Here is a 72,089-nt window from a genome sequence, read left to right on the forward strand (position 1 = left end):
GCACTAAAAATACGAGTTAATTAAGCTGATTAACTAACTATAATTACTACTAAACTACAGAAAAGTACCTATTCAACAAATGTTCAAGTGATTTTGCTCGGTCCTTGAGCTGCGGTTGCGAGATCCAAAAATCGCCTCGTTTTTCTTCGTACAAGCTGTAATATACCTAATTAGAACGAAAAAAGAGGGGAAAAGTTGAAGAAATTGCCATTGGAGACGTACCTGAGCTTGCTGGAGTAGCGCGATGATGAACAGTGGAGTAGTGGAGGTGATGGACCGTTGTGCGCGAATCGTGTGTATCGTGTGTATCGGTGAGTCGTGTGTATCGTCTTACAATTTTTAACTGTGCAGCGGTTTTGTATTAGTGGGCTGGATCATTTTAGTGGGCTGGGAGTGTAATTTAATGGGCTGGGCTCATGGTTTCTAGTTTCTATTTTAATTTGGTTTCTATTAGAGTATGACTCTATATATATATATATATATATATATATATATATATATATATATATATATATATATATTATAAAATGCTTGTGTTGTTCTTTGTGCCTATCAGGGATGTAAACATCCTGGTGGAACGGAGGGCGTATTAAACAATATTTGAAACATATTTTTTGCGTCTAAGGCATTAAAATTTGAAATTATAATGATGGATCCATCCTGGTGGAACGGAGGGCGTATTAAACAATATTTGAAACATATTTTTTGCGTCTAAGGCATTAAAATTTGAAATTATAATGATGGAACCAATATCCAATTAATTTAACTAATGAGTGGTTGACGTTCATAATATTAGAGATAGGATGTTATCATTAAACAAAATATGCCAACTGATGTGAAATTTGTTAACATGTGTTATTTTATTTTAATTCAATTTAATTTTTTATAAAGCTCAAAATTTTTTTCACACACTGAGAACCGGCCTGGCCGTGTATCTACGTAAAACTGCTACATGTGACAGACATGGATTCAACTATCGACAGAAAATCAATTATTTTCGTTACGATTCAAATATTTAGTCATTATTTCACTAACAAAAATTACACTTGTATGATATTATCTCCGTTAAGCACGGCCCGCCGTCCCAGAAGCAAGAAACAAAGAAAAGCTCTAAACTTTTCAATTTCTATCTTTTTTTCCTCTTTAGCCTTACGTTTCTGCTCTTCTCCTTTCTTTCACCACCCAGGAATAAAAACACCATCGAAAGAGAAGAATACCAAAATATATAATCGAACCCAAGCTTTCTGCAATTCTTTTGTTCAAGAATCGTTACAGATATATTATTTCTGCATGCATGCATGCATGCTCCTATCGTTCTCGAATTTTTCAATTCGTCGAAAATAAACAACTTAGAGATGATTTTATTGCAGGGGTTTTTATGTTATTGAGGATTGATTCATGGGCACAAGTGGCAGTTAAGTGAATATTTAATTAGTGCGTTCTTGAGAATTTAATTCTCCTTTGGCAAAAATTCGGGAGATTCGATAAATTTATAGGAAAGAAAAAAAAAAGAATGGGAGATGCCGAGATGGAAACCCCGGTGACTACTGGGTGTAGTCAGGATCAGTTTTTCAATCCGATTCTGACAATGGGGTATCAAGTGGCAGCCATTCTTGTTCTGTCTCATGCCTTTCAACTTGGTCTCAAATCCATTCCCGGACCCATTGCTCAAATTCTCGTAAGTATGTCTTCAATCTAGCTATCTAAAAATATACATATCGGTTCTGCTCCAGTACAAACTACTAAAATAATAAAATTTTAAAGATTATGAGACCCGGGGTCCAGGGATGGACCCTGAAGTAGACCTGGATGGGGTGTGGATTTTATTATACATTTTTGGGGTTAATGAAATCAGAAACAGGATTGAAGTTGGCAATTTATGATAATAATGATTAGAATTGTTAGCTATATGAATTTCTTGATTTGATATTCTAGGTAATTTAATTATGAATGTGTTTTTTTATTTCTTGTATTCTTGAGTTGCAGGCTGGGTTTGTGCTAGGTCCTTCGGTGATCTCGAATATAGAATCTGTGAAAAAGTTCTTCTTTCAAGCTTTTGCTACGGATTATTATGAGACCATGGCAATGTATGCAAGAATAATCATAATGTTTCTGATCGGGCTTGAGTTTGATGTGGCCTATCTAATACGAAACCTGAGGCGTGCTCATGTTATTGCTTTTGGCGGTTGTATAATGTGTACCATTTTCGCGTTTGCTATCACTACCTTCATATACGAAGAAACCACAGCTGAAGGCAGTCATTTCTTGATGGGCTGCATGATTGCTGTGGTATTGTCCAACTCAGGCTCCCCTCTGGTGATCCGTCTGGCTGCTCAATTGAGATTTGCAACCACAGATGTGGGAAGACTGGCCATTTCTTCGTCGTTAATTGCTGACCTGTACGCGGTGTGTGTTATGCTTATAGTTTCTAGAAATAAGAAAGAGAAGTCTAAGCATTGGGTTTCTGATGGTGTCCTTTCACTGACGATCATTGTGGCAGTAGCAATTATTAATATATACCTGGCAAAGTTTATGAATCGGAGAAACAGAAACAAAAAATACCTATCCAGCATTGAGGTGTGTATTATTTTGGTAAATATCTTTGGAGCTGCAATGGCAATTGAGTCCATCGGATATAGCAGCATCTACGCTTGTTTCATTATTGGATCATTATTTCCAAGGGGTGGCAAAACCATTCGGACCTTGTTGATAAAACTTACATATACGATTCACAACTTTGTATTCCCAATATACTTTGGCTATGCAGGCTTCAAAGCGGATTTATCTGTAGTGTACAAACATGTTTGGAGGGTTGGAATTATTTTCCTTGTCATCCTGTTGAGCGTTGGTGGCAAAATCACAGGCACCCTTGCTGCTTGCCACTCTGTAAAGACTCCGTTAAGTGAGGGCGTCCTCCTTGCTTTCCTGCTCAACTTGAAATGCCATGTTGATTTGGTAACCCTAACCGTAGGCCAACAGAATGGAGTAAGTCCTACTTTCAAATTTCATATTAGCAAATTAAAATTTAGAAATTATTCTATAATTATGTATCACCAGGGACTAAAAGTGCCACTTTTCTCTTCTTTTCTGCGTGTGATTGATTATTGCAGATGGTTACCAGTCAAACATTCTACACTTTGATGATATGTTCTGTAGTGATTAGTTCTATAATATCAGGGCCTTTGATTGCTTACTTAGTGAAGAGGGAAAGTGATACTCTTGGATACAAGCATGTAGCTTTGGAGGCCCAGGATCCAGATGGTGAGTTGCGAATTTTAGCCTGTGTGCATAATCCTCGCCCTGTTGCAACCATGGTTGGGCTCATTGCGACCTCAAGAGGTGCTGACAACGTTCCTATTACTCCTTACTTGATGCACCTGATCGAGCTCCCCAAGAAAACGAAAACTAAAAAGAAAATGATGCATTCCCAGAAAGAAAATGAAGAGTTCAGCGATGAAGATGACTATGGTGGGAACGAAGTGGTAGAGATCAATGAAGCTGTTGATGACTTCACTGCAGACACCGGTGTGATGATTCATCAAGTTAAAATTCTTGCACCCTTCACAAGCATGCATGAAGATGTGTGTGAGTTCGCTGAGGAAGTACGAGCATCTATCATAATCCTCCCTTTCCATAAGCACCAGAGAATAGATGGAGTGTTGGAGAAAGGCAAGGCGGGTATAAGGACTACTAATCAGAAAGTTCTTAGGCATGCTCGATGCACAGTTGCCATACTTGTAGACCGAGGACTTACAGCTGGATCCTTACAGGGTTCGGGCTCTGATTCATTGCAGCATGTTGTAACTCTGTTTTTTGGGGGAACTGATGACCGTGAAGCGTTGGGATTTAGTGAACGTATGGGATCACATCATCATATAAACCTCACAGTCATTCGATTCCTACCTAGAGTGCCACCAAAGGACCCAAATGTGGAGGTTAATGTTGCCCAAAAGGATGAAAGTGTTCTGATGGCTATATCAGATAATGAGAGAGAGAACGAGATAGACAACTCTGTCATGACAGACTTCTATAACAAGTATGCCATTAAACACTTCATGATAACTTTAAAGCTGTGGTTTTTCTACGAACCTTGATTTTGAAAACGAATGGAAAAAATGATTCCAACCTCTGATGTTTATTGGAAAAACCTGACTAAATTTTTTAATGTTAGAATTAGCTAAAATGTCTTCTTGAAGCCTATTTTGACTCATCTCACTGTTGTTTCCTTGGATAATGATTATCAGGTATGTGACATCAGGGCGTGTGGGATACGTAGAAAAACGTGTAAATGACGGGACAGACACAGCTTCAGCATTAAGGGATATCTCTGACATGTACTCAATGTTCATAGTAGGAAAGGGTGGGAGAGGACACACCACAATAACGACAGGAATAAGCGACTGGGAAGAATGTCCGGAGCTAGGCACAGTGGCGGACTTTTTGGCTTCTTCAGAATTTGATATCGGTGGTTCAGTACTAGTAATTCAACAACATATCCCAAGAAATGATGAGGAAGAGGATGTTGACATTGATGAGGATAGGTAGCTATAGCACTTAGTTTGCAAGCCACAACATAATCTGACTAAGCTCATCTGCATAATCATTTTATGATGATGGGCACTGGGGAAGAGCTGCTTGATTCAAAGTGAAGTGCATTGTCCATGATCCCACAAAACCGTAGCTGAAAGCTTACAGTAAATATTCGTGGCAGGTAGATAATAAGATTTAGTTACATTTTAGATACTAATGTATATAATGTAGCTACTGATCCTGATGGTATATGCTTTAGACATTTAGTATGTACAGTTTCAGCTTGATTTTATGGTTAGCCTCCTTCTGATATGGTTAGAGATGAATTGTAGATTATATACGAAACAGATTCTGGGTCTCTGGTATTTTACGGACTATTTTCCTTGTGATTATATAAGATTAGAGCTCCACTGATCCATATTAACCTAACAGGTATCACACACTACAAAATGCTTATTCAGTAAGATGTTTGTTTAGTCTCCTTTAATTATAATGTCCAATTAATCCAAAATTCACATATGTAATATATGTTTTCATTATCAAGCCTGATTCCTTAGTTATGTTAAGGTTTCCGTTGCCAGTTTTTCTCTACCTTGAAACTTCCTTTGTAACTGCTATTCGGATGGACTGAATAATTTTTGTAAGGAATGAATGGTTAGATATGAAGGCCATTTTATGGAACTCGAACTCAGTGTTTTGCAGTGAAAACTGCTTGAAATTTGTTGAAGTCTGGTATAATATATGATCCAAAGATCCAGCGAGCGTCGCATTTTTATTTCAGTTGCAGCATTATTCAGACAAGTACTGCAGTCATACGCCATATAACATATTAGTGAGGCCATCGATTTTAATTTTGAGCCGATCTTGGTGTTAAGCCGATCTTTGAGTTATCAGTTTAGAATTGGTCAATTTAACTAGTTTGATCGTGTTTATCAGTCGACACATATAACATATTGGTGAGGCCATCGATTTTAATTTTGATAATAATCGTCAAAGTTATCAGTTTGTGGTCGGTTATAGTTTTTGATGACTGATTCGTTAAGGTTGAATAAAATAAAATCAGAAGTTTATGATCGATTATATTTAATCATTTAACTTTCATTCAAAACCGATAATCATTATGGTCGGTTATAGATTTGATCATGTTTATTCTAGTGCCACTTTTAAGATGCCTTTTTAGTTGTCACATTTCTATTTTTGTCGGTCAAATTGACTAATTTTTGACCAAGGATTATAAATCACTTACTCATTACTTAAAAAAACTGAAAATTACATCTTATAGTAAATTAAAAGTTATTTTCAGTGACATTTTTTTTTATTTTGTCAATTGATATAATATTAATATATTTCAGTCAAACTTTGGTCAATTTAACCGGCACAAAACCAATGTGACGACTAAAATGGGACGGAGGGAGTTTACCCACCGCTCAGTTGATTTTTTGGATTATGAATTACTCCCTCCGTTTCTTTATACGTTTCTCGTTTGAAATTTTGGTACTGTTCATAACATGAGATAAATTACTAATTTACGTCTAATCTATAAGACTAAATATAGTCATGAGTGATCTTGTTAGCTTCGTATTCACAAGTACTTTAATACAGTGAAATTTTTATATTTAATATTAATACGAAACGAAAGCTATTAATGATCAAAGGTGTGTGTTGGCAAACGTGAAAAACAGAAACAGGAAAAGTATTTAGAGACAGAGGGAGCAGTAGATATACGATCATTTATGTCAACTTGCAGTAGACTTTCTGCTATTTCTTTTTATTTTGAATTTTGGAAGTCTCTATCTTCTCACATATGTCATGGAGAGACCAAATCACACACTTGATACTAAATTGAGTGGTATAAAATATGTAACCTTAAAAACTCGTCTCCCGTCGTTCCAGATTCTTCAAAATTTAATTCTAACTCAATCCGAAATTTGTCATCTCAAATGGGGGGAGGATTCATCCATTCATCCTCGTGTCATCCCAGGATTCGATCATCTAATTAGAGCATCTCTAACGACGTTGGCTATAATCGTTGGCTAAATTGAACCTGTAAGACATTATCTTAAAATTGGTGCACCTGTAAGACATTTTGCTTCAATGGTACTGGCTATATTGGTTGATTATAATTTAAAAATAGTATGTTATTAATATTTTAAATTGTTAAAATAGAATATATCAGTTCAATATGGTAATAAATGATGTACAATCTTCCTACAGATTTTCTTACAGACCTGTAGAGGTTCGACAAATTTAGTCATCCATGAGAGGTTGGCTAAATTTATAGATAACAGCTGAGCATGGTTGAAGTTGAGTAGGGCTGTAATTCGAGTCGGGCGGCTGGCGAGCTCGCCCGGCTCGAACTCGTTTAAGTGGGCTCGGCTCGGCTCGACTCGTTAAACGAGCCGAGTTCGGGTAAAAGTTTCGGCTCGTTTAATTAAACGAGCCGGCTCGACTCGACTCGTGAAATTAAACGAGCCGAGTTCGGGTAGAGGTTTGGGCTTGATTAAGTGTAAAATTATACGAGCTGGCTCGCTCGGCTCGTTAAAACCGGCTCGTTTAGCTAAACGAGCCGGCTCGACTCGACTCGTGAAATTAACCGAGTCGAGTTCGGGCAAAGATTTAGGCTCGATTAGTTAATCGAGCCGGCTCGGCTCGGCTCGATTAAAGTTGGCTCGAATTAGGCTTGGCTCGAAACTCGCCCGGCTCGGCTCGAATTACAGCCCTAAAGTTGAGTTTTTGGAGTTGTTGGCTAAATTATTTTATTTTAAGTATGACAACTCATCTCTTAGCCAATGCTTTTAGATGGTTAGAGATGCTCTTACCTCTTTTGGTTTCATCCGAAAACGCAAATGATTGCATAAATCACGGCAGCCAACAAAGTATCCAACCTTTTCTTCACGCCTAAGTCTTAGAGCATCTCCAACCATCTAAAGTCATTGGCTAAAAGGTGAGTTGGCATACTTAAAATAAAAAGATTTAGCCAACAACTCCAAAAACTCAACTCCAACCATGATGAGCTGTTGTCTATATAAATTTAGCCAACCACCTATGGATGGCTAAATTTGTCGAAACTCTACAGGTCTGTAAGAAAATCTGTAGGAAGATTGTACATCGTTTATTACCATATTGAACTGATATATTCTATTTTAACAATTTAAAATATTAATAACATACTATTTTTAAATTATAGTCAACCAATATAGCCAGTACCATTGTAGCAAAATGTCTTACAGGTTCAGCAAATTTTACACAATGTCTTAGCGGTCCAATTTAGCCAACGATTATAGCCAACGCAGTTAGAGATGCTCTTATTCTCTCCACCACACAAATATGACTATATTCACAGTCAGTGAAGTGGACATAACTAGTTGGACTTTGAAACTTGATGGCATGTAATAACATTCACGTCTTCTTCTCATGCACAGTAGTTAATTTAATTATACCAAGCAAAAGAAACACTCTTTCACGTGAATCCAGAACCTCCTGGGCTCCCGTACATTACACCAAAAGATTCACCTCCCTCATTTAATCTCCAATACTTGAAACGAAGTCTTTTAGAAACTTCATGGCCTGCAATTACAAACACGTCATATTCTAATAATCGTAATAAAGTTAAAGGTACACTCAATCATGTGATTCTATTTGATGCAGAACCTCCTCCAAACCTACGGATATCTCCTACTTTTTTTCAATTCACAATACCTCGTAATTTAGGTGCAGGTATTCAACTACGAAGCATATAGTATCAAACTTCTTCACTTTCTAGTTTCTACACGATCTTCCAGAGCGACTAGGAGTGGTAATTTGGGATAATGAGTCGGGTTCGGATTATCTTATCCGGTCCAGTTTTTGGGTCAACCGAACCCGCAACGGGTTGAAAATTTCAACGCTAACCCGACATGTTCAGTACTCGATTAACTCAAATTTGATCCGAAATTTATTAAGAATTAATTATTTTAATTAATTATAGAACTAAAGCATTAAATTGTGTCTTCCCTGCATATACAAACTCGAGTAGCTCATTGAATGAAGCGGGTCATTTACAATTTTTTTTATATTTTTAAATTGACCATATATATCAAACTTATAAAAAAATGGAACTGAAAATATATTCAAAAATGAACATGTAATCGAATTTTTATATACAAATAATATGATCAAATATTATATACACAACACACACATAATCAAAAATATACACGACATACACACATAATCAAAAATATACATACAATATACACAACATATTAATAAATTAAATGTTATTATATTATTTTAATATCCGACTAATATTTATGTTGTTTTACTATATTATGTTTTGACATTAAAAACAATAATAGTTTTTATTGAGCAATAAATAAAAGGGTTGAGATTTAAAATTTGAATTTTAATATGCCAAAGAGGATAAGACGAGAGAAGTCTAATTATAATATACTAGCCTTTAACCCGTGCGAAGCACGGGCGGATATAAAATTCGTAATTTATTAATTATAATTTAAATTTTAAAATCATCTTAATAGTATTTTAGAATTGATGAATTGGATTTTAACCCGATTATATTTACCAACTGATTATATATTTTGGACGGCTACAAATTATACCAATGTCGATTTATTATAATATTGTATATAATTTATATTTAAAAGAATAATGGTGGAGTTTTTATCTTGTACTACATCTCAAGTGTTTGTAATTTAAACGGTATAAAACTCTTTAATATTGTAAGAGTAAGAGAAGTTTACATGTGACAGATTTGTAGTTACAAAAGAGATGATCAAACCAAAATGTTGTACGACTACAAATTATACCTATGTTGGCTTATTATAGTATAGATAGATAGATTAGGTGTGAATTGTCAATCAAATTACCCTACAAGCAAAACTTATAAGGTGGTTTAGGTGTTAAGTTAGTAGTGTTGTTAATTCTGCTAATATATCACCCTTATTTTTCCTTTGACAGCAACAGATTAACTAAAGATTCTCACCTTCATTTGGTTACCAGGCAATGAAATTTATCCACACGTTACCCTCCACAAAAAGTATCGACTGTGTGCTATAAATATTATATTATTCGCAAAGTAGTTATTACCATTTTCGGATAATACTAAGTGGTGGTTTGAATTCACCATGAATGTTCACGATGCTTAAATTATAAGATAACTTGTAAACATTACCATATGATTTCATTCGTCACTTGTGAATTGTGACGATCTCCGATCTAAAACCTTGGCGGTAGATAGACTAGTTCGGAGATGTCTTGTGCCATTTTGTGCTCGGATGACTTATTTTCTTTGATAATATGTATTTTTATAAGTAAATTCGAAACTCTATATTCTTGAATATAGGTAGTGAGGATTATCCATCTGCGTTCGATTCAAAATTTTGAAATTATTTAAAATTTTAAAATTAACCAAATTAAATATTTTAATCAATAAAAGAATCTTCGCTCGGACATAAAGAGCATTCACAAAAAATCCAATGTACATGGACTTTGCAATTTTAATGAAAATAAGCATTTTTTTTCTTCTAGTTATTATAGTTTTCCCTGTCAAATGGAGGTAGTTTAATTCCGAGTTCCTGAGAGTTCACAGTTTCATTTTCATATTATCAATTGAGTGCGCTTGAGCTAGTTTTTCGAAACGTATGATTGTATGGATCTCATATTTGTGTGTCGATTAATTAACTCTGATATCAATTGTTAATAGAGGGGTTGAATACGTCATTACTAAATTATCGATTTAAATTGTTTGTACATAAGTTCTTTCAGTATTCGTTAAATCGCAATCAAATTCCGACAAACTGAAAGAATATATTTGTATTATATAAATGTCGATGGTGCTACAAATTCTAACAAAACGGTTATAATGGAATTTTTATATTTCTATATAAACAATACTATGATGAACTTATCATCAACTATTATTAAAATCAACGATCCTTATAGGTTCCTTATCTTTTTGGTGGATTTCATATTTATCAATTGAATTCGTGTTTGTGGACTCAATTTTATACTTTAGAATTTAACAATTGTTTTTCTTACGCTTCCATACTGCGTCATAATCTTTTTTGTTTTGATGGAAAATACGACTTCGTAGAAGGCGATTGATTCAACCTGAATTTAATTTGATAAAACTGTCACGAAAACCAACACTGAATTAATTATCGAGATGTTTATCAAAATTTGAAACAACATCAAAAGTGATCGGAGATTTTTAAGAGTCATAAAGTGATTCGATTGGTCTGTCATATAAAAAGAACGAGGAAATCGTTGTTTGATGAGATTCGATGTAAACTACGAATAACTCGGACATTTGTCCTAATACTATTTCATAAATTTTCATTATTTCACATTATTATTTTTAATATAGGGTTGCGGTCCCTAACATACATATATGCTGGGAATTGTTTAACCAACCCACAGTCCGTGGCCGTTGGATGAATATCTAGCGGTCAGGATTATAAGCGCTTTTTAAGCGTTGGACGAGGTTTGTCCGGCGCTCCAACGATCAGGATTATAATCTACGTTCAGCGCTTTTTAAGCATTGTACGAGATTTGTCCAGCGTTTTTAATCATTAGAAGTTGTCTTTTCTTCCCGTCCAACGGTTAAAAAGCACCGGACGTATATAAATTTTGTTTTAATCCTGACAACTGAATATTCATCCAACGGTTAGGAAACTGACTGTTGGTTAACAGACCAGGGACCTAGTATCTATCTATACTATACTATAATAAGCCAACATAGGTATAATTTGTAGTAGTACAAAATTTTGGTTTGGTCATCTCCTTTGTAACTACAAGTGTGTCACATGAAAACTTCTCTTACTCTTACAATATTAAAGAGTTTTATACCGTTTAAATAAGATAAAAACTCTCCTTTATTCTTTTAAATATAATTTATATACTATTTATATACCATATTATGATAAATCAACATTGGTATAATTTGTAGTCGGCCAAAAAATATAATGAGTTGGTAAATATAATTTGGTTAAAATCCTATCCATCATTACTAAAATACTAATAAGATGATGTTAAAATTTAAATTATAATTAATTAATTACGAATTCTATGCCCGCCCGTGCTTCGCACGGGTTAAAGGGTTAAAGGCTAGTATAATGTAATAAATAATATTGAATGTGTTTGTGTCACTTTATTTTGTTTTGTGAAAATAAGGACTTGATAAAAAATTTCATATCTATATATTATAATCAAATATAAGTATTCAAAAAGTGTTTGGTATTTTTATTTTTAGATATGTTTTCCACAAATAAGTACTCCCTCCGTCCCCTTTTACTTGTCCCTTTTGAAAAAATAACGCATCTTAAGAAAATGTTAGTTGGATATCTTGTTTTCATACATATCCCTAATAAATGTAGTGAATTAGATAGAGTTGTGTATATATATATGCTAGTCAAACATTGGAAGTTTTTACTTTTTGAAAAAACATACAAAAAGTTGCTTTGAAAAGAGAAGTGGACAAATAATTTGGGACAAATTTTTTTTCCAAAGTGGACATGTAAAAAGGGACGGAGGGAGTAATTCATTTAACATGGCTATCATGTTCACCACGATAAAGGAATGAATATGAGCAATACTTGAATTTCTTACTTGCCTTCGGATCACCTGCTGGTTAAGTTGTGATTGTGACCTAAAGTTTTGAATAAATTCTCAAAATCCTTTGTTGTTGATTAAATTAGACCGTATAAAAAATTAGATTGGCAAATTGCATTTCTAACTCCCTCTTTTCACTTCTATCTTATTTATTTTGTCAAATTCAGATTAAATGATGGAGAAAAGTAAGAGTGAAACTTGTTCATGTGATGCTAATATCATGTGGATGATTTGAACCCATCAACTAACACTGAAAATTGTCAAAAGAAGCTCCCTTTTCTCCAAGTAACACAAAATTGTAAAAAGATGGCAACTTGAGTACTACTGTAGTAGCTTGTTACTTTAAACCACAAATTACAAAGTATTAAATCTGGTTCCCTAAGTGTATATATATGCATCTATAGAAAGATATGCAAGTTGGTGTATCGTTTCTTTTCTTTCTCAAGTAGGGACCAAGCATTTCTCATTAGTCTCCACTTTTCTTCAACCAAACATTTTATTTTTCATAAACACACCTTGAAGATCAGTGACTTGTTTTAACTGAAGATGGAGTTTTGTGCTTACCCTTCTCATTCTTTGCAGCCTTTTCCTCCGGCTTCTTCGGTTTCTTTTGGTGATGCTGTGATCAGGGTTAAAGAATATGCAAGCTCTGCTGTTTCTGTGATTCTGGGCAATGTTTTTTCTGTCATTTTCACTTTTCTCTTTGCATCAGGTGTGTGCTTTTTCATATGTTGTGCAATTCAGGGATTTTTTTCGTAAGAATAGGTCTGTGGTGTAAGTAGTTCTGGTTATGCTGGCAAAGATTTGATTTATTCAGAGGTTTGTAATTTGCAGACAAATATATTAGGAAAATTCCCTTCCAAGATGCAGATTATTTTCTCATAGTTTTGTATTATTCTTAGGAAGCCTTAGCTAACACTTCACCATGATGTACATAATAAGTCCTCAATCCAACGTCTTCAGATTTCCGTAAGCCCTCCTCCTAAAACCTTTGAAATTTTGGGAGAGTCGGTGCTCAGACTTTAAAGTTCATACGTCCCCTTAGCAACCCAAATACACATAATAAACCTTCCTCGAATTTTGGGGGAGTTAGTAACTCAACAACAAAAAAAACACTTAACATCTGATCTATGAAAACGAGATTTTAATATTGTTTTTTCTCTGTTTCATGGATCATAATATGTTAATCTACAGTGTGGGGTAGATTGAGCAGAGGCTTTTATTTTCGTGCAGATTGAGCAGTGGCTTTGCATATAAATAAAGTTGTATTTGCAATTTTATATATGTAATTAATGAGGTGATATTGTTGTTGCAGTAGGGACTTTCTTAGGGGCCATGACTGGGGCTTTGATAGGCCAAGAGACAGAGAGTGGTTTTGCTCGGGGGGCTGCTGTCGGAGCCATATCTGGTGCTGTTTTCTCTATTGAGGTTTTCGAGTCATCTCTGACTCTCTGGCATTCTGATGAGTCTGGACTTCGCTGTGTTCTGTACTTGGTAACCAACTTTGCTAACTTTCCGCGCATATATAGTCTTAGTTCTATAGATTCTGTATGTGGGACAATAGGAAATATGTTAAGTCGATTTGGCAAGTGGAAGTATTTTATTTGGAATTAAAACTAGAAATTCATTCCTAGAACTTTAACTAACAAGGTTCTGGAAACTTTGACTCTGTACAGATTGATGTTCTGGCAAGCCTATTAAGTGGTAGACTCGTTCGTGAACAAATTGGTCCAGCCATGTTAAGTGCAGTGCAAAGTCAGGTAGTTTTCTTGTTCAAGTGATTTCCATGCCTTTAAGCTTCACAAACACGAGACAGTGCTTGTATATAAGTTGATTTGACTAAATTTTGCAATTGTTAAATCCTCAGATGGGAGCTGTTGAAACACATTTCGATGAGGCAGAAAACATTTTTGATACAGGAGGGTCCGATGGGTTGGCAGGAGATTCGGTTGACAGAATTCCCAAGGTAAGAATCACAAAGGAAAACAACATGGATGCCACTGGTGAAAAAGTGTGTTGTTCAGTTTGCCTTCAGGATTTTCAGCTAGAAGAGACCGCAAGAAGTTTACCTCAGTGTCATCATCTATTTCATCTACCTTGCATCGATAACTGGCTGGTGAGACACGGCTCATGCCCATTATGCAGGAGGGATCTATGATAAGCTTATTACTAGCAGTACTAATATTGCAAGAAGAGAGCTCTGTGATGGCTTATTTCGGGTATCAGGTTTTGTTCTATATGTCACCGCGGTGCTGTGTATGTGTACATACTCCGTTATTACAGTTTACTCAGATCTAGCTAGTTTAAAAATTCGCACAATGTAGAAAATATAGATATGTGTATCTTTGACTCGTGTTTGCTAAATGCCTAGCCTGCATCTCTATATAGTATATGCACATGAACAAGATTTTGGGTGTAACCGGAACATCTAGCACAGTTATTCATAAGGCAAGATGCAATAGATGCCATGTTCATCGTGAAAAATAAGTGCACAGAACGCTTCCTAACGCGTAGTAAACTATAGCACATTAACACATACTTCCACAGCCCACAGGAATATATATAATCATCCTAAGATGACATAAATCCACAACATAAATTCAACATTTACAAGATCTTTAAACTCCAAACAACATTCGAAAGATAACAAGGAAAGGGCAAGAAACCGTCTGCAAGGATAAGTCACTTCTTAAAAAAAAAAAAGATAGTAGTAAACAACGATCAACGATCACCTCGAAGCTCATAGATTCTGATTCTCCAGTTTACCCCACAGGGGCAGCAGGGGGTAAAGCATTCCTCGCAATAGTTGTATTCGCAGCTCGGAGGGATACAGTAGGGCCTCTCAGCGAGCCAGCTCTGCTGAGAAGACCAGAATCCAGAAACACAACTACAGCAGTGATATCATCATGGAAATGGCGCCTGATCCCTCGTTCCACACCTTTGATATCAGAGTACTGCAATTCCCTCTTGTTTGCTGCTTTCTGCATGGCCGATTTCACGAGCCTTCGAGCACTTCCCTGCATTAACAAAATCAAAACATGTCACTCTGTAGCTATTTCTTGTTCTATTTAATTAGTACCAAAAGAGAGCTGAAAAAAATCAAGAACTCACCGTATGAGGGTTGTTTCGTACTATATCAACTGCCTCCTGATTGTTGAGTTGCTCCCAAAGACCATCAGAAGCAAATATGAGGAACAGATCATGAGGTTCAAGCTCATGCACTGAAATTTCAGGATCAGAGCTCAGTATCGGCCTTGTTATAGGCTGAGGAAGGCGGAATCTAGCACACAAGGGCTCCCTGTTAAACTCAGCTCTTTTGAGATACACATCCCCAATAGATCTAGAAACCTGCAAAAACAATGTCAAACAATAGGAAAGAAGTACAATGTAACACAAAGGGACACATTAAATTTCAAAATTCAAGAACTCCATGAAATTTGTTACCGTCACGCAATTAACCAAATGAACCTTCCGTTGTGTATGCTAACATCGTGGATGAAAGCATACAGAAATACCCGAGAACCCCATTGGTTCTCCTGTTCTAAGCATTGTCATTTCAAATGCTTTGTGAAAAAAAACTCTATGCTGCTAAAGAGAGATATATGATGATTGACATTTCAAAAATATATGGCCCGGTCATTTATAATCCATCATTCCATGAAATACCAACCACATAAAGTGATATATTGGTTAACTAAAATAACAAACACATTTCCAAATAAACAACAAATACCTCTCATTACTTACGTAGTTATTCAAAAGTGCTACACTCTATACTCAGCTAAACACATGGCTTGATTAATTGGCAAAAATTTGATCAAATCTTAATCTTCATGACCAAAACAAAATTGATAATTCTATTTTGATTATGTGCCTTCTTCTAAAAAAATATATTGTTGTTTAGATGAATTTTCAACAAAGAGATACTTTTCAAGATGAAATACTACTAACCGACCCTGAGAGTTCAAAAATAAATATAATTACACAAATATGACATAGAACAATAATGTGACACTTATTAGCTGAATATTAATAAAATCTTAATAAAAATTATGAATTTATAATACGGTAGATATCAACTTTACTTATGGAGGTAATACAAAGTATTACAACTATGCATCGTCAAAGTAAAGTTATACTTTCATAATTACTAGCAAATATCAATCAGTAGCCTTTCTATTTTGCAAGGTTATATCTTGCAACAAAGTCATAGAGAGAATCCGACTCTTATGTATTCTATATACTAAACTTCTTATAACTTTACCTGAATTAGACCCTTAACGCGCCACACGTTGTTCCTTAAGACAACTATATCAGGGTCATCTGGATGTTGAGAATGCAACTCCTGCCTAACAGACTCAATACTTGCATTATGCTCTGCGGAAAGTTGCACAGCAAGAACTTCCCCAGTCTCCCTCACAAGACGTCCAAGAACAGCACGAGAATCGCCAAGGTTCGCGATATACAGTGTTCGGTTACAAATCACACCGGTAAGGCAGCAAGATCCGACAGTAGCTAATTGTGGTTGTCTTTGCCATTGTGCAGCAACAGCAGAGGTAAATCCTTCCTCTGTTGCCTCATAAGCTCTTCGTATGATGTCAGTTGACATTGATGTGGACCGCTCTTCTGAAGTGATCCCTAAAAAAATCACAAAATATTAATACAAATTCGAACATCATGTAACAACTAAGACTATAGACTGGAAGTTGTTTACTCTTGAGATTTTGGAAAAGATGGCGATTGATGTAGCGAGATGTCTCCGGTCCGCCATGACCATCATAAACTCCAACAAAAGTCCCGTATGGGCCTGACCCAAGTAAGCTCAAGTTGCCTGACTCGATCTGACTTTGATCCTCAAGAAAATTATTGGCCTGAACAACAGCCATTGAAAATTCACCAGTTAAGTGGTGACCCATGTCTCTGCACCAAAGAAACCCATCTTCCCTGCCATCTACGTCTATTACATAGTTGTCTGAGGGACGGATCCAGCAGCCCTTGAAGAAATTTCCCAACGAAGATAACATCTTTCATGTCAATCCTGGCTCAACCGATATGTATGACACCTAACACCACTTCAATCAAATATCACTCAACCTCTTTACCTGCGAAATAAGAGATTCATTGATCAGAATATTTTAATGAACTTCAACAATTGAATAATATAGGATTGAAATCTAGAACTTACGATAATTATAGTTTTCAGCTAGATTCACCTGATCGATTGGTTCAACTGTAATCTATCTTCTCGTCTGGTGAAAGCAAAATGGGGATAGAAGGTCGGTTTAATTGGATTTAATACTAAAAAACCCTCCTTCCATCCGAAGAAGTGTATCTCTTCACGGACAGAGGATAGAGATAAAGATATAGATAGAGAAGAGGAACGGGATAGGAAAAAAAGATAAGGATGTTATACCGACTGCGTGACGAAATAAATTTATAAAAAAACCATTAATAATATTAAATTTTTTATTTTACAAAAAATACCATGGATGAAATATAAATATAAATCCAGTGTCGATAATGAAAAAGGAGCAATAGATTGATGTGGTATTCACATATCAAATCTTTCGAACAATATACTTGGTTAATACTTGAAATATGAGATTAAAACAGTGACTTTAAAATGAGAAGGTACATATGTTTACATATCAAGGTATAATGTTTTCTTGTAGTATATTTGATATCATAGTTTTTATCTTAGCATAATATGACTAATCTCTTAAAAGTATTCAACAATAATTATAGTTTTTTGTAAGATAAAATGCAATCACATGTGTATTTACTTTTGAAAATACTGCGTTTCACTACGCCATATATGGCCTTCAACAACATCAAAAAAATGATGCAATAACCCCAAAATATGTTGCCATAGCCCGAAAATGGGCTATTGCAACATAAAATTTAAGTTGCTTTTTTCGATGTTGCCCTAGGCTTCTATTGCAACATTATGGTTACCTACTGCAACACGGGCTTTTCTGTCACAATAGACCGCTATTGCAACATCTGACTACCTTATAGCAACAAATATTTTATGTTACGTTAGACCTTATTTCAAAAAAAAAAAAGCGGGACCCATTTGTGGGTCCCACCTGTAGGTCCCACTTTTTAGGTCCACATGGATCCCACATGTTAGTCCCATGTTTGGACACCTGTTTGCTAGTCCCATGTTTGCAACATTATTCTAAAAGAAATTGAAAATATACTCTTTATATATTAAACATCCCAATAAACTATTCTTTCTTACAAATTTCATAACAAATCCAACCAAATCAAATTACCTAACAATTCAAAACCAACTAAAAGTAACAACAATTAGCCTGTGCTCTCTAGCCTTTTCTCTAAAATACACCCTTCTCCATACATAAATGAAGTGCATGATATGTGATTCCAAGGCTGTGGCAATAGGAGTCATCTGTTCCACTAGCAAGAAACTCAAGCCTGGTGAAATCCTTGAGCCATTTCCACATAATCTTCATTAACAGCATGGACCACAACATCAAACAAACTTTGTATATTTTGCTGGATGGAGAAACAAAAGCAATAGGTAAATACTTAATTAATATCACAATCAATATACTTGGAACAAATATTTTAAAAAGCCGAGGTACTTTGGTCTTCTGTCATCATTCTCTGCAAAATAAATTTCATGTACTAATTCGCATTAACCATGAAAGAGAACATGAAAACAACAAAAGGCTGTAGAAAATATGAGATAGTCACTGATTCTTTTTCATGTGTAGATAGCAAGACATATGAGAAGAAAAAGTGCAGGCAAACCTGCACCAAATAATAAAAACACCAGCTTCAGATGAACACCAGGATTAATACAAATAGGATCATTATCTTTAACTTTCTAGACCTGGTTTTGGAGCTCTAGAAGCTCACTTTCAAGCTTATATATTGTGGTTTTCCCATTCATTAAATTTTCCTGTTAAAGCTTCATGGATTCTCTGCTCTTGTTCTTCTTTTGCTTGTTTTAGCAACCTAACACATTCTTACTGACCATAAAAAAAACAGTTCTAATATCCTTTTCCAAGGCTTACTAACCATAAAAATCTCTTATGCTAGCTTTTCGCTCATGGACATACATAGACGTCTTGCCTCTCTCATATGCCTGTTACATACCAATGATACTTCATATGCTTCAGAAGACATCATAATTTTATAGAATAATAGATGCATATATCTAGTAAACAACCTTATAAATTAGAATCCTGAGCAATCCAAGTGCACCAGCAAGGTGACAGTCACTCCATTGAACAAGAAAGAGAAATATTTGGGCACAAGAAAGAGATCTGTATGTAAACTTACATATGTTTGCAAACATAATACATATCCATGATTTAAGCATGTAAATCATAATTGGATTCGAATCTACATAATCAGGCTTCGTAATGTAAATAAGACAAGATTAATGAACTCAAATTTAAACATAACTATAATTCCAGACAATGCAATCAACCCAAAAATTTCAGTTCGATAACACAAACAGAAATAACTAGCCACAAATTAACAATCATAACATCCCCCCCTCTCTCCTTCTCTCTCTCGCACTCATAAACAGTGACACAGTTTCTTATTTAAAAAGGTCCAAAATTCTATTCCTCTCTGTCTCACTCTCCCCCTCCCCTCCTCTCTCTTTTTCTCACACACACACACACAAAATACTGACATCACAAAACCAACAAACCCCAAACTCATACAATCTATTACCAACAAACATAAACATAAACATACTCAATCTATCATCACAAAACAAAGGGGAGAGAGAGAGGGAGAGGGAGACAGAGGGGGACACAGGGGAGAGACAGAGAGATGGGTAACATAACATAGAACACAAATCACAACAAAGATACAAAGATAAACATGCATTTATATATAAAATCTGAAACAAAGCACACATTTAAAGTTAAAAGTAGAGGATAACCGCGGATTGTACCTTATATCTAAGCAAATCGAAGTTGCAATTAAATTAAAACACTGTTGAAGCCCTAGTTCCAGTGAAGCCCCAATTCAATTGAAACCCTGAGAAACATAAAGACACAAAATTAAGAACATTAAAGTGAAAAGCAAAATGAAAAACAAAATGTAGGATAGGAATGATAAATCGGAAAACCCTAATTCCGCGGAATGAAGAAGCTCTCAATTGAACTCCCGATTGAAGGCCTGATTCCAAACCCTAATTAATTAAGAGTTGATTTTGAGGGGAGAGGTTCCCGATTTTACCTAATCACCGGTGAGTTTGAGCAGCGGAGATGGTGTATTTGATGGAGAGTTGAGTTTTAGCAGCCGAAGGATGTTTCAACGAAGGCGCAGTGTGAGTGTGTAGAGTTTTGTTTCTGTGCTGAATGACTAACTCAAATGAAACAGGGGGGAAAGTTTGCCGCTTGCTTTTTGAGCACACAACATATCAAATTTTTATTTTGTTTTAATAATTCATTTTATTTTCAATTTTCTTAATTATTTAAAAATATAAATATTTTATATGTTTAAAAATATAATTCAATTACAGTATTATTATTTTATTCATAATTAATTAATTTCAAAATTATTTCTTTTAATATAATTAATTATGTTAAAGAGATGATATAAAAAATAATATTTGTATTCCAAAATTTAGTGTTTTTATGTTTAATATATTACATTTTTCCAATTTATCATTTAAACTTATTTGAGCTTTATTTTATGTAAATTTTATTGTCATATTATAAATAATTATTATACTGACACTCTATGCAACACATATATTCGGCTATTGCAACATCGAACGGACATGAATGGTTATCGTTGCGGTAGGTATGGATTAGTGACTTTAATGCAACATAATTTTGCAACACTCACGTTTATACCATTGCGGTAGGCCATATATGGTGTAGTGTTTATCTTTAATTTAATCTCATATTTCTCACAAATGTATTTACTTTTGAAAGTAAGGTGTTTTAGATGAACGCATAATTCTCTAAATATGCTATATGATAATTTTATTGTATACTACGTCTTTCACGAAAAATTTTGATAAAAGAAGGTAGTCTTGCGCAATTTTTTCTAATAGACAACCTGAATTGTGTGTTACAAGCATAATTATTAAATATGTTAACACACACCGAACTGCAAAGGTATCATGTGCATAAACAAAACACAACATGCAAATGCAAATAGTGCACACTTTATCGATATGAAACGCATGATATGTAAAAACTCAACGCATATTCTTATGTATATGCTAAAATCTAGCAACAATATACGTGACAAGTAGCATCAAGGTTAATGTAATCATTAATCAACGAGAGTCGAGACAATAGTAACTTTCATTATATAAATATCGAGATAAAATTTTCAACTAAAGCGCATTCATTCTTTAAGAAAAAACTTGATCTTCATCAAGATTTTTCCAAAATCTTCATCAAGAGTATAGTTTGTATTACTCCTCTATTTCATAAAAGTAGCTTATTGGTAATTTTACACGTAAAAAATAATGGTTACGCATAATTTTAATATTTCATAATAAAAAAATTCGAATCTATATTTTTTACTGATAAATGAAATATTAATATTACGTATAATTATTTATCATATGCAATTTAATATACATGAACAATAAAGACAAGAACAGACTAATAACGAAAGAATATGATGAGATCTTAATAAAAATAGTCTCTCATGTTTAGTAAAATTTGGGCAAGGCATGCTCAATAAATTATGTCCTCATTAATAACCAAATATCTAAACCTACGAATCGCCGAAATACGGAATACGATGAGATGTCGATGCAACTATTCGAAAAACATTTCTACTTAAGTAGTGCTAAGTTACACACACTTGATAATGTCTTCCTAAAAATCACATTAAGTTGGAAGATATTATTAATGACTCATTTTCTAATATTGTTGATCATGCTATGAACTTAAATTATCATGTCAATCGCCTCACTCTACTGCGTAGCTCTTTCATGAGCTTACACTTATATTTCACTTAAACTTTCAATATTGATTATATGTACATTTAATTATGTAGAAGTTGTCATGAAGTAATTTATGAAATAATTTTAATCAATGATAATAACATGAACTTATGTAAGTTGTTTATCAAATATTTAGTTCATAATAAGTAAAATGCTTTTCAATTATACGTGGAAAAGACGGGAAAATTCGAAGCCCCGTAAAATATCTGGATTAAGCATCAACAGAATTGGGAGGGAATTTAGTATTATATTTATCGATGCAATACTCTCATTGTATTTGCTTAATTTATAATCGAGATGGCATAAATATATACCAACCGCATAAAGAGAGAAATACATTGGTTTCCAATCAAAATAACAAAGAAATTATCAATAAACAATAAATACCTTTCTTTATTGACTACGTAATTATTCAAAAGTGCTACAACCTACGCTCAGCTAAATACAATGCTTAAACTGACACAAATTTAATTAAATCTTAATCTTCGTGATGAAAAAATAATTGGTAATCTTATTTAGATTGTGTTTTTCCTCTGAAAAAAATATCAGTATTTAGCTGAAATCTAAGTAAAGCGATACTTTTCAATAAAAATACTATTGATTGATTTGGAGAGTTCAAAAGTAAATATAAGTACTCAAATATGGTTCACTACAACAATGTGAAATGTATTAATAGAATATTAATAAAGTTTTTGATAAAAAAAATTATGGACTTATAACAAAGTAAATATCAAGTTTACTTACAAAAGTAAAATAAATTATTATAACTATGCATCGTCAAAATCAAGTTACACTTCTAGAATTACTAGGAAATATCAATTACCAGCATTTTTGTGTTGCTAGGTTATATCATGTAACAAAGTCATAGAGAGAATCAGACTCATATGGACTCCATATACTTAACTTCCTATAGACATAATTCGAATTTACTTATATTAGGACCTTGAATGCGTCACACATTATTTCTCAAAACAACTATATGAGAGTCATCTGGATGCTGGGAATACAACTCCTGCCTAACAGACTCAATTCTTGCATTATGTTTCTCAATGTAAATATAATTATATAAATGTGGCATAATACACCGATATGACACTTATTTGCAAAATAATAATAAAATCTTGACAAATTTATAGACTTATAACACGGTAAATATCAAGTTTACTTACGGAGGTAAAACAAATTATTACAAATATGTATCGTCAAAGTAAAGTTATACTTCTAGAATTACTAGGAAGTATCACTAATCAGCATTTCTGTTTTGCAAGGCTATATCATACAACAAAGTTATAGAAAAAATTGGACCTTTATACATTCTTTGTACTAAACTTCTCATGGACATTATTCGAATTTAAATGTATTAGACCTTTAACACATCACACATTATTCCTTAAGACAACTATATATTGAGGTTATTTCGATGCTGAGAATGCAACTTCTACCTAATAGACTCATACTCATACTATCTTTCGTGAAAAACTGGACAACAAGAACCTCACTAGCCTCCCACAAAAGACGTCCAAGAACAACACGACAATCACCATGGTTCGTGATATACATTTTTCAGTTACTAATCAAACTAGTATGGCAACAAGATTCGACAACAACTAATTGTGATTGCCTTTTCTGTTGTGTAGCAACAACATGGGTAAATCCCTCCTTTGTTTCTATATAAGCTCTTCGTATGATGTCGGATGACATTGATGTGGACAGCTGTTCAAAATCAATCCTTGAAAAAAATCACAAAATGTTAATACAGATTCAAGAACATCCTGTAAGAATTAGATATACTACAGATTACAAGTTGTTTACTCTTGAGATTCTGGAAAAGATGTCAATTGATGTATCAAGATGTCTCTGGTCCATTATGACCATCATACGCTCCAAAAACAAATGTCACATGGGCCTGACTTAAGTAATCTCAAGTTGCCGACTCACTCTGACTTTGATCCTCTTGTAAATTGTTGGCCTGTGCAACGGCCATTGAAAATTCACCAGTCAAGTAGTGACCAATGTATTTGTACTAAAGTAGCTCATCTTCCCTGTCATATGCGTCTACTACATAGGCATCCCTTGAAGAAATTTACCAACGCAAAGATAACATCCTTCATTTCAATCTTGCTCAACCAATATGTAATCAAATATCATTAAACTCCTTTAAACTACAAAGTAAGAGATTCAATAACATTAATATATTAATAAACTTTACAGTGATTGTATTATTTAAGATTCAGAACTGGAAAAATTTAGGAGTTACACATGTGATAATTATAACTTTTAGCTAGATCCACCTAAGGAATTGGTTCAAATGTAATCTATCTTCTCGACTTGTGTAAGCAAAATGAAAATATAAAGTCTATTTAATTGGATTGATTACTCAAAACGCCATCTGTTGAGTGAGAAATAGAACATATATCTTATTTTCGTATTGTGGATAGTAAGTATAAAAATTTATGAATAATGTAATACAAGTAACTTTCTTTTTCGCTGTTAGAAATATTGATTCAATGATCGTCAAGATCTTATATAAAAGTTGAATCAAGATTTGATGAGTGACGTCATCAGTATTAGGATTTCATCAATATCTTAAGGATGATCAACATTTGTTTTTCATCGGGATTTTTCGTTATTGCAATCATTTTAATGAGGAAGAATTAGTGGTAAAAAATTATATGGACTCAAATGTATTAATTTGTTATAGGATCACACACTTGTAATTTTATTGCTATTAGAAGTTGTGTATTCAAACATACACAAAGTTTTGGATAATTATACATGTGTTCTTATAGAACTAGACCATAGACAAATCAGTGAATAATTTAAAAGTGGGAATTTGTATAATATGTCCCAAAGTAATGAGTTACTCTATTGTTATTTTCTATAATATGTCCTATTAACATTTTCTTTTTTGAAATAAGTATGTCGTATTAACTTATTAGAGCATGTATAAATAATCGGCTAAATTGAATCTATAAGTCATTAGGTAAATTTTATTGAAGATGTAAGATGTACTTCAAAATAGTACTGGTTATATTGTTTGCCTGTAATTTAAAAATGGTAACAATTTCAAGTTTTTATAGATATAATATATTGTTTTTATATGATAATAAATTATGTAAAATCATATTACCAATGGAAATGCCCTATTAGAATTGGTTATTCTTCTTTTTTTTTTTCGAAAAAAATGTCGCTTTGATTAAAATTGCGCATCATAAAGCAAGGTCTCCAACAAGACATCTGGAGGAGACGTAAATAAGTTTTGGCAATCTAGCAAACAAGGAATTCTAGCCATCAAATGGGCTGATTTGTTTTCTTGCCTTTCAGCAAAAGAAATTGACAATCCTGTACTTAGTTGAAGAATATTACGACAAGCATCCAATGTATAACCAACTTCCAGGTGATTGTCCTGAGTGCACTTGAGGGCTTAAACTGCTAATAGAGCATCAGATTCAATTGTCACAAATTGATAAGGCAATATCTTTAGCCACTACAAGCCTTCATGAATAGCAATGGTTTCTGCTTCAAATACTGAACTTACCATCTTCAATCATGCTACTTTACCAGCCACAAACGATCCCAGATGATCACGTAAAATCAGTCCAACAGAGAAAGAATTAGAGCCAACCTTATACGCCACATCCGTGTTTAGCTTATACGTACCTGATTTTGGAGGAGTCCATCTATGAGGAAAGGGTTGACATGGCTTAGCACACGCAGCTGTACATTTAGCTCTACTAGCTTTAGCTTGTTTCTAGTGGTCCATAAACTTCGTACTCCAGTCCATCGCCACAGCAGCACTAACTAATTTATTTTCCCACACTTTATTGTTTCGAAAGAACTAAATCCCCCAAAGCACTTTAGCAACAGCCATAATTTCATCATAATTAGCAGAATCAGCTTTTGAAGTAGCCATTCTGGGGCAAACTCAACTCTGCTCATATCGTAATTCACACCTACATAATGCCAACAGCTAGTAGCAAAAGGACAATCAAAAAACACATGCAATTTATGCTCAACATCTTCATTACACATTGGACAAGTAATAGGCAGATAAACTCCCCTAGAGCTCAGTCGCTTCCTAACTGGAACATTGTTTCGACAAAACCGCCATAGAAATACTTTCAGTTTATGGGGGATATCTAGTCTCCACAATTTGCTCCAATCAGATGCTTGAGTAACAACATTATTCCTCGTATTTTGATCATACCACAGTTGATACCCCGTCTTACAGAATATTGCCCATTTGGTGTTCTGGTCCAGGCCCACCGATCGCTACATCTCCCACTAGGAATATCGGTTGCTAAGATCAGTCTTGCATCTGCTTTAGAGAAAAAATTCCAAACTTTACCCTCATCTCATTTGTTAGACATAGGCGTGATGAACTCAGCTACAGAGACATGACCAACACCGTAGTCTTCATTTTGACTTACACAGAAACCATCCTTATTCTTCAACCACGGATCTTTAATTGCGTTGATGCTCATACCATTACCTAAAACCCATCTATACCCCTTGTAAAGAGATTCCTTAGCAGACATTATCCCAGACCAAATATAGCTCTCCCCTTGCTGCATTTTGGCCTGCATAAAGTTACAGTTCGGATAATAACGAGCTTTGAAAACACGGGCAACTAGAGATTGAGGTTGCTTCAAGAATTTCCAGCAGTGCTTGCCAATCAAAGCAATATTAAAACCATACAAACTGCGGAAGCCAAGGCCACCTTCATGTTTAGACATGCTCATATCACCCCAGGAAAGCCAATTAATCCCCTTATTCTGACCTGTGCTTGAGTTCCACCAGTATTTGTTCATTATCTTCTCCATCTCCTCACACAATGACTTAGGTCAGAGGAAGCAAGACATACAATAACTTGGAATTGATTGGGCAACATTTCTTATCAAAACTGATTTGCCTGCACGAGATATTGGCTTAGATTGCCACCCTTGCACTCTTTTCCATACTTTGTCTTTAACAAAATCAAAAAAAAAATTCTTTGACCGTCCAACAAGAGATGGCAGACCCAGATACTTGCTGTTCTGCAGATCATTACTAACCCCCAAGATTTCAGAGAGGCCAGCTTTCTTTCTCTGGCGAACATTTGAGCTGAAAAAAATCCCAGACTTTTAAAAATAAACTGACTGACCAGATAATTTCTCATAATCATTGAGAAGCTTCTTTACAGCCTGAGTTTCTACCTGATCAGCCCGAAAGAAGAGAAAGCTATCATCCGCAAATAAGAGATGGGTAATAGCCGGTGCCGTTGGACCAATAATAGAACCATGAATAACACCCTCATTAGCTGCTATAGTTAGAGTACTCGAAAGACCTTCAGCGCATAGCAAAAAGAGGTACGGTGACAAAGGATCACCTTGTCGAAGACCCCCAGATGGATGTATATGACCAATAGTTGAGCCATTAAAGCAGAATTCATAAGAGACAGTCGAAACACACATCATAATCCATTGTATCCATTTTGAATCAAACCCCATACTTCTCATTCTTGCCTTTAAATATGCCCAGTCAACCCTATAATAAGCTTTACTGATATCAAGCTTCAACGCGATCTCGCCTTCATCTCCCGACTTCTTCCTTCACATATGGTGGATTACTTCAAAAGAAACTAATACATTATCTGTTATACTCCTTCCAGGCATAAATGCAGATTGATTCTCTGAAATAAGATTAGGAAGAATTTTTTCCAGACGATTAGCCAAGACCTTCGCCATGATTTTGTATAAGACATTGCATAGAGCAATAGGCCTTAAATCTTTCAGACAACAAGCATTTTCCTTTTTTGGAATGAGAACGACATTAGTGTCGTTAAGATTTGCAGGGAATGACCCATTTTCCAGCCATTCTTTACAGCATCTGAACACTTCGTCTCCTAGAATGGCCCAGAAATTTTGACAAAATGCGGGGTTCAATCCGTCAGGCCCTGATGCCTTATCTGGATGCATCTGCTTAATTGCATTCGAGAACTCTTCAAAAGTTAACTCAGCCACTAATTCTCGATTCTGACCATTTGTAACACATCTATCAGCTGTCAACATTAAGTCCTCATCACCATGCTGGTTATTTGTGAAAACTTCTTTGAAATATTCAGCTACAAGACCACACATCTCCTCATGATCATGAACCTGGTCTCCATGTTCATTCATCAAAAAAGGCACATGATTTGTCTTCCTTCTAGTTGATGCAGTAGCGTGGAAAAATTTGGTGTTGGCATCCTTCCGCTAACCAAAAAATTTTAGTTCTCTGTTTCCAGTAAACTTCCTCATGAAATAACAACTCGTGCAATTTATCATTCTCAATAAAGTACTGCTTCACACCTTCGTTGTCCACTCGTTCACCAATGAGGCTAGCACTTCCTTCTGTCTTCTCACTTTCTCCCGGAATTTATGGAAAAAATTTCGACCCCAACAAGCCATAAAACCAGACACAAATATAAGCTTTGGCAATATCCTATATCCTTATTTTATTTCTTTATTTTTGAATTATAATATGATACTATCGATTATTTTTTAATGATAGATGTTTAAATACATGTTTTTTTTATGTAATTATTTGTATAAATATGAAGATAATTTTTTAATTCTTGTAATATGTAAGAATCGGTTGGATTTTAATATTAATACTCCTTCCGTTCTAATTTTCTATTCCTCACTTTTTGTCGATATTAATATAATACGATAAACTACATGTTGAATTTGTTAATTTTTCACATTTAGTAATACAATTTTTTGATAACATATAACTTACTAATCATGATTTAATAAAACATGAGTAGGGACAAGAAAAATGGAACTGAGGGAGGTTGTATTTTTATTTTTATTTATGCAGGTAAAGTTTTAGAACAAATTTTATTTTTATATATACATTAATATGGGTTAGTGTCAGAATTTTAATTTAGAAAATTGCATTTATAAACATTATATTTTATTTGTGTTACAATTATTTCATTATTTCAATTGATATTAGTTTGTTAGGATAAAAACGTCTTTTTAGAATTATTTGAATGAAGAAATTCGATGATAAAACATATTTGAAAATGCAACTAGAATTTAAATATATGTATAATTAAACAATCAAAATTGAGACATATGAAGAAAAACCCTCGAAAAGTTCTGGGAATTAAGTATAGGAAAACTGACGGGCAAAAGATGGACATGATAAACAAAGGGTTAAATAACATTTTCATCACTCAACTAACACCCAACTTGCAAGTGGATCATCGAACTCAAAAAATTTATTAAACTTATTAACAGTAAGTGACCTGATTGAAAGTTTTAAAGAGTTTAATTATTTGACTTAAAGCTTTTTCAGTTGAATGACTCAATTGCAAGTTTGTAGTCAGTTGAGTGACTAAACTGCCATTTAACCCGATAAACAAATTACTAATTACTGTAGTAGTTTGTCTAGTCACTGATCCAAAAAGAAGCAAAGTTTGCAGCAGCCCAGAAAAAACTCTGCAAATATTCCACGTACTCCCTGTTTCATTTATTGGGTTTATAATTCTTTCTGCTGGACTGTCCCATTCGTTGAATACACATAATTATATTAATTTATGATTTTATATAATTAATTTATTTATATATTAATGCTAAAACTTATCATTTATTCAGCTCGCTAATAATTCGCAGAAAAATTCGAAAACTCTGCTCAAGATATTGCCTTTGAGCAATATGAGCGTAGAAAGGAATTCTAGAAAAAACAACCAGTTTCAAAAAGTTACAAAGCCTGAAATTGATCAAAAATAGGAAAATCACTCGAAGAATATTGAATTCAAAATATTTTATTTGTTTATATTAAATTATAAATATGAAAATATTAAAATTTTGATTTGTATAATCAGTCTGTAATTTAATTTATAACATATTTTATTAAATCCTCTTTTATCATAATTGAAGGATATTTAAATATATTCATTAGAATATATCAATTCGGATTAATTTTTAGTTAGCACCGTTTAATTATTAGAAATCTTTTCAGCATTTTAAACAAAAGTTAAAAATTAAATTAACTTGAACGCGTTAATTAATTATTTAAACAAAAAATTTAACTTGAAAAATACATATGATTATAACATTATTTTATCAATTAAATATTATAATATGTAATAATAAAATAATAAATATTTTAAGCCATGATCGGATATAAGCTACTCCCTCCGCCCCGCCTGATTGTTTACGTATTGTTTACACGTATTTTGAAACTCATGTAAAGTATAGTTTATAACATATTTTTAATTTTTTTCATTTTTTGAATAGAAGTTTAAAAGTCAAATTTTTTTAAGAAAAATATATCATGTAAGTATATTTTATAAGAGTTTCAAAATGGGGTGAAGACCCTTTTTAACTGATTTTAAAGGAAAAAACTTCGAAATAACCACGGGACAAGCTGGTGCCCTAAATACCCAATCGAACACGCATCCTAAACATGCGCTTAGTTGAACTACGCATTTGGCAAATGTGAGTGTCGGATACGCTATTTCCTCTCCTGCAGTGGACACGCATACGGAAGATGCGAGTATGGTCATGACGATGTTGTCCATGTGCACATCTGGGCACGCATCTTTTGAGTAGTACACGCATCTGTGCTATGCGAATTTAATCTTCTCTCGACACATATGAAGGCTTAGTATACGCATCTGGGCTGTGCGAGTCCTCTTCTTTGGACTTGTACATGCAGCTGAAAGATGCGAATGCTTGATACACGCATCTGGCCAGTGCAAATCCTCTTCTTTTGACTTGTACACACGCAGATGGAAGATGCGAATGCCTGATACACGCATTCGGGCGGTGCGAATCTGGGTACTACTCTGATTTGTGCACGCATCTGTGTGATGCGAATGCTTGATACACGCATTCTGGACATGCGATGGTTCGGTAGACGCAACCGTCAAATGCATGTGCTGTTAATTAGACATCCCCAAATAGCTAGGTTACCACTGCTGCTTTGGACATACTGCCCGTTGTGCTCTCTTCACCAGTGACCACCCATTGTGCTCTCTTCATCAGTTAAGGTAACTAAACACATGTCCTGCAATTTAGACCCTTGCTTCTATAATTCAGTATAGAAATCATATATTCTCTACTTAGTTATGGCTTCTGCTGCGGGTTCAAATTTTGTGATGTGTTTGTTGTATTGTGATGGTAATATCATTAACAATAGTGTGATTGGTGCTAGTTATGATAAAGATCCTATTCGATTTGTAAAATTGCTCTTCAATTTGAAATTCAAGGGATTATTGGATCTTTTGTATTCAAAATTATTCATTGATCAGAATTTGTTCAATTTGAGAGTATTACGAAGAGTTATAAATTCTTCGACAAACAAGGTTGGGGTTGCTCCAATTGTTGACGATGATGATGTTGAGTATATGTTTGAATCTTTGAATGGTTCGGGGAGTAAGGTTCACGTAGAGCTTTATGTAGAAAAGCTTTCAATTACAGTGTGTCAAAATTTAGATGATATGGTTCAATCTTCTAAGGTTGCTGACAGTTCCGAAAATACCTCAACCTCAAAAAGTGTGCAATGGGGTGAAAATATTTCAAGTGGTAGCTCAAGTAGGTCATTTTATGTTAGGTCCAGATATGATTGTAGAAGGGGGGGTTGAATACAATCAGTACCAAATCGTCGCGGAAGTGAATCTGATTGAATATGATTTGTTAATCAGATTATAATTAATTAATATAACAATGTTTGACGTCGTTATATAATTAAAATGGTTCAGTTTTAATGTTCACTAAAGTTCGTAGAATAAATTTGACAGGGTATATTCTAGATTTAGTGATTAAAACAACCGGGTTATCAAAGCACAGAAAACTGTGGATATAACGATTAAGCAAGTTACGAACAACTTGAAAGCTTTACAAATGCTTTGATTTACAAAGTGAATGAACACTAAAAATGAAGGATGCAATGCCATATTTATAGGCAAAGCATTTGTACTTGTAAGACAATTGAAAGACAAGACAATTGTAAGTAGCAAAGACAAAGTGGAAGGGGCAAGACAATTTCAGATTGCCTTGCAAGCACAAGACACAGCAGAAAGACAATTTTAGAGCTCGTAAGACAATCTTCATTCGGTCAGACAATCAAGAACTTCGGTAAGACAATTGCAATTGTCTTGCAGAAGCCATTCGGCCAGACAATCTTGGATTGTCTTGGCAGAATGCATTCGGCCAGACAAATTAAGATTGTCTTGCAAGCATTCAGTCGGTCAGACAATCTAATTGTCTTGGCAGATCTTCATTCGGTCAGACAATCAACAATTGTCTTGCTGCCACTAGAATCTTCGGTAGGACAATCTCTTTGAGATTGTCTTGCTGCTATACTCATGCATTCGGTAAGACAACCGAGTTGTCTTGGCAGAAAATGATGCACTCGGCAAGACAATTTTAATTGTCTTGCTGCCACTCATTTCCTTTAGCAGGAAATCGGTAAGACAATACAGATTGTCTTGCTGAGCTTGAGTAGGTGATTGAATGTAATATGTAGATTATATTTAAATAGAAAATTATCCACTTAATTAATTTAATCATATAAATTCATAAATTAAATTAATTCGAAAGTGAATTAATTTAACAAATAAATTACATAATTAATTTAATTATTTGAGAAGTGAAATAATAATCTATTAAATATTAAATCACCCTTTCTTCAGGAGAATAGCTTCCCGTCTTCTTTAAACATAAATAACTCCGTCTTGATCAGTCGAACGAACGAACCACCAACTCTGCTTGACTTCAAATATCTAATTTGAATAACTGATACACAGATGTACTGTCTGATTCGTCTGTATCTAGTTAAATCAAATATTCTTTGTCAAATAAACATTAGGAAATTGATTTGTTCGTCGAGTCTTCGTCTTGTAAGTACTTCTTCATTAAATGGAATCTTCTGATAAAATAAAGTATAGAAACTTTATATCTTCTGAACTCCTGGACGTGCCACAAAAGATTATTTGTGCACTGAGGCTTGAACATATTAATGAACTTCTTTCAGTGGTGTGTAGCAGCATCCTGGAATTTATCTGACATATAATTCCCATAAATCATTTGACGTTCTTCGTACGGATTCCGTTGACTTGCTATTTACTGAGCTTTCTTATCTGAGTTGAGTTGTATCTCTTTAAATACAAATAGGCTGAACATATGCCTTTCAATCTCCCCCTATTTGTTTGTTAACATAACATGCAAATTTCCTAGAGGATAACTCAACTAACAGATAAGACAAAGATTTAAACAATGGAATGTAAATAGCAAAAGTTTATGGCTTGCATTAAACATTAAACCATGATCATAAATAGATTACAAAAGGATGTTCCTCGAACATATCTAACAAAATATCCTAATCAATCTATTCACTCAGAACGAGTGACTTCTCCTTCTTCAGCATCAGAATAGTGAATAATTGGAGTAGAAGGCTCATTCTGAGAAGGCTCTTCAGCTGCAGTGGATTCTCCACGCTTCTTTCTTTCACGAGCCAGAGCTAGCTGGTGAAGAACTTCCAGATCCACAGGGTCTTCATGAAAGTCAGATGGCTGAGATTTTGTTACACCCTTCATCCTCCGAAAGTATTGAGAAATGTTTCTTCGAGTGCAGTAGGATGAGATTACATCATCAGCATCAGACTTGGCTTTAGATGCGAAGCCCTTGGTCCTTAGTAATGTGGATGCTAGAGCCAGACGTTTGGCTGGGTACTTTGGCAAAGCCTCTTCATTTAGATAGACAGTGCAGAGGATTTCCAAGTGAACAAACTTGACACAGTATGGGTTCTTAACAACCTGAGGACTGTTGAAAACAGCACAATCCAGCAGTTTGTCACGAAGAAGTTCATTCAAGTTTGAGCAACGCTTGACTTTGTTGCGAAGTACCCAGAGCTCAGATACAGAGAATGATTTGAGAAATTCGACAGATAGTCTGAATGAACCATTCCTCTGTGTGTAGACAATCAGCTCCCATTCTTCTAGCAGTCCCCTAACAGCAACAGTTACATATTCCAGTTCTAAGGCAAAGGCATGCATAAAAACATCCTCATCAGGGTTCACCTCTCGAAGATCATAGATCAAAGATAAGAACTTCTTATTATCGAAAGTTTCCCTTTGAGGTCCATTGAATATTCTCCTAGCAATGTCCCAGCCTTTTCCTTCTTTTCTTTTAATCTCAAGATTTTTCTGCTTGATCGCAGCATCATAGATTTTCTGCTTTTCAATCTTGATTTGTTCCTCTGTGATCAACTTGTCTTCCAGAAGTTTCTGATAATCACGAAGCTTACGCTTCCTCGCTTCATTTTCTGCTTTGAACTTCCGGACATTCTCCTCGTGTTCAGGATCAACAGGTTCTTCCTGAAACAAATAGCTTTCATCAAATTTACCTTCTTCTTCAGCCTGACGATAGGTAGCATCGAATACGTCATCATCATCCATGTCTTTGGGATAATCATCATAATTGTCAGTGTTGAAGACATTTTCAGATTGATGTAGTGGTTCTTTGCCTTTAGACCTTTTATAGCTTTTATCAGCTTCAGAAGATTCTTTGCCACTTGCTCTTTCTCCACCCTTGTCACTCCTGTCAGCATCATCCTTATTACTCCTATCACCAGTATCAGCATTGCTGTGATCATCTTTGTCCTTATCTCCCTTATCCTTCTCCCCCTTAGTTGAGGGATCCTCCGGAGTAGACTGAGCTGTTGACGGATTAAGCTTAAAGTGATGAATAACTTGAGCCAGAGTGTGCTCCAAGTTTCCAAGCTTTGTCAGACAGAGCTCTTGAGATTGATCAAACTTGTCCATCCTGGAGTGAATACCCTTGACATGAGCATCTAATTCCTGTTTGAGAGAAGAATATGAAGGATCAACAACCTTTTCCTGTAGAGACACCAACTCTCCACTTTTGAATCTGGCATTCTCAGCATTCAACCTTTCTATCTCAGCTTTCAGAGCAGCCATTTGTTCCTGTAACAGATCTGTGTTGGTGTGTGCACTCACCTCACGAACACTCAAAGATTTTTCACTATCCTCTCGTGCATGTGTTTCGCTCGGTGTTTGCCTGAGTTCACTCGTGTTTGTCACACCGTCACCAGTACCTGTATAGACAACCATAGTTCCCTGAGATGGAACTGTAGGTTGTGAAGGAACAAATTGTCCTTCAGATGCCTGTGAAGGCTGATGTACTTGCAGGTTGCCAAGTAGATCCTGATCCAAAAAGAAAGAGTGATCAGAAAGTTTTTCATATGACAATTTTTGAATATCTGTGCTCTCTCTAAGTGAAGAATTAAAAGACAGAGGTTCAACTAGTGTGAGTGCTAGTTGTGTGCTTGACTCTTTACAGGATACCGCGGTCGGACGGCCAATTTCAATAAATGCATTCTGTGAAGAGAATGAATCTAGAGACTGTATATTTACCATGTCAGAGTCCAAATCCTTTTGGGAGGAAATGGATGTGGCTGCAGTTGTCTCCGGTCCTGCCACCCTTTGCTTCTTATGAGACAGAGCTGCGGGTTCTCTCAGAATTGCACTCCCACTCCGTTTCCGGGCTACCTTTCTAACAACTGGTGTATGAGTAGTGTCGGTTGATGTGTTTGACGAAGAATCAGTTGTTGAAACGGAAACATCAGCTTGGATATGAACCTGGGTGTTTACAGGTTCAATGCTGGGAGTCTGGAAATCAAATCCAATATCACAATCAAAATCTGCAATATCAATATTAAAGGTATCAGTAAGATTAGAAAGTACCTGAGCTACCTGTAAATCTGTCCTGAAGTCCTGTAGCTCAGGATTGATAGCAGAATCAGCAGGCAGTGGCTGAGAGGTTGATTGTGGTTGAGGAATGGTATGTGTATGTGTAGGTGAAGGTGTTGGTTCAGATTGAGAGGGAAGAATGGAGGCTTGTTGGTCTGGGAAGAAGTTGTATTGTGGAGGGGATTGGTGTTGAGATTGGTGAGGAGAATTGTATGATGATTGATGAGGTGATTGTTGTGGTGAATTGTAAGGAGGGTTGTAAGGAGAGTAATGTGAGGATTGGCTGGATGATTGGTAGTCTTGGAGTAGTTGAAGTGGTTGATAGTTTTGAGGAGGTGATTGTTGTTGCGGTTGGTCTTGTTGTTGAGCTTGTTGTTGTTGTTGTGGTTGATATTGTTGCTGTTGTAGTGGCTCTGGAACTTGTACTGGCTGAAAAGGAACACTGAATTGCTCGAGCATGAATGGAGTCACCACAAGTGGTACATTGTCATGCTTTTTCTTGTTAACCAGCCTAGTTTGGATCTTGGCACAAGTCCTCTGAATAGGAACAACAGGAGAGTCGACGTACATGTGCCTATCATCAGCATTCATCTTATCATTCATAAACAACATCAGGAATCTGGGGTAGAAGCATTCAACTTTGTCATTCTTTTGAATTGATCTCTGTGCAACAGACCCCATCTTCCTGATAATCTCCCTCAGCAATATCTTCCCAAAATTGATTCGACGGTTGTAAGCTATGCTGAATCCAAAGATCTGCAGCATTGAAGATATATTGCCAAAATTCTTTCTATTTGTGGGAGCAAACACCTTGGCAAGGGTGTCAAAGAACACATCCCATTCAGCTTTCAGATTTCCCTTTGACATTTTCGGGAGAAAAATCTGACCCTGATAGTGAATATCCTGAAAGAACTGTCTCAATTCATCCTCTGAGGGATCTGGCTCAAAATTGTCCCTAGGAAGTCCTAAGATCCGGTTCACATCATCGACAGTGATTACAATACGTTTCCTATTAGGCAGATCCCCTATAATCTTGTAATTCTCCAGAGTTGTAGAATTGACAGCATTTGAGTAGAAGTCAAAAAGAGGTTGCAGCTTAATCGGAATATCTGCAGTCATTGCCGTACTGACTAAACTCTGTCGCGAAAGAAATCTAACCCAAGTGCGGAATCTATCAGAACAGTCATCGGGGTTAAGACTGGCACAGTAGTTAGTCTCAGCAACCACGAATTCTCCGGCCATTTTTAACAATTAAAAATTGAATTAAGCTAGAATTTTTCAAATTAAATGTGAATTCTCAAATGTCTCGCAAATTTCAACTATTAATTAAAGCTTAATTAATTAATTAATAATTCGAAATATTTGGATAATATCGAATTAAAAGTTAATTAACTTAAATGGCACTAATCAATTAAACTCCACAAACTAGACTTCCAAACACGGCCTTAAGTTGAAAATCCCCAATTAATCAAAACAATTCAATCCAAACAGCCCCTTAAATCACAAACCCTCGATTCTCCAGTATTAACAACAAAGGCAGCACACGACTAATTCCAGATGAAAACCGATCGATTCGAGTAAGAAAACGGCAACGAGCAAATCCAGTTCGAAAATCGGGCAGAGGTTCGAGAGGAGTGGATCAAATGATTCAAACCAGCAAGCAATCAGAGCTTGAAAAACGAAACCGAGCAAGTTTGAGAAACTTGAAAACGATGGTGAAGTGAATCGGTGTGTGTATACAATCGAGTGTGTGTATAAGTCGATGGAGAAGATGAAGCTTTGGGCAAGACAATCTAAATTGTCTTGCTCAATTGTCTAAGAGGGAAATATATACAAGCACAGCAAGACACAAACGAGTATAGTCTCGGTAAGACAATTCAAAATTGTCTTGCCGAGATTGAATAATGCAGACAAATGATGTGTCAGTAAGACAATTAGATTGTCTTACTGATACATAAAGCGGCAAAAGGCATACTCGGTAAGACAATGTAATTGTCTTGCCGAGTTGTTTGAGGAACAGCGAAAAACCAGTTCAGCAAGACAATTAGATTGTCTTGCCGAGGCAACCAGTAGACAATTTAATTGTCCAGCAGAAAATCAATAAAAATAATATGATTTTTGATTAATTTAAAAGATAAAACATTTTGCAATTAAAATCAAAAATCTATAATAAAAACCATACTATATATTAAACAAATATTTTGTAAATTTCAACTTTAATTAAATATAAATACTTAGATTTTAACTTTAATTCAAAAAGATGAATTAACTTAGAATCAAATATTTATGCTTAATTAATTTTGAAAAATACAAAATAATTACAAATAATTATCTAAATGCTTAGGGAATAGTACAGGGGAGTGTATGAGCACTTAGAAAATTACAGACTAATATACAAACATGCATAATTACTCAGAATATTATCAGACAACATACAGAAAATCATATAAATTCTAATAAAATAGATATAATTATACAGAAAATTCACAAAAATATATAAAAACATATAATGCATATGAAAATTATATACCAGAGAACTATGTCATATTTAACATCCCTAACTCACAAACCAGCTTAGAGAAAGTGGATTCATCCAGTGGTTTAGTGAAGATGTCAGCAATTTGCTCAGTCGTGGGTACAAAATGTAACACAACTGTACCATTCATGACATGTTCTCGTATGAAATGATACCTGATATCAATGTGCTTGGTTCTTGAATGTTGAACCGGATTGTTGGAAATGGCTATGGCACTTGTATTATCACAAAATATGGGAATTTTGTTTACTACAACACCATAATCATTCAGTTGGTTCTTGATCCACAAGATCTGAGCACAGCAGCTACCAGCAGCTATATACTCAGCTTCAGCAGTAGAAGTAGACACGGAGTGCTGCTTCTTGCTATACCAGGAAACCAACCGACGTCCTAGAAATTGACAGCTTCCAGACGTACTCTTCCTATCAATCCTGCATCCTGCATAATCAGAATCTGTATAGCCGGTTAAGTCAAAACCAGTATTCTTAGGGTACCAAATACCTAAACCAGGTGTACCCTTAAGATATCTAAAGATTCTTTTGACGGCTATAAGATGTGATTCCTTAGGATCAGCTTGGAACCTAGCACACAAACATGTTGCAAACATGATATCTGGTCTACTTGCAGTAAGATAAAGTAGAGAGCCAATCATACCTCGATAGCTTGTGATATCAACTTTCTTACCAGATTTATCCTGGTCAAGCTTTGTGGCAGTGGCCATGGGTGTCTTTGCCGGTGAAGAGTCTTCTAGATGGAACTTTCGAAGGAGATCTCTGACATACTTGGATTGGCAAATGAATATTCCATCTTCCTTTTGGCTTACTTGAAGACCAAGGAAGTAGGACAGCTCACCCATCATACTCATCTCATAATTACTCTGCATTAACTTAGCAAATCTTTTGCACAAGTTATCGTTAGTAGAACCAAATATAATATCATCAACATAAATTTGTACAAATATCATATCCTTATCATGCAATTTGTAAAAGAGAGTTTTGTCTATGACACCTCTGGTAAAGTTGTTTTCTATTAAAAACTCAGAGAGAGTGTCATACCATGTCCTTGGTGACTGCTTGAGTCCATAGACAGCTTTGAATAGAAAGTATACAAAATCAGCAAACTCTGGATTTTCAAAGCCAGGGGGCTGTTCCAGATATACTTCTTCTTCTAGCTTTCCATTCAGAAATGCACTTTTCACATCCATTTGATATACTTTGAAGTTGGAGTGTGCAGCAAATGCAAGAAATATTCTGATGGCTTCAAGACGAGCAACTGGAGCATAGGTTTCATCGTAATCAATTCCTTCTTCCTGAGAATAACCTTTTGCAACCAGTCTGGCTTTGTTTCTTACAACAATGCCATCACCATCTAACTTGTTACGGAAGACCCATCTAGCTCCAATTGTAGATTTTCCTTTTGGTCTTGGAACCAGGGCCCAGACTTCTTGTCTCTCAAATTGATTGAGTTCTTCTTGCATGGCAAGAACCCAATCAGGATCAGCAAGTGCTTCTTCTATTTTCTTTGGTTCTAGTTGAGATAGAAACCCAGAGAATAGACATTCATTTGTCGTAGCACTTCTAGTCCTTACACCAACATCAGGATCACCAATAATCAAATCAAAGGGATGATCTCTGCTCCAAATCCTTTCCCTTGGAAGTTGTGTCCTTGATGATTCAGCAGTATTATCATTAAGCTGAAATGTGTGACTAGTTGATCCATCAGCTCCCCCTGAGTTGTTGCCAGGTTGACTTGATGATCCACCACTGGCATTAGTGGAATCTCCAGCATTATTGCCATTTCCTCCACCATTGCCTGGATCATCATCATTGTTGTCATCTCCTGTTGCAACCTCAGGTGGAACATCATCATCTGAATCAGAATCTGAATAGTTGTCAAACTTCAGAGATTCAGATGGATCAGTAGATTGTATACTTGGAAGTTTAGTGTCATCAAATGTAACATTGACACTAACTTTTACTGACAGAGTATCAATTATAAAAACTCTATAAGCATTATTTGTATAACCAACAAAAATTGCTTCAGAAGCCTTTGGCTCAAACTTGTTCAAGTTCTCTTCACCATCCTTGAGAACATAACACTTGGCTCCAAAGACATGAAGATGTTTGACATAAGGTTTCTTGTTGTTATACAGATGAAATGGAGTTTTCATATGATCCTTGTTGATCAAAGTTCTATTCTGGGTATAGCAGGCAGTAGACACAGCTTCAGCCCAAAAGTACAGAGGAAGCTTTGCTTCAGCAATCATAGTCCTTGCAGCTTCGATCAGTGTACGATTCTTTCTTTCGACGACTCCATTCTGCTGAGGAGTTCTTGGTGCTGAATACTGCCTTCTAATACCCTTTTCAGAGTAAAAGTTGATTAGAGTTTGATTTTTAAACTCAGTTCCATTGTCTGATCTTACAGCTTTTACAGGAACACCTTTTTCCAACTCAACCAACTTGATATGATCAATTACTGTCAGGGGAGTTTCATCCTTAGAAGCCAGGAAGTAAACCCAAGTAAATTTTGAGAAGTCATCCACAATAACCAAGGCATATCTTTCTCCATCAATGGATGCAACATTCACAGGGCCAAACAAATCCATATGCAACAAATGAAGTGGATCTGTAATGGTATTGATGGTTTTGCCTTTGTGAGATGCTCTCTTCGCTTTTCCTTTCTGACAAGCTTCACAGAGATCATCAGATGAGAATTCCAGGGAAGGCAACCCTCTCACTAGATCTCTCTTGACTAGAGAGTTCATGGTTTTGAAGTTGAGGTGTGAGAGCTTCTTATGCCATAACCAACTATCTTCAGCTGACGCTTTGGCGTAGAAACAGTGAACTTCGTTTCCTGGGCCTGAAGACAAATCAGCTACGAATATATTGCCTTTCCTTATGCCACATAGTGAAGGACGCTTATCCTTGATATGTTTAATGATACATATCTCTTTTTCAAAATGAACATAATAACCTTTGTCACAGAATTGACTGACACTCAGGAGATTATGTTGAAGTCCTTCCACTATTGCAATATCTTCTATGATGATCCTTCCAATTTTGTACTTGCCATATCCCACAGTACGACCTTTGCTATTATCAGCAAAACTGACTGTAGGGCCAGCTCCTTCTCTTATGTCCTCTAGCAGGGATTTATTGCCAGTCATGTGCATTGACGCTCCACTGTCAAGCACCCAGGTAACACGAACAACTCCACTGGCACCCTGCAAAAGACAACTTGATTAGACAGTCTTTGGGACCCACACTTGATTGGGTCCGGCAGTCTTAAAGAACTGATTTCTATTAGGTAATACAACAGAGCCTCTTGGACTGATACTTGGTTCAGACTTGACTGAACTTACTTCCTTAACAACAGCCTTATAAACCTTAGTTTTAGACTTTGGAACATAAGTCTCCTTCCTAACATGAGTAGGACTAGCAGTCTTTGATCTAGCATGCTTGTCGTTTGTGTGTTGTCTAGGTGATGTGTTTTCATTTTTGGCATGCAAATTTTTAAAATAAGCAGACATCAAATTGAAAGCACAAGTCATACAATTATCAACACTACAAGATTTATGACATGCATCAAAAGCAGGAACATCAGAAGTATCAGTCATAGTAGTAGGAACATCAATAGATTCTACTCTAACCTTGTTATCAGATTTAAAGTTCTCAGTAGAATGACACCTATTGTTCTTGTTCTTACTATTAACAAAATTATTGGGCTTGTTGAATTTAGTTCTCTCAGAGTTGACACCCAAACCAGCTTTAGGCAACCTAACATTGCCTTTCACTTTAATTGGTTTCAGGTTTGTCAGAATCTCATCTCTCATCTCATTACTCTCTTTCCTTTTAAGGTCTTCCTGTTTTAGTTCATATCTAATGACAACAGGAGTCTCTAAAAGAGGTTCAGCTTCTGAGGTTTTAAACAAAGGTTTAAGGGAATCTTTCAAAACAAAAGGAATCCCTCTCTCTTCAGCACTCTTCTTAAAAGGAGTAATGTTGCTAGCCTTACCTACAGATTTGTTATAGTCAAAGCCTATTCCAACAGTTCTCTTGATCTCTTGTTTATCATTAAGTTCTTTGACTATCAAGGAGGCATCCTTAAAGGCTTTACATTTCACTTTCTCTTCGTCTAGCTGAAGTCTTAAGGCAATCTCACCTTTCTCTAGAACTTTGACTTTAGCACATTGTAATCCTAAGTCCATAGTCAATTGTTCTATTTTAGGTTTTAATACTTTCATCTCATTCATTTTAAAAGCATGAATTTCTAAGACTAAAGTATCAATTTTAAGATTAGCAGCTTTCATCCTTTTAATAGCATCATCTCTTTCAAGTCCTAATTGCATAAACAGTTTAGGGCATGTAGGATCTACCTGAAAGCTTCCAGCAGGAGGAGGTGAAGATGATCCAGTAGTAGCCATGAAAGCAACATTTCCTAGCTGCTCCTCTTCATCACTATCTGTATCATCCCAGCTTTTGCCTTCTGCCAGATAAGACTTGCTTTTGAAACTTTGACTTCCAGAAGTACCATGATGCTTTCTAACCAGTGCATCATACTTCTGCTTCAGCTCATCATACGAATCTTTTCTTTTTCCTTGAACCTTGGGCTGTTTGCATTCAGTTGCAAAGTGTCCAGGTTCACCACAATTGAAGCATTTGAACTTGCTTCTGTCCACCATCCCAGTCTTATATCCTCCTTTGCTTGTAGAAGATGAATAGCCTCCCTTCTGAAACTTACTAATAGTAGGTTTGTATTTATAGGAAGGGTTCTTCCGGAATCTCATGTTTCCAAACTTCTTGGCAAACAGTGATAGAGATTGATCTTCTAACTGTTCAAGCTCTTCCATTGTATAGAACTCTTCGTCACCACTGGTAGAAGCAGTCTGACCCATCTCAGGTACAACAAATTCCTGAGTAGTCTCAGAAGGAACAACAACATCCTTCTTCTTTTCTTCCAGTACAGGTGACTCAACAACTAGAGCTCTCGAATGGTTCTGAGTTTTACCCCAGCCATATCTCTGTTTACTCTGAACTTGCTCCAGTTCATAAGTTTTCAAAACTCCGTAGAGTCTTTCCAGAGAAATCTCATTCAGGTCTCTGCTTTCCCTGATGGCAGTGATTCTGTGTTCCAGATGTTCAGGAAGGGTTAAGAGAAACTTCATGTTGACCTCTTTCTTGTCGTAGAATTTCCCATTCAGATTTAAATTATTTATCAAATTATTAAGTCTGATAAATACTTCTGAAATCCCTTCACCAGGATGGGAACCAAACTGTTCATACTGAGCCATCAGTATCTCTTTCTTGTTTTCCCTAACTTCCTCTGAGCCTTCATTGATAATCTCTAATGTATCCCAGATTTGCTTGGCGTTCGTACAGTTTACAACAGCATTGTACATCACTGGATTTAGAGATTCAACCAAGATTAGTTGAAGAGCATCATCTAAGTTCATCTGATCACTCTCTTCGTCTGTGTACTCAGAAAGTTCTTTCGGAATGACCTGATGAGGTATCAACACACCATCCTCTTCGTGTGCTAATATGACCTTCATCGGAGTAGTAACACCTTTGTCCAAAATCCCGATGTATTTTCTGTTCGCAGTGCGGAGGAATAGGAACATGTGCCTCTTCCATAGGCCAAAGTGTTCCTGGCTGAACGGTGGGATTTTGATGCTACTGATCTTTTGTGTACTCATGTTTAAGGATTTGAAATGAATAGTGTTTGGAGAGATTTAGATTTTTGAAAGAAAAATATTTTTAATCAAAATTAATTTTTGGAATAAAATTAATTCGAATAAAAAATATTTGGACGTTACAGAGTGTGTATAGGATCTGATACGGAAAAATGGTATCAACCGCTCTGATGCCAATTGTTAGGTCCAGATATGATTGTAGAAGGGGGGGGGGTTGAATACAATCAGTACCAAATCGTCGCGGAAGTGAATCTGATTGAATATGATTTGTTAATCAGATTATAATTAATTAATATAACAATGTTTGACGTCGTTATATAATTAAAATGGTTCAGTTTTAATGTTCACTAAAGTTCGTAGAATAAATTTGACAGGGTATATTCTAGATTTAGTGATTAAAACAACCGGGTTATCAAAGCACAGAAAACTGTGGATATAACGATTAAGCAAGTTACGAACAACTTGAAAGCTTTACAAATGCTTTGATTTACAAAGTGAATGAACACTAAAAATGAAGGATGCAATGCCATATTTATAGGCAAAGCATTTGTACTTGTAAGACAATTGAAAGACAAGACAATTGTAAGTAGCAAAGACAAAGTGGAAGGGGCAAGACAATTTCAGATTGCCTTGCAAGCACAAGACACAGCAGAAAGACAATTTTAGAGCTCGTAAGACAATCTTCATTCGGTCAGACAATCAAGAACTTCGGTAAGACAATTGCAATTGTCTTGCAGAAGCCATTCGGCCAGACAATCTTGGATTGTCTTGGCAGAATGCATTCGGCCAGACAAATTAAGATTGTCTTGCAAGCATTCAGTCGGTCAGACAATCTAATTGTCTTGGCAGATCTTCATTCGGTCAGACAATCAACAATTGTCTTGCTGCCACTAGAATCTTCGGTAGGACAATCTCTTTGAGATTGTCTTGCTGCTATACTCATGCATTCGGTAAGACAACCGAGTTGTCTTGGCAGAAAATGATGCACTCGGCAAGACAATTTTAATTGTCTTGCTGCCACTCATTTCCTTTAGCAGGAAATCGGTAAGACAATACAGATTGTCTTGCTGAGCTTGAGTAGGTGATTGAATGTAATATGTAGATTATATTTAAATAGAAAATTATCCACTTAATTAATTTAATCATATAAATTCATAAATTAAATTAATTCGAAAGTGAATTAATTTAACAAATAAATTACATAATTAATTTAATTATTTGAGAAGTGAAATAATAATCTATTAAATATTAAATCACCCTTTCTTCAGGAGAATAGCTTCCCGTCTTCTTTAAACATAAATAACTCCGTCTTGATCAGTCGAACGAACGAACCACCAACTCTGCTTGACTTCAAATATCTAATTTGAATAACTGATACACAGATGTACTGTCTGATTCATCTGTATCTAGTTAAATCAAATATTCTTTGTCAAATAAACATTAGGAAATTGATTTGTTCGTCGAGTCTTCGTCTTGTAAGTACTTCTTCATTAAATGGAATCTTCTGATAAAATAAAGTATAGAAACTTTATATCTTCTGAACTCCTGGACGTGCCACAAAAGATTATTTGTGCACTGAGGCTTGAACATATTAATGAACTTCTTTCAGTGGTGTGTAGCAGCATCCTGGAATTTATCTGACATATAATTCCCATAAATCATTTGACGTTCTTCGTACGGATTCCGTTGACTTGCTATTTACTGAGCTTTCTTATCTGAGTTGAGTTGTATCTCTTTAAATACAAATAGGCTGAACATATGCCTTTCATTTTATATGGCTCGTGTGGATAGTGAAGGGAACTCACGAGTAAGTAGCGAGTTCCTAGATGATGATATTCTTTATTATAGGTCGTTTGATGGCTCTTCTATGGTGATTTCATATCAAGAACCGATAATGCAAAATGTTGGTGATTTGCATAGTCCAACGGAGCTAAAAAAGGGAATGGTATTTAAAACAAAAAAGGAGTTGTTGGAGGTGGTAAAGTGTGTTCATATAGTCAATCATCATGAATTCAAAATGGTTAGGTCTGATCCATTGACTTGGGATGTGGAATGTAAGTTGACAAATGCTGGTTGTCCATGGAAGTTGAGGGCTAGAAAGAGGACAACACATGGTTGTTTTGAAATCATGTCCACTAAGGGTCCACACACTTGCCTCAATCAGTATATCTCGCAGGATCATCGCAATTTGAATTCTTCAAACATTGCACAAGTCATTACTAGCCTTATAGCTGTCGATCCTTCTGTTTCAGATAAGGTGTTAGTGTCTACAATTCATAATGCATTTGGTTATACACCATTGAAGAAAAAGATCCGGGATGCAAGAAGGATTGCTAGTGATATTGTTTATGGAACTTGGGAGGAGTCATATCAGAAGCTTCCTATATTTTTAAATACAGTACAGATATTCAATCCTGGCACATAGGTTGATTGGTACTTCAAGGAGCATGACCTTAAATAGCCTATATCCGAGGTATCAATCTTTTATTTAATTTTACTTTTTGCTTTAATTTTACTGATCTCGTTTTATTGTGTGAATTTTTTAATAGGTGGTAAAATTCAAACGAGTCTTCTGGACATTCAAGCCCTGTATAGAGGCATTTGCACATTGCATACCGGTACTTCAGATTGATGGTACACATCTATATGGGAAGTACCATGGAGTATTACTTACCGCTACAGCTGTTGATGGATTCTACCACCTTCTTCCTATAGCGTTTGCAATTGTCGAGGGGGAAAATGTGGCAAGTTGGACTTGGTTCTTGGAGCGAGTGAGGAAGTTAGTTTCGCCAGGACGGAAAGAGGTCTGTGTAATTTCTGATAGGCATTTGGGGATAATTTCTGCTATGAACAATTTGGAAATAGGGTGGTGCGAACCATTCGGGCACCACAGGTTTTGTGTGAGACACCTTGCTGCTAATTTTGCCAAGAAATTCAAGAAAGGTGGCTTGAAGGAAAGGGTGGTTGCAATGTGTAGCCAACTAACAGAGACAAAGTCCAATTTGCATTGGAATGCATTGTTGGCAGTTGAGAGTGGAGCAGATGAATGGTTTAGTGAAATAAACCCCAAACAGTCAACTTTGGTTTATGACGGAGGAAAAAGATATGGGATCATGACGACAAATATGGCTGAGAGTTGGAATAATGCCATTAAAGCTTCAAGAAAACTCCCAATTACTGCATTGGTCACTTCTTTATTTTACAAGATTGTAAGCTACTTTGACCAACGCAGGGTGGAGATAGAAAAACAGGCTATTACTGGTAATGAGTTTACCAAACACGCAAACAAAATTCTAGGTAGAGGGATAAAGCGTGCTAGTGGACATCATGTGAAATTATTTGATAGAAGTTCTTTGATATTTGAGGTGACTACAATGAAACATGGTCAAAAGGGTGGGAATAAACAGATTGTGCACTTAAATGATTATATGTGCACATGTAATAAGTGGCAGACATTCCATATTCCCTGTTCTCACGTGCTTGCCTGTTGTGCTAGTGTCGGAATTCAGCACACGGGTTTCATAGATGATTGTTACAAGCTAGACAATGCAAGGAAGGTTTATGCAGGTCACTTTGAGCCAATACCAAATCAAACTAACTGGCCTTTATTAGTTAATTTTCCTTTGGTGATGCATGATAATGAGAGTATTACGAAGAAATTGGGGCGCAGAAAGTCAACAAGATACAAAAATGAGATGGATTATCAGGCATTAGGAAAAGGAAAAGGCTCTTTTTCAGGTATATTATTACTATGTTACTAGTGATGCAGCAGGCATCACTAGCAGTATTACAAAATGATAAAAAAAAAAAAGTTACTCTAAATAAAATAGCAGCATTTGATATTATACCTGGTTTCCAAAGAATTAATTTGTTGATTGATCTATGATCAAATTAATTTAAATTATTGTTATACTGACTATTATTTAGCAATGGCCTGGTTTTTAAGAAACAATTTACAGTTCATATGAAAATAGCCGGCTCTGGTCTAATGTTGGTATGATATTTATGTAGGCAAATAGTCTGAGACACCACACAATTCATTGGCTGCATCAACTCTTAATAGTTCGTCAAGGAACGAGATGTTTGTTGGCTATTGCAGAATACTTTCATCTTGAAGCTGAAATCTCTCGTATTTGTTCTTGTAATTATAAAATGATAAAAAAAAGGTTGTGTTTTTATTTTTTTCTATTCATTCTTGTAGTTCTACAAGAGGTTTTGTTGAAAGTTCTTGGATGCCTATTATTTAGCAATGGCCTGGTTTTTAAGGATGTATAAGCTTTCGTTGTAGATATTAAGCTGTCAAATAATTTATAGTATTAGACATAAACACAGGTACAAATATAACATGTAACTCACAAGTACATGTTAATAAGCACAAAGCACCAAGCTGCCGCAACAATCTATTATATAGTTATATTAATTTTTCACAGAACATCTATAGTATGAAACAGAGGTCTTTCAAGCTACATTGCTTTAATCCATTGTTCCTTTCACAAAAAAATTAAGCTGCATATAAGCTTCACACCGACATCTTGCAAACATCATTTTTGGAATGTGTAAGTTCCATTTTTTTAATACTTCTTCCTGCACAAAATTAGCAGAAATATTAAAAACAAATTTAGTAAATATTATATGCACAGACACATCACTACCCATTTACAGTACTAAGTGCATGGTATTTAAAACTTGAATTCATTTATGATTTCTCTTAAGCATACCTTCCAAAACCAGCAACTGCAGAGACAAAAAATATATTAAAAAAACTAAATCTTTTCGTACCTAAGCCTCTTGCAATGAGGTAACTTCGTACCACCAGTTCCACATTTTGTACCTCGTTTCTTGCGTTCTCGCAACTGCATATGGAGTCCTTGTAATTGTTGGCTTTGTTGATGTTTAGAAAAGTTTTGTATTGGAGGCTGCTGCTCAACTACATATGGGGGAGGCTGTTGTTGTTCTTGCAGGAGTGAATGTGGTTGCTGCAGTGAAGGTGGTTGTTGTGCTAAAAGCAGCGACATGTAGTTTCCCTGCGGTCTAGGCTCTGGTTTTGACGGCTGAGTAGAGGATTGAGACAATAGATTAAATGTAGAAGGTGAAAATGACTTACGTTTTAATACTGGAGAATGATTCTTATCACCAGGCTCATGTAAAATTGATTGGTCAAGTGAATGATGGCATTGAACATCATCATTAGATGTCCGCGAGAAGTCACTTGAAAGTATTAATTTAAAATTAGGAAACTCAACCAGTTGTGTAGGAGTAATATAGTCAGGTTGCTCCAGGTTTTAGTCTTCCTGCATAATTGCGCCTCCCTCATCAAAATGATCTTCGTGACCCAAATCATCACCCACATAATCAACTGCCGCACGAGGCACTTCGTCATTTTGTTCTGGTTCCTTCTACTTTGCATAAACACTACACCATAGATTGCTTATAGCAACGCAGAGAAAACATTGCCCTAAGTGCTATATTTGTTGCAATAGATTCTATAGCAACAAAAGTACAAAATTTTGGCGTTGCATCTGACCGCGTTGCAATTAGTCGATTTAGCAACGAATATAGCACCATATTGCAACAAAATTAACTCATTACAATAAATCGATATAGCAACAAATGTTTGTCTACAGCAACGTATAAATTGTATTGCATTAGCTTAACTTCATATCATTTTAATGACTTTGAGGCAACAATATTAGACTAATTGCAACGATTTTTAATCAAGATATTGCAATGATCCTGACCCTATTGCAATTTTTTTTATAACTTTTTAGCAACATAATCTGAAGCAATAGCAACATTTTACAAAAAAAAATTGAAAAGATCCTCAGTGTAAATACAATTAGCCAGGCATATAAACCTCAATTTTCAGTTGTCCATTCACAATCCATCAATACAAAAGTGGTACCGTAACCATTAGAATACAGTCTTACAAAATATTCCAAATCTAAGTCACATATATAGATATATAGATAAACATTAAAGTCAAGGCATAATTTAAAGAAAAGACTTGGTCTACTCGCTAGCATTTTTCATTGGCATTCTCCAATAGACCATTATTCTTTTCCACCCTCCCATGCATTAGCCATTGTTCTTCTGGTTGTGCTTTTCGCAGAGAAATTAGCAAAATCTACATAGTATTTAATCGACTCCGGCCATCCATTCATCAATCGGTTTAAATACTTTGTTATCTTAGTCCTGTCAATTAAATCCGCGAGATGATTAGTTATCAAAACATTTAGGACACTGATTTTCATATGGTACTGTTAGGTCCAGATATGATTGTAGAAGGGGGGGGGTTGAATACAATCAGTACCAAATCATCGCGGAAGTGAATCTGATTGAATATGATTTGTTAATCAGATTTTAATCAATTAATATAACAATGTTTGAAGTCGTTATATAATTAAAATGGTTCAGTTTTAATGTCCACTAAAGTTCGTAGAATAAATTCGACAGGGTATATTCTAGATTTAGTGATTAAAACAACCGGGTTATCAAAGCACAGAAAACTGTGGATATAACGATCAAGCAAGTTACAAACAACTTGAAAGCTTTACAAATGCTTTGAATACAAAGTGAATGAACACTAAAAATGAAGGATGCAATGCCATATTTATAGGCAAAGCATTTGTACTTGTAAGACAATTGAAAGACAAGACAATTGTAAGTAGGAAAGACAAAGTAGCAAGGGCAAGACAATCTCAGATTGCCTTGCAAGCACAAGACACAGCAGAAAGACAATTAATAAGCTTAGCAAGACAATTAACTTTCGGTAGGACAATTGCAATTGTCTTGCTGAAACCATTCGGTCAGACAATCTTGGATTGTCTTGGCAGAAAGCATTCGACCAGACAATTTAAGATTGTCTTGCAAGCATCCAGTCGGTCAGACAATCTTGATTGTCTGGGAAGCCACAGCCATTGTCTTGCAGACAATTTATCTCGGTCAGACAATGCCTAATTGTCTTGGCAGAAATATTCTTTCGGCCAGACAATCAAAGATTGTCTTGGCAAAGCATATTCGGGCAGACAATCTTGATTGTCTTGCAGAGTATCATTCGGGCAGACAATCTTGATTGTCTTGACAGCTGAAATATTCGGTAAGACAATCTTGATTGTCTTGCTGAGCTTAAGTGGATGATTGAATGTAATTTGTAGATTATATTTAAATAGAAAATTATCCACTTAATTAATTTAATCATATAAATTCATAAATTAAATTAATTCGAGAGTGAATTAATTTAACAAATAAATTACATAATTAATTTAATTATTTTGAGAAGTGAAATAATAATCTATTAAATATTCAATCACCTATTCATCAGTAGAATTGCTTCCGTCTTCTTTAAACATTAATAACTCCGTCTTGATCAGTCGAACGAACGAACCACCAACTCTGCTTGACTTCAAATATTCAATTTGAATAACTGATACACAGATGTACTGTCTGGTTCATCTGTATCTAGTTAAATCAAATATTCTTTGTCAAATAAACATTAAGAATTGATTTGTTCGTCGAGTCTTCGTCTTGTAAGTACTTCTTCATTAAATGGAATCTTCTGATAAAATAAAGTATAGAAACTTTATATCTTCTGAACTCCTGGACGTGCCACAAAAGATTATTTGTGCACTGAGGCTTGAACATATTAATGAACTTCTTTCAGTGGTGTGCAGCAGCATCCTAGAATTTATCTGACATATAATTCCCATAAATCATTTGACGTTCTTCGTACGGATTCCGTTGACTTGCTATTTACTGAGCTTTCTTATCTGAGTTGAGTTGTACCTCTTTAAATACAAATAGGCTGAACATATGCCTTTCAATCTCCCTCTATTTGTTTGTTAACATAACATGCAAATTTCCTAGAGGATAACTCAACTAACAGATAAGACAAAGATTTAAACAAAGGAATGTAAATAGCAAAAGTTTATGGCTTGCATTAAACATTAAACCATATTCATAATAGATTACAAAAGGATGTTCCTTGAACATATCTAACAAAATATCCTAATCAATCTATTCACTCAGAACGAGTGACTTCTCCTTCTTCAGCATCAGAATAGTGAATAATTGGAGTAGAAGGCTCATTCTGAGTAGGCTCTTCAGCTGCAGTGGATTCTCCACGCTTCTTTCTTTCACGAGCCAGAGCTAGCTGGTGAAGAACTTCCAGATCCACAGGGTCTTCATGAAAGTCAGATGGCTGAGATTTTGTTACACCCTTCATCCTCCGAAAGTATTGAGAAATGTTTCTTCGAGTGCAGTAGGATGAGATTACATCATCAGCATCAGACTTGGCTTTAGATGCGAAGCCCTTGGTCCTTAGTAATGTGGATGCTAGAGCCAGACGTTTGGCAGGGTACTTTGGCAAAGCCTCTTCATTTAGATAGACAGTGCAGAGGATTTCCAAGTGAACAAACTTGACACAGTATGGGTTCTTAACAACCTGAGGACTGTTGAAAACAGCACAATCCAGCAGTTTGTCACGAAGAAGTTCATTCAAGTTTGAGCAACGCTTGACTTTGTTGCGAAGTACCTAGAGCTCAGATACAGAGAATGATTTGAGAAATTCGACAGATAGTCTGAATGAACCATTCCTCTGTGTGTAGACAATCAGCTCCCATTCTTCTAGCAGTCCCCTAACAGCAACAGTTACATATTCCAGTTCTAAGGCAAAGGCATGCATAAAAACATCCTCATCAGGGTTCACCTCTCGAAGATCATAGATCAGAGATAAGAACTTCTTATTATCGAAAGTTTCCCTTTGAGGTCCATTGAATATTCTCCTAGCAATGTCCCAGCCTTTTCCTTCTTTTCTTTTAATCTCAAGATTCTTCTGCTTGATCGCAGCATCATAGATTTTCTGCTTTTCAATCTTGATTTGTTCCTCTGTGATCAACTTGTCTTCCAGAAGTTTCTGATAATCACGAAGCTTACGCTTCCTCGCTTCATTTTCTGCTTTGAACTTCCTGACATTCTCCTCGTGTTCAGGATCAACAGGTTCTTCCTGAAACAAATAGCTTTCATCAAATTTACCTTCTTCTTCAGCCTGACGATAGGTAGCATCGAATACGTCATCATCATCCATGTCTTTGGGATAATCATCATAATTGTCAGTGTTGAAGACATTTTCAGATTGATGTAGTGGTTCTTTGCCTTTAGACCTTTTATAGCTTTTATCAGCTTCAGAAGATTCTTTGCCACTTGCTCTTTCTCCACCCTTGTCACTCCTGTCAGCATCATCCTTATTACTCCTATCACCAGCATCAGCATTGCTATGATCATCTTTGTCCTTATCTCCCTTATCCTTCTCCCCCTTAGTTGAGGGATCCTCCGGAGTAGACTGAGCTGTTGACGGATTAAGCTTTAAGTGATGAATAACTTGAGCCAGAGTGTGCTCCAAGTTTCCAAGCTTTGTCAGACAGAGCTCCTGAGATTGATCAAACTTGTCCATCCTGGAGTGAATACCCTTGACATGAGCATCTAATTCCTGTTTGAGAGAAGAATATGAAGGATCAACAACCTTTTCCTGTAGAGTCACCAACTCTCCACTTTTGAATCTGGCATTCTCAGCATTCAACCTTTCTATCTCAGCTTTCAGAGCAGCCATTTGTTCCTGTAACAGATCTGTGTTGGTGTGTGCACTCACCTCACGAACACTCAAAGATTTTTCACTATCCTCTCGTGCATGTGTTTCGCTCGGTGTTTGCCTGATTCCACTCGTAGTTTTCACACCGTCACCAGTACCTGTATAGACAACCATAGTTCCCTGAGATGGAACTGTAGGTTGTGAAGGAACAAATTGTCCTTCAGATGCCTGTGAAGGCTGATGTACTTGCAGGTTGCCAAGTATAGCCTGATCCAAAAAGAAAGAGTGATCAGAGAGTTTTTCATATGACAATTTTTGAATATCTGTGCTCTCTCCAAGTGAAGAATTAAAAGACAAGGGTTCAACTAGCGTGAGTGCTAGTTGTGTGCTTGACTCTTTACAGGATACCGCGGTCGGACGGCCAATTTCAATAAATGCATTCTGTGGAGAGAATGAATCTAGAGACTGTATATTTACCATGTCAGTGTCCAAATCCTTTTGGGAGGAAATGGATGTGGCTGCAGTTGTCTCCGGTTCTGCCACCCTTTGCTTCTTATGAGACAGAGCTGCGGGTTCAATCAGAATTGCACTCCCACTCCGTTTCCGGGCTACCTTTCTAACAACTGGTGTATGAGTAGTGTCGGTTGATGTGTTTGACGAAGAATCAGTTGTTGAAACGGAAACATCAGCTTGGATATGAACCTGGGTGTTTTCAGGTTCAATGCTGGGAGGCTGGAAATCAAATCCAATATCACAATCAAAATCTGCAATATCAATATTAAAGGTATCAGTGAGATTAGAAAGTACCTGAGCTACCTGTAAATCTGTTCTGAAGTCCTGTAGCTCTGGATTGATAGCAGAATCAGCAGGCAGAGGCTGAGAGGTGGATTGTGGTTGAGGAATGGTATGTGTATGTGTAGGTGAAGGTGTTGGTTCAGATTGAGAGGGAAGAATGGAGGCTTGTTGGTCTGGGAAGAAGTTGTATTGTGGAGGGGATTGGTGTTGAGATTGGTGAGGAGAATTGTATGATGATTGGTGAGGTGATTGTTGTGGTGAATTGTAAGGAGGGTTGTAAGGAGAGTAATGTGAGGATTGGCTGGATGATTGGTAGTCTTGGAGTAGTTGAAGTGGTTGATAGTTTTGAGGAGGTGATTGTTGTTGCGGTTGTTCTTGTTGTTGAGCTTGTTGTTGTTGTTGTGGTTGATATTGTTGCTGTTGTAGTGGCTCTGGAACTTGTACTGGCTGAAAAGGAACACTGAATTGCTCGAGCATGAATGGAGTCACCACCAGTGGTACATTATCATGCTTTTTCTTGTTGACCAGCCTAGTTAGGATCTTGGCACAAGTCCTCTGAATAGGAACAACAGGAGAATCGACGTACATGTGCCTATCATCAGCATTCATCTTATCATTCATAAACAACATCAGGAATCTGGGGTAGAAGCATTCAACTTTGTCATTCCTCTGAATTGATCTCTGTGTAACAGACCCCATCTTTCTGATAATCTCCCTCAGCAATATCTTCCCAAAATTGATTCGACGGTTGTAAGCTATGCTGAATCCAAAGATCTGCAGCATTGAAGATATATTGCCAAAATTCTTTCTATTTGTGGGAGCAAACACCTTGGCAAGGGTGTCAAAGAACACATCCCATTCAGCTTTCAGATTTCCCTTTGACATCTTCGGGAGAAAAATCTGACCCTGATAGTGAATATCCTGAAAGAACTGTCTCAATTCATCCTCTGAGGGATCTGGCTCAAAATTGTCCCTAGGAAGTCCTAAGATCCGGTTCACATCATCGACAGTGATTACAATACGTTTCCTATTAGGCAGATCCCCTATGATCTTGTAATTCTCCAGAGTCGTAGAATTGACAGCATTTGAGTAGAAGTCAAAAAGAGGTTGCAGCTTAATCGAAATATCTGCAGTCAGTGCCGTACTGACTAAACTCTGTCGCGAAAGAAATCTAACCCAAGTCCGGAATCTATCAGAGCAATCATCAGGGTTGAGGCTGGCACAGTAGTTAGTCTCAGCAACCACGAATTCTCCGGCCATTTTTAATAATTAAAAATTGAATTAAGCGAGAATTTTTCAAATTAAATGTGAATTCTCAAATGTCTCGCAAATTTCAACTATTAATTAAAGTTTAATTAATTAATTAATAATTCGAAACAATAGAGTAAAATCGAATTAAAAGTTAATTAATTTAAATGGCACTTAATCAATTAATCCAAAAGCTAGCCAAACAAACAAGTCCTTAAATCAAAAATAACCCAACAAATCCAAACGCGCCTTTAAGTCCAAAAGCCCCAATTTTCACTAACTCCAAACCAAACGCAGCCTTAAATCAAAATTCCAAGAACCCTAACTTCAATTCGGCTTAAAATCGACTCGAAGATCACACAAACAATACAGTTAAACTGAATCCCAGGCAAGTCTCAGAGCAAACTAATTCGAAAAGCTTTGAAAACAGACAACAAAAACCGACGAGACTCCGACCAAAATCCGGCAGAGTTTCGGCTGAAATCGATCGATTTTAAGTAACAAAGCAAGCTTTAGAGCCTGAAATCGACTGAAAACCAGCAAGTTTTCGGCAAAACCTGAAAACCAGATCAGTTCGTGCGTGTATATCGTGTGTATGAGTTGGAGAAGATGAAGTTTGGGCAAGACAATCTAAATTGTCTTGCTCGAAAGCCTAACAGGGGTTTAAATACCAACCAGCAAGACAAACAAAAGCCAAGTCTCGGTAAGACAATTTAAGATTGTCTTGCCGAGATTTATCTAAGCAAACAAATATCGTGTCAGTAAGACAATTGGATTGTCTTACTGATACTTTAAGTGACTCATGGCAGACTCGGTAAGACAATGAGATTGTCTTGCCGAGTTGTTTGAAAAACAGGCAAAAACCAGTTCAGCAAGACAATTTAATTGTCTTGCCGAGCCAACCTGTAGACAATGCCAATTGTCTTGCAGGAAAACAAATAAAAATAATATGATTTTTGATTAATTTAAAAGATAAAACATTTTGCAATTAAAATCAAAAATCTATAATAAAAACAATACTATATATTACACAAATATTTTGTAAATTTCAACTTTAATTAAATATAAATACTTATGACTTTAACTTTAATTCAAAAAGATGAATTAACTTAAAATCAAATATTTATGCTTAATTAATTTTGAAAAATACAAAATAATTACAAATAATTATCTAAATGCTTAGGGAATATCACAGGGGAGTATATGAGCACTTAGAAAGTTACAGACTAATATACAAACATGCATAATTACTCAGAATATTATCAGATAACATACAGAAAATCATATAAAATCTAATAATATAGATATAATTATACAGAAAATTCACAAAAATATATAAAAACATATAATACATATGAAAAATATATACAAGAGAACTATGTCATATTTAACATCCCTAACTCACAAACCAGCTTAGAGAAAGTGGATTCATCCAGTGGTTTAGTGAAGATGTCAGCAATTTGCTCAGTCGTGGGTACAAAATGTAACACCACTGTACCATTCATGACATGTTCTCGAATGAAATGATACCTGATATCAATGTGCTTGGTTCTTGAATGTTGAACCGGATTGTTGGAAATGGCTATGGCACTTGTATTATCACAAAATATGGGAATTTTGTTTACTACAACACCATAATCATTCAGTTGGTTCTTGATCCACAAGATCTGAGCACAGCAGCTTCCAGCAGCTATATACTCAGCTTCAGCAGTAGAAGTAGACACAGAGTGCTGCTTCTTGCTATACCAGGAAACCAACCGACGTCCTAGAAATTGACAGCTTCCAGACGTACTCTTCCTATCAATCCTGCATCCTGCATAATCAGAATCTGTATAGCCGGTTAAGTCAAAACCAGTATTCTTAGGGTACCAAATACCTAAACCAGGTGTACCCTTAAGATATCTAAAGATTCTTTTGACGGCTATAAGATGTGATTCCTTAGGATCAGCTTGGAACCTAGCACACAAACATGTTGCAAACATGATATCTGGTCTACTTGCAGTAAGATAAAGTAGAGAGCCAATCATACCTCGATAGCTTGTGATATCAACTTTCTTACCAGATTTATCCTGGTCAAGCTTTGTGGCAGTGGCCATGGGTGTCTTTGCCGGTGAAGAGTCTTCTAGATTGAACTTTCGAAGAAGATCTCTGACATACTTGGATTGGCAAATGAATATTCCATCTTCCTTTTGGCTTACTTGAAGACCAAGGAAGTAGGACAGCTCACCCATCATACTCATCTCATAGTTACTCTGCATTAACTTAGCAAATCTCTTGCACAAGTTATCGTTAGTAGAACCAAATATAATGTCATCAACATATATTTGAACAAATATCATATCATTATCATGCAATTTGTAAAAGAGAGTTTTGTCTATGACACCTCTAGTAAATTTATTTTCAATTAAAAATTCAGAGAGGGTGTCATACCATGTTCTTGGTGACTGCTTGAGTCCATAGACAGCTTTGAATAGGAAGTATACAAAATCAGCAAACTCTGGATTTTCAAAGCCAGGGGGCTGTTCCAGATATACTTCTTCTTCTAGCTTTCCATTCAGAAATGCACTTTTCACATCCATTTGATATACCTTGAAGTTGGAGTGTGCAGCAAATGCAAGAAATATTCTGATGGCTTCAAGACGAGCAACTGGAGCATAGGTTTCATCGTAGTCAATTCCTTCTTCCTGAGAATAACCTTTTGCAACCAGTCTGGCTTTGTTTCTCACAACAATGCCATCACCATCTAACTTGTTACGGAAGACCCATCTAGATCCAATGGTAGATTTTCCTTTTGGTCTTGGAACCAGGGCCCAGACTTCTTGTCTCTCAAATTGATTGAGTTCTTCTTGCATGGCAAGAACCCAATCAGGATCAGCAAGTGCTTCATCTATTTTCTTTGGTTCTAATTGTGAAAGAAAACCAGAGAATAGACATTCATTTGTCGTAGCACTTCTAGTCCTTACACCAACATCAGGATCACCAATAATCAGATCAAAGGGATGATCTCTGCTCCAAATCCTTTCCCTTGGAAGTTGTGTCCTTGATGATTCAGCAGTATCATCATTAGGCTGATGTGTGTGACTAGTTGATCCATCAGCTCCCCCTGAGTTGTTGCCAGGTTGACTTGATGATCCACCACTGGCATCAGTGGAATCTCCAGCATTATTGCCATTTCCTCCACCATTGCCTGGATCATTATCATTGTTGTCATCTCCTGTTGCAACCTCAGGTGGAATATCATCATCTGAATCAGAGTCTGGATAGTTGTCAAACTTCAGAGACTCAGATGGATCAGCAGATTGTATACTTGGAAGTTTAGTGTCATCAAATGTAACATTGACACTAACTTTCACTGACAGAGTATCAATTATAAAAACTCTATAAGCATTATTTGTATAACCAACAAAAATTGCTTCAGAAGCCTTTGGCTCAAACTTGTTCAAGTTCTCTTCACCATCCTTGAGAACATAACACTTGGCTCCAAAGACATGAAGATGTTTGACATAAGGTTTCTTGTTGTTATACAGATGAAATGGAGTTTTCATATGATCCTTGTTGATCAAAGTTCTATTCTGGGTATAGCAGGCAGTAGACACAGCTTCAGCCCAAAAGTACAGTGGAAGCTTCGCTTCAGCAATCATAGTCCTTGCAGCTTCAATCAATGTACGATTCTTTCTTTCGACGACTCCATTCTGTTGTGGAGTCCTTGGTGCTGAATACTGCCTTCTAATTCCCTTTTCAGAGTAAAAGTTGATTAGAGTTTGATTCTTGAATTCTGTGCCATTGTCTGATCTTACAGCTTTTACAGGAACACCTTTTTCCAACTCAACCAACTTGATATGATCAATTACTGTCAGGGGAGTTTCATCCTTAGAAGCCAGGAAGTAAACCCAAGTAAATTTTGAGAAGTCATCCACAATAACCAAGGCATATCTTCCTCCATCAATGGATGCAACATTCACAGGGCCAAACAAATCCATATGCAACAAATGAAGTGGATCTGTAATGGTATTGATGGTTTTGCCTTTGTGAGATGCTCTCTTCGCTTTTCCTTTCTGACAAGCTTCACAAAGATCATCAGATGAGAATTTCAGGGAAGGCAAACCTCTCACTAGATCTCTCTTGACTAGAGAGTTCATGGTTTTGAAGTTGAGGTGTGAGAGTTTCTTATGCCATAACCAACTATCTTCAGCAGATGCTTTGGCGTAGAAGCAGTGAACTTCGTTTCCAGGTCCTGAAGACAAATCAGCTACGAATATATTGCCTTTCCTTATGCCACATAGTGAAGGACGCTTATCCTTGATATGTTTAATGATACATATCTCCTTTTCAAAATGAACATAATATCCTTTGTCACAGAATTGACTGACACTCAGGAGATTATGTTGAAGTCCTTCAACTATTGCAATATCTTCTATGATAATCCTTCCAATTTTATACTTGCCATATCCCACAGTACGACCTTTGCTATTATCAGCAAAACTGACTGTAGGGCCAGCTCCTTCTCTTATGTCCTCTAGCAGGGATTTATTGCCAGTCATGTGCATTGACGCTCCACTGTCAAGCACCCAGGTAACACGAACAACTCCACTGGCACCCTGCAAAGGACAACTTGATTAGACAGTCTTTGGGACCCACACTTGATTGGGTCCGGCAGTCTTAAAGAACTGATTTCTATTAGGTAATACAACAGAGCCTCTTGGACTGATACTTGGTTCAGACTTGACTGAACTTACTTCCTTAACAACAGCCTTATAAACCTTAGTTTTAGGCTTTGGAACATAAGTCTCCTTCCTAACATGAGTAGGACTAGCAGTCTTTGATCTTGCATGCTTGTTGTTTGTGTGTTGTCTAGGTGATGTGTTTTCATTTTTAGCATGCAAATTTTTAAAATAAGCAGACATCAAATTGAAAGCACAAGTCATACAATTATCAACACTACAAGATTTATGACATGCATCAAAAGCAGAAACAACAGAAGTATCAGTCATAGTAGTAGGAACATCAATAGATTCTACTCTAACCTTGTTATCAGTTTTAAAGTTTTCAGTAGAATGACACCTATTGTTCTTGTTCTTACTATTAACAAAATTATTGGGCTTGTTGAATTTAGTTCTCTCAGAGTTGACACCTAAACCAGCTTTAGGCAACCTAACATTGCCTTTCACTTTAATTGGTGTCAGGTTTGTCAGAATCTCATCTCTCATCTCATTACTCTCTTTCATTTTAAGGTCTTCCTGTTTTAGTTCATATCTAATGACAACAGGAGTCTCTAAAGAGGTTCAGCTTCTGAGGTTTTAAACAAAGGTTTAAGGGAATCTTTCAAAACAAAAGGAATCCCTCTCTCTTCAGCACTCTTCTTAAAAGGAGTAATGTTACTAGCCTTACCTACAGATTTGTTATAGTCAAAGCCTATTCCAACAGTTCTCTTGATCTCTTGTTGATCATTAAGTTCTTTGACTATCAAGGAGGCATCCTTAAAGGCTTTACATTTCACTTTCTCTTCGTCTAGCTGAAGTCTTAAAGCAATCTCACCTTTCTCTAGAACTTTGACTTTAGCACATTGTAATCCTAAGTCCATAGTCAATTGTTCTATTTTAGGTTTTAATACTTTCATCTCATTCATTTTATAAGCATGAATTTCTAAGACTAAAGTATCAATTTTAAGATTAGCAGCTTTCATCTTTTTAATAGCATCATCTCTTTCAAGTCCTAATTGCATAAACAGTTTAGGGCATGTAGGATCTACCTGAAAGCTTCCAGCAGGAGGAGGTGAAGATGATCCAGTATTAGCCATGAAAGCAACATTCCCTAGCTGCTCCTCTTCATCATTATCTGTATCATCCCAGCTTTTGCCTTCTGCCAGATAAGATTTGCTTTTGAAACTTTGACTTCCAGAAGTACCATGATGCTTTCTAACCAGTGCATCATACTTCTGCTTCAGCTCATCATACGAATCTTTTCTTTTTCCTTGAACCTTGGGCTGTTTGCATTCAGTTGCAAAGTGTCCAGGTTCACCACAATTGAAGCATTTGAACTTGCTTCTGTCCACCATCCCAGTCTTGTATCCTCCTTTGCTTGTAGAAGATGAATAGCCTCCCTTCTGAAACTTACTAACAGTAGGTTTGTATTTATAGGAAGGGTTCTTCCGGAATCTCATGTTTCCAAACTTCTTGGCAAACAGTGATAGAGATTGATCTTCTAACTGTTCAAGCTCTTCCATTGTATAGAACTCTTCGTCACCACTGGTAGAAGCAGTCTGACCCATCTCAGGTACAACAAATTCCTGAGTAGTCTTAGAAGGAACAACAACATCCTTCTTCTTTTCTTCCAGTACAGGTGACTCAACAACTAGAGCTCTCGAATGGTTCTGTGTTTTACCCCAGCCATATCTCTGTTTACTCTGAACTTGCTCCAGTTCATAAGTTTTCAAAACTCCGTAGAGTCTTTCCAGAGAAATCTCATTCAGATCTCTGCTTTCCCTTATGGCAGTGATTCTGTGTTCCAGATGTTCAGGAAGGGTTAAGAGAAACTTCATGTTGACCTCTTTCTTGTCGTAGAATTTCCCATTCAGATTTAAATTATTTATCAAATTATTAAGTCTGATAAATACTTCTGAAATCCCTTCACCGGGATGAGAACCAAACTGTTCATACTGAGCCATCAGTATCTCTTTCTTGTTTTCCCTAACTTCCTCTGAGCCTTCATTGATAATCTCTAACGTATCCCAGATTTGCTTGGCGTTCTTACAATTTACAACAGCATTGTACATCACTGGATCTAGACATTCAACCAAAATTAGTTGAAGAGCATCATCTAAATTCATCTGTTCACTCTCTTCATCTGTGAACTCAGAAAGTTCTTTCGGAACGACCTGATGAGGTATCAACACACCATCCTCTTCGTGTGCTAATATGACCTTCATAGGAGTAGTAACACCTTTGTCTAAAATCCAATGTATTTTCTGTTCGCAGTTCGAAGGAATAGGAACATGTGCCTCTTCCATAGGCCAAAGTGTTCCTGGCTGAACGGTGGGATTTTGATGCTACTGATCTTTTGTGTACTCATGTTTAAGGATTTGAAATGAATAGTGTTGGATGAGATTTGAATTTTTGAAAGAAAAATATTTTAAATTAAAATTAATTTTTGGAATAAAATTAATTCGAATAAAAAATATTTGGACGTACAGAGTGTGTATAGGATCTGATACGGAAAAATGGTATCAACCGCTCTGATGCCAATTGTTAGGTCCAGATATGATTGTAGAAGGGGGGGTTGAATACAATCAGTACCAAATCGTCGCGGAAGTGAATCTGATTGAATATGATTTGTTAATCAGATTTTAATCAATTAATATAACAATGTTTGAAGTCGTTATATAATTAAATGGTTTCAGTTTTAATGTCCACTAAGTTCGTAGAATAAATTCGACAGGGTATATTCTAGATTTAGTGATTAAAACAACCGGGGTTATCAAGCACAAAAACTGTGGATATAACGATCAAGCAAGTTACAAACAACTTGAAAGCTTTACAAATGCTTTGAATACAAAGTGAATGAACACTAAAAATGAAGGATGCAATGCCATATTATAGGCAAAGCATTTGTACTTGTAAGACAATTGAAGACAAGACAATTGTAAGTAGGCAAGACAAAAGTAGCAAGGGCAAGACAATTTCAGATTGCCTTGCAAGCACAAGACACAGCAGAAAGACAATTAATTAAGCTTAGCAAGACAATTAACTTTCGGTAGGACAATTGCAATTGTCTTGCTGTGAAACCATTCGGTCAGACAATCTTGGATTGTCTTGGCAGAAAGCATTCGGCCAGACAATTTAAGATTGTCTTGCAAGCATCAGTCGGTCAGACAATCTTGATTGTCTGGGAAGCCACAGCCATTGTCTTGCAGACAATTTATCTCGGTCAGATCACATGGCCTAATTGTCTTGGCAGAAATGTTCTTCGGCCAGACAATCAAAGATTTGTTGGCAAAGCATATTCGGGCAGACAATCTTGATTGTCTTGCCCAGAGTATCATTCGGGCAGACAATCTTGATTGTCTTGACAGCTGAAGAGCTAGGGATGTTTAATATGCCATGATTCTCTTTGTATATATTTTATATGTATTTTAATAAATTATTATATATTTTTGGAACCTTCAGTGTAATTATATCTATTTTATTAGATTTTATATATTGTTTGTAAATTATTGATAATTTTCTATGTAATTATGCATGTTCATATTGTCTCTATAATTTTTCTAAGTGCTGCATACTCCCCCTTTATATTCTCTGTGCATTTAGATAATTATATGTATTTATTTTGTATTTTTCAAAATTAATTAAGCATAAATATTTGTTTTTAAGTTAATTCATTTTAATGAATTAAAGTTAAATTCATAAGTATTTATATTTAATTAAAGTTGAATTTTACAAAATATATGTGTAGTATATTATATATTATTGTATTAGATTTTTGATTAATGTGCAAAAAGGTTTTATTGTTTTAAATAATCAAAAATCATAATATTCACTAATTTTTTTTTCTTTCTAAATTCTGCTTATTTCAGTCGGTATGACATTTTTATAAAATGTCATACCGCTTCTAGCGTGTCTGGTAAGTCTCAAGAACGCGGCATGACTTTTCTTTGAAAGTCATACCGTGTTATGAATCCCCTTTGTATTCATCGGTATGACATTTTTGGAAATGTCATACCGAACGCTCAACATGACTTTTGAAGAGCACGGTATGACATTTCCGTAAAATGTCATACCGACCCCACATCTCCATATGACTTAGCATTTGAAAGTCATACCTACCCCTTTTCATCTCCTACACGCATACAGACATATACACACCGTCGCCATTGTTCTTGCTCTAATCGGTTTTCAAGTTTTATCCACAAAACTTGCTGGTTACTTTATTTCAAGCCCATAAAGCTTGCTTGTTACTGATTTATCACGAAAACAAGTCGAAGTGCTGCCCGATTTCGTTGAGTTTCGAACCCCGAGTCACCGAGTTGAACCGAGTTGCTCCGATTCTGATCATTTCTTGCCCGATTCCGTGATCCTGTGATTGTAGTTTGTTTATTTCAGTTGATTTGTGGCAGTTTTGGGTTGTTTGAGTTGAAACCCCTTTTTCTTGATTTCGAAATTAGGGTTTCCATAGCTGTATTTGGGGATTTTTGGACTAAGTTGAGATTAAGGCATTGTTTGAAGACTAATTTGAGCCATTTTAAGATTAATTAAGTTTTAATTCGAATTTACTCAATTAATTCGAATTATTAATTAATTAATTAATTGATTTGTTAATTATTAATTGAAATTTGTGAGAAATTTGAAAATTTTTATTTTATTTGAAAAAAAATTCTCACTTAATTCAATTTTTAATTGTAAAAATGGCCGGTCGCTTTGTAATTGAGGAGACTAATTTGAATGGATTTTTCGACCCGGAAGCTAGTTTGGCTCGTTTCAGACCGTGGGTCCGTTTTCTGAATAGTCAGTCGCTCGTCAGCACTGCTATTACAGCCTCTGCTGAACTCCAAATTCAACCGATACAGGATTTCTACTCTTCAGCATTAAATACTACGTTGTTGGATAATTATCGAATGTCTGGAGAAGTACATAGAGGACGTACCATTCATATCAACTCTGATGATGTGAATAGGATACTGGGATTTCCGAGGGAGAATTTTGCTGAGCTACCTACTGAAACTGAGATCACTCAATTCTTTCAGACTATATTATATCAGGGTGAAATAAATTTGCCTCGGATGTTGAAAAGCAATCTGAAGCCCGAGTGGGATCTTTTCTTCGACACTTTGGCTAAAGTGTTTGCCCCTACCACTCGCAAGAACTTCAACGTTATAACTTCCTTGCTTCAGAAGATTGGATTCTGCATTGCTTTTAATCGACCGATCAACTTTGGTAAGCTTTTACTCCAATCCATTCTTACCAAGTTGGGACCACTGAGAAACAGATCTGTTGAGCAGAATGCCAAAGTCTCTTGCTTTTATCCAAGGTTTATTATGCTGTTTCTGAATGACAAATTGACTGACGCTGAGAAGGAACACTACTCTAATTCTCCTGTGGCACCAGTTCCTCGTGCCTGTTCCAAGTTGATGACTCAGTTGGACAACAAGAACAAATTTGCAGCTATTCCACTAATCACCACTCCTCACATGCTACAAATGTTCAATGCTCCTCTTCAACCGTATCAACTTCAAGTGGCTCATCCACCTCAACCTCAGCAACAGCAGCAGCAGCAGCAACCTCAAGAACCTCAACCCCTGCAGATTCAACAACCTACACAACACCATCAACAACAACTTCTACAACAACAACAACAACAGCATTCACCTCAACAATCCCAAGAAGCACAATCTTCACACCATTCATCCAACCAATCATCATATCACTCCCCTATCCATCAACAACAACAATCTAACCCTTCATTTGAAGATCAAAATTTGGATTATGATCTCTTCGAGCATCAACCATCTTCATCTGAACCTCTCCCACACCAAACACAATCCCAAATCATCCCACAAACACAATCTACCTCACAACCCCTACCCTCTGACTCTCCTATCAATCCAGAGCTGCAGTCCTTCTAATTTTAATGTTGATACGTCAGATTATGGTTGTGATTTTGTTTGTGACCTTGATTTTGTTTTCCAGCCTACCAGCAATGAACCTGACAACACACAGGTTCATAACCTAGCTGAAGATTCTCTTCAACAAATATTCGTTTCTCCAAACACATCAACCAACACTTCAATGCAACCTGTTCGTAAAGTTGCGAGGAAACGGAGTTCGAGTAGTTTAATGAATAAACCCACAGCTCTGTCTCCCTCAAAGAAGCAAAGGGTGGAAACCTTGGAGACAACTGTAGCCTCATCTGTGCCTTCCCAACAAGGCTCAGATTTTGAAATGGCAGATAAACAGTCTCTGGACCCATTCTCTCTACAGGATGTGGCCATTGAAATTGACCGTCCGGCCGCGGTAACTTGTACAGAGTCAAGCACTGCGCTAGCACTCACGCTAGTGCCAGCCCAAACAGATACACAGGTTACTATGTTTACTGAGTGCACAGATTTTCAAAATCAATGTATTATTTATGAAAACTTTGCTGATCTCCCTTTATTTTCTGATCAGGCGGAACTTGGCAGCGTGCAAGTTAATCTGCCCTCACAGGCGTCCGGAGGACAATTTGTTCCTCCACTACCTTTGAACCCATCTCAGGGGACATTGGTAGTATATACAGGTACAGCAGGAAGAGTGACTGAAAAGAGTGATGTAAGGCAAACACCGAGCGATACACATGCACGTGAGGCTAGTGAAACAGCTTTGAGTGTACGTGAGGTGAGCGCACACACTAACCCTGCTCTGTTTGAGGAACAAATGGCAAAGCTAAGAGCTGAGCTTGCCAGAATGATTGCTGAGAACGAGAAGCTCAAGGGTGCACAGTTGGTGACCCTGCAACAGAAAACTGAGGAGAGGCCATCCAGTTCTTACAGGGATGAGCTCAAAGAGGAAATCCATGACTTGGCTGTTGAAATGAGGTCTAATCATGAGCTTTACATGTCCAAATTTGAGACCATCGACAGCAAGTTAGATCAACTCCTCAGAAACTCCAACAAGTCTGATGATCAACCCTCCGGAGAGGATCCCTCAACTAAGGGGGAGAATAGAGACAAAGGTGACAGGGATGATAGAGGCAATAGCTCAAATCAAAGCAACAAGGATAATACCACTTCTGGATCTGCCCCTGACAAGGAAACTCATAAGTCTAAAGGCAAAGAACCGTTACATCAGTCCGACAATGTTTTCAATTCTGATAGTTATGATGACTATCCACAGGATATGGATGATGATGACATCTTCGATGCTACCTATCGTCAAGCAGAAGAAGAAGAAGGTAAATTTGATGAGGGTTATTTGTTTCAGGATGAAGAACCTGTTGACCTAGAACATGAGGAGAATGTCCGGAAGTTCAAAGCTGAAAATGAAGCTAGGAAGCGTAAGCTTCGTGATTTCCAAAAACTTCTAGAGGACAAGTTGATCACAGAAGAACAAATCAAGATCGAGAAACAGAAAATCTATGATGCTGCAATCAAGCAGAAGAATCTTGATATAAGGAGGAAAGAAGGAAAAAGCTGGGACATTGCAAGAAGAATCTTTAATGGACCTCAAAGGGAGCCTTTCGACGACAACAAGTTCTTATCTCTGATCTATGATCTTAGAGAGGTAAACCCTGACGAGGATGTCTTTATGCATGCCTTTGCTTTGGAATTAAATTATGTGACTGTGGGGGTCAACAATTTGCTAGAGCAATGGGAGCTAATTGTCTATACACAGAGGAATGGTTCTTTCAGACTATCTGTCGAATCTCTGAAATCATTCTCTGTATCTGAGCTCTGGGTGCTTCGGAATAAGGTAAAGCGCAGCTCCAACCTGAATGAACTTCTTCGTGACAAACTGCTGGAACAAACTGTATTCAACAGTCCTCAGGTTGTCAGGAATCCTTACTGTGTTAAGTTCGTTCACAAGGAGATCTTCAGCACTGTCTATCTCAACGAAGAAGCCTTGCCAAAGTATCCAGCTAAACAACTTGCTCTTGCCTCCACTCTTTTAAGAACCAAGGGCTTTGCTTCTAAAGCTAAGTCTGATGCTGATGATGTGATTCTTGCTTACTGCACTCGAAAGAATGTTGCTCAATACTTTCGAAGGATGAAAAATGTTACAAAATCTCAGCCATCAGACTTCCGCGAAGACCCTGTGGATTTGGAAGTGCTACATCAACTGGCTCTGGCAAAGGAACGAATGAAGCGTGGTGAATCCACTACATCTGAAGTGCCAACCAGGGAAGAACCATCAACTCCTATCCTTCACACTTCTGATATCGAAGAAGGAGAAGTTGATCTTTAGATTCATTAGGAATTTGTAATATATGTTCAATAAGAACATCCTTTTGTAATCTAATGTAATCTTTTGAATTCTGGTGAATGTTTAATGAAATACCAGAAACTTTTTGCTATTTACAAATCATGTTTAATCCTTTGTCTTATCAGTTAGTTGAGTTATCCTCTCGATAATTTGCATGTTATATTAACAAACAAATAGGGGGAGATTGAAAGGCATATGTTTAGCCTATTTGTAATTAAAGAGGTACCAACTCAACTCTGATAAGAAGGCAAGGTAAATAGCAAGTACTGTTGAAGGAATCCGTACGAAGAACGTCAAGTGATTTATTGAAATTATATGTCTGAAGAATTTCAGGATGCTGCTGCACACCACTGGAAGAAGTTCATTAATATGTTCAAGCCTCAGTGTACAAATAATCTTTTGTAGCACGTCCAGAAGTTCAGAAGGTATAAAGTTTTAATACTTTATTTATTCAGAAGATTCCATACTATTGTTACTAATGAAGAAGAACTACGAAGACAAAGAATCGACGAACAAGCCACGTCTCAAATGTTTATTTGATAAAGAATATTTAATTCAGCTAGATACAGATGAACCAGACAGTACGTTTGTGTGTCAGCTACTCAGATTAAGTGTTCTGCATCAACTATAAGTGGTCGTTCAATCAAGACAAAGATCTACAAAGTTTAATCAAGCCGGAAGTCTCTGCTGATGAAGATATACTTTTATATAAGTATTTATTTAATTATCTCACTTATCAAGATAATTAAATTGGTTGTATAATTTATTTATTAAATTGATTCACCTTCGAATTAATTTAATTTATGAATTTATATAATTAATATAATTAAGTGAGTAATTATCTAATATTTATATAATTATTTAAACTGTTTTTAAGGTTGAAAAGGGTCGGTATGACATTCTTCAGAAAAGTCATACCGTGTCCTTCTTTATGGCTTTGTTAGTCATGACTTAAACAAGTCATACTGGTGAGGTGTGCATGGTTTTAACAGGCGGCATGACTTTCTAAAAGAAAGTCATACCGTGTCCTTTGCTCTGACTCATCCATCATGACTTCATCAAGTCATACCGTGTGATGCAGTATGACATTCTTTGAATGTCATACCGTTTGCATCCTTATGACTTATTAAGTCATACCCTTTGCATCTCTATGTCTTATAAAGTCATACCTCCTTATCCCTCATGACTTTAGCTAGTTTTGTCATGCCAAATGACCCTTGAAGGCCAAGGAAATTAAGTCATACCGTTTGTACCAGTATGACATTCCTTTTAAATGTCATTCCTTCCTTCCTTTTGGCATGGCTTTGCTTTGTAATGTCATTCCTAAGCTACTAAGTCATTCCTTTCAATGTCATACCTAGTTCCAAGTGCTTTGCCTATATATATGGCTTCACTTTCTTCATTTCAAGTTGTTCATTGCATTGTAAAAGCTTTCAAGTTGTTTGTAACTTGCAATTGTTATATCCACAGTTTTCTGTGCTTTGATCACTCGGTTGTTTTAATCACTAAACTAGAATACATCCTGTCGAATTTATTCTACGAACTTTAGTGGACATTAAAACGAACCTTATTAATTATATAACGACTTAAAACATTGTTATATTAATTAATTAAAATCTGATTAACAAGTTTAATTCAAATCAGATTATTCCGCCGCGATTATTTTGTGACGATTGTATTCAACCCCCCCCCTTCTACAATCGTTTCAGGACCTAACAATGGGGCAGAGCATCAATAAGCTCTCTGGTAAGTATTGTTGTACTATTCCGAACCTGAGCAAAAAATATCACCAAATATAAAACCAATAGTATCAACATGAAAATATCGCAAAAGCAACAACTGAGCTCTTTATCACTTTTTTTGTTAATATGCTGATTAGGCTCCTTTTCACCAATTTTATCTGTTTCAACTGAAAGTCAGCACCTACAACAATAAGTATGACAAAATTAAAAATAACATCATTTCTCAAATTGATTCTCAATACAAAAAATCTAAGAAACAACAGTTTACCTTCGAAAAATCGTGTACTTGGTATAACGGATTACATGGGGTGAGGACTGACTTGCAGGCTCAATAACTTTGTCGACAACCATGTCAATAGCTTTGCACTAAAAGCCAAGTCATGCATAAATATACACACGGAAGCGAAAAAAGAATATACATAAATATACGATCTATATAAAATTATATTCTTACGGATACAAATAGAACATAACAGAGCACAGAGAAAAATATATTATTACTTAAAATAAGCTAAATTAATAACCAAGTTTAAGCAGGAGATACAAACAGAGCATAAATATTTACAAAAAATAGTCTCAGGGAAGCTTACAACCACAATCATGCCCTATTTTAAGAGAAACACGGTCATAACTAAAGCTCTAATTCATACATCTCCAATTTCAATCCTGGACAAAATCACAATCAAAACCCTAATTTTAAAATGCCCAATTTAAAAGCTTCAACAACATCACAAATCGAAGCCCTAATTTCAAAATGTGACTCAAACAAAATCTCAATTGAAAGCACTAATCAACAGCAAATCCTAATTGAAACAAACACTTCGATTTAATAACAAATAAAATCGATTGAGAGAAGAAAATTAATATTAAGTTCAGGCTTTTTACATTCGGGCTTCAAATTTGTCTGAGTTTGATTTTCCTCCATCTTGAATCTTCGACCTCGAGTATTCCTAGATCTTTAAACTCTTATGTCACTGTTGAATCTCCTCTTTGCCTCTTTGTCGCCTCCCAGTGTAGACCGTAGCCCGTGTGTTTTTTTACTTGTGTGTAATGAAATATTTTCGGTATGTTGACTTGTCTGTATAATTTTGGAAGCCCCGACAAATACAATGTAAAGCCCGCTTATATTTTGAACCCGCGAAAGTTTTGGGCCCAAAAATTTGGAAAACTGTTGTAACGGTTACAGAAACTTGTTGCAAATCATTAAATGTCTTGTTAAAACTATTCTCATTTGTAACAATTTTTTAAAAATATTGCAACAGCTTAAATTTGTCAAAAATGATTATGAAACAGCAACGATTTAAGAGCAAATTTTTTATTGGCCGTTGCTATAGCCCGTTTATGGTGTAGTGAAACTTGTCCATGACCTCCACGACCTCCTTTCTGGCCAATTTTTTTAGGCTTCATTCTTTTTGAGATTTCTTGCTCTCGTCGATCATGAACCGGAAAATCTTGAAAAACACCATGACTAAATGCTTCTTCTACTAGTTTTCTACCATGAGCACAAAAAAAAAAGCAATATCTTCATTGGTTCCACATATCTCGTCACTAGCTATAGCAGCTATATGATCAAACATATCAAGCTACAAAAACAAGATAGAACAAATGACAATGTAAGCAATCATACAATTTATATTGTTAGATATAATTGATGATTACTGATGTTCTTAAGGTTTGTTTTAGAACAGGAATCATCAGAGTTT

The 72,089-nt window shown here is 36.0% G+C and overlaps 5 protein-coding genes and 1 long non-coding RNA gene across 8 annotated transcripts; 3 read left to right on the forward strand and 3 right to left on the reverse strand.

Moving 5' to 3' along the window:
* Positions 1–1,513: 1,513 nt before the first annotated feature.
* LOC108212299 (cation/H(+) antiporter 2) lies at positions 1,514–5,004 on the forward strand. The gene is made up of 4 exons (XM_017384025.2): positions 1,514–1,678; positions 1,987–2,985; positions 3,111–4,036; positions 4,245–5,004. Exons 1-4 carry the CDS (start codon positions 1,514–1,516, stop codon positions 4,543–4,545), a joined length of 2,391 nt encoding a protein of 796 aa, XP_017239514.1. The 3' UTR covers positions 4,546–5,004.
* Positions 5,005–12,355: 7,351 nt separating this feature from the next.
* Positions 12,356–14,557, forward strand: LOC108210998 (NEP1-interacting protein-like 1). 2 transcript variants are annotated; one of them, XM_064090850.1, is made up of 4 exons: positions 12,356–12,850; positions 13,457–13,632; positions 13,815–13,898; positions 14,006–14,557. In XM_064090850.1, exons 1-4 carry the CDS (start codon positions 12,685–12,687, stop codon positions 14,294–14,296), a joined length of 717 nt encoding a protein of 238 aa, XP_063946920.1. In that variant the 5' UTR covers positions 12,356–12,684; the 3' UTR covers positions 14,297–14,557. The 2 variants fall into 2 exon arrangements, with proteins under 2 accessions (XP_063946920.1, XP_017237962.1); XM_017382473.2 differs by having other exon boundaries at positions 12,391–12,850; positions 13,454–13,632.
* Positions 14,558–14,674: 117 nt separating this feature from the next.
* Positions 14,675–17,522, reverse strand: LOC108210997 (probable protein phosphatase 2C 46). Of its 2 annotated transcripts, none has more exons than XM_017382472.2 (5): positions 17,352–17,522; positions 16,853–17,240; positions 16,403–16,776; positions 15,250–15,486; positions 14,675–15,155 (listed from the first exon to the last, which is right to left on the reverse strand). In XM_017382472.2, exons 2-5 carry the CDS (start codon positions 17,160–17,162, stop codon positions 14,901–14,903), a joined length of 1,176 nt encoding a protein of 391 aa, XP_017237961.1. In that variant the 5' UTR covers positions 17,163–17,240; positions 17,352–17,522; the 3' UTR covers positions 14,675–14,900. The 2 variants fall into 2 exon arrangements, with proteins under 2 accessions (XP_017237961.1, XP_017237960.1); XM_017382471.2 differs by having other exon boundaries at positions 17,324–17,522.
* A 787-nt stretch (positions 17,523–18,309) lies between these two features.
* On the reverse strand, positions 18,310–20,633 carry LOC135151232 (uncharacterized). The gene is made up of 3 exons (XR_010289837.1): positions 20,365–20,633; positions 20,078–20,163; positions 18,310–18,657 (listed from the first exon to the last, which is right to left on the reverse strand). It is a non-coding gene; the product is annotated as an uncharacterized LOC135151232 (long non-coding RNA).
* A 5,821-nt stretch (positions 20,634–26,454) lies between these two features.
* LOC108212298 (uncharacterized mitochondrial protein AtMg00310-like) lies at positions 26,455–26,922 on the reverse strand. The gene has a single exon (XM_017384024.1). It carries the CDS (start codon positions 26,920–26,922, stop codon positions 26,455–26,457), a length of 468 nt encoding a protein of 155 aa, XP_017239513.1.
* Positions 26,923–45,845: 18,923 nt separating this feature from the next.
* Positions 45,846–49,106, forward strand: LOC108203680 (uncharacterized). Its single transcript, XM_017372721.1, has 4 exons — positions 45,846–46,469; positions 46,621–47,809; positions 48,273–48,328; positions 48,969–49,106. Exons 1-4 carry the CDS (start codon positions 45,846–45,848, stop codon positions 49,104–49,106), a joined length of 2,007 nt encoding a protein of 668 aa, XP_017228210.1.
* Positions 49,107–72,089: the final 22,983 nt, after the last annotated feature.

This window comes from Daucus carota, chromosome 3 (genome assembly GCF_001625215.2).
Source record: "Daucus carota subsp. sativus chromosome 3, DH1 v3.0, whole genome shotgun sequence".
In the NCBI taxonomy this organism is placed as follows: domain Eukaryota; kingdom Viridiplantae; phylum Streptophyta; class Magnoliopsida; order Apiales; family Apiaceae; genus Daucus; species Daucus carota.

What these genes read in the sequence shown, in the direction of transcription:
- LOC108212299 (XM_017384025.2), top strand. Translation starts at nt 1,514, where the DNA reads ATGGGAGATGCCGAGATGGAAACCCCGGTGACTACTGGGTGTAGTCAG. An exon ending in GACCCATTGCTCAAATTCTC is followed by an intron (nt 1,679 to 1,986) that starts GTAAGTATGTCT and finishes CTTGAGTTGCAG; the next exon opens with GCTGGGTTTGTGCTAGGTCC. An exon ending in CCGTAGGCCAACAGAATGGA is followed by an intron (nt 2,986 to 3,110) that starts GTAAGTCCTACT and finishes TGATTATTGCAG; the next exon opens with ATGGTTACCAGTCAAACATT.
- LOC108210998 (XM_017382473.2), top strand. Translation starts at nt 12,685, where the DNA reads ATGGAGTTTTGTGCTTACCCTTCTCATTCTTTGCAGCCTTTTCCTCCG. An exon ending in CACTTTTCTCTTTGCATCAG is followed by an intron (nt 12,851 to 13,453) that starts GTGTGTGCTTTT and finishes TTGTTGTTGCAG; the next exon opens with TAGGGACTTTCTTAGGGGCC. An exon ending in TTCGCTGTGTTCTGTACTTG is followed by an intron (nt 13,633 to 13,814) that starts GTAACCAACTTT and finishes GACTCTGTACAG; the next exon opens with ATTGATGTTCTGGCAAGCCT.
- LOC108210997 (XM_017382472.2), bottom strand. Translation starts at nt 17,162, where the DNA reads ATGTTATCTTCGTTGGGAAATTTCTTCAAGGGCTGCTGGATCCGTCCC. An exon ending in GCGTTAAGGGTCTAATTCAG is followed by an intron (nt 15,487 to 16,402) that starts GTAAAGTTATAA and finishes TTGTTTTTGCAG; the next exon opens with GTTTCTAGATCTATTGGGGA. An exon ending in TACGAAACAACCCTCATACG is followed by an intron (nt 15,156 to 15,249) that starts GTGAGTTCTTGA and finishes TTGTTAATGCAG; the next exon opens with GGAAGTGCTCGAAGGCTCGT.
- LOC108212298 (XM_017384024.1), bottom strand. Translation starts at nt 26,922, where the DNA reads ATGGAGAAGATAATGAACAAATACTGGTGGAACTCAAGCACAGGTCAG.
- LOC108203680 (XM_017372721.1), top strand. Translation starts at nt 45,846, where the DNA reads ATGGCTCGTGTGGATAGTGAAGGGAACTCACGAGTAAGTAGCGAGTTC. An exon ending in AGGAAAAGGCTCTTTTTCAG is followed by an intron (nt 47,810 to 48,272) that starts GTATATTATTAC and finishes TCATTCTTGTAG; the next exon opens with TTCTACAAGAGGTTTTGTTG. An exon ending in TATTATTTAGCAATGGCCTG is followed by an intron (nt 48,329 to 48,968) that starts GTTTTTAAGGAT and finishes GTTGATGTTTAG; the next exon opens with AAAAGTTTTGTATTGGAGGC.